Here is a 72,089-nt window from a genome sequence, read left to right as displayed (position 1 = left end):
ATATTCATTAAATAAAATAAAGGAGTCATACATCCTCAAATGAATATTCAAATAATATTCAATTAATAAAATAAAAGGAGTCATAAGCCCTCGAATGAATATTCAAGATAATATTCAAATAATAAAATAAACTGAGTCATAAGCCCTCGAATGAATATTCAAATAATATTCAAATAATAAAATAAACTGAGTCATAAGCCCTCGAATGAATATTCAAATAATATTCAAATAATAAAATAAACTGAGTCATAAGCCCTCGAATGAATACTCAAATTAATATTCAATTAAGTAAAATAAAGGTATCGAATAAACCTTATTCGATCCATAGTTTTAAAAACTATATCCATATATATATAAATATATATATATATAATATACTCGGGAACATCGACTCCCGGTTTAAAAATATGTTCACCTTTTATCCCCTATACTAAGGGTATACGCAACTACTTGCTTATTTCTAGCATAGGTATTATGCAACTATAAGCATTGAAATCAACAGATAGATAACCAGATTACGAAACAGACATGCATATATACCATACCAGCATGCTCCAATATATCGCAAAATTTGCTAATAACAATCATGCACTATCACAAGATAATGCATATACATATATTTACATCACAACAACAGTATATCGGGTAGAAAACTTGCCTGAGCGACTTGGGGTGATAAAAGGCTCGGGACGAGTCTGGTAACCTATAAACAACAAGTAAGTTGGAATTAAACCAAAATCACTTGTAAATCTATACTTTAACTAACTTAGACTCTAACGCTTGTTTTGCGCTCACTGATTCGCTTAAGCACTCGGGTACCCTCGGCTCCACCATTTTTAATAATTTAACCTTTACGAGTTTTAAAGCGATTCCTTCGCGAGTGTCTTACCAACTGCCTAACACACTTACCATAAATGTTTCATACATTAATTAACCCTTATTGGTCTTTAACCTATGTTTCAAAGTAAGGCGAGGGGAAAAGTTTTGTTCGCGAAACGCCGTTACTTGAAACGGTCGTTTCTCCTAAACCGTGCATCGGAATCGAACGAACTACATATCAAAACGAAGCTCGTAACATGAGCTATCTAAACATGGCAGTGGTCATAATCTAGAAGGGGGTTCTCGGGTCCTAATGCTATGCACAAAAACAGTCCAAAGAAAATCGGACGTTACGACGGCTATGTTTACGCGATTTCCAATATTTTAAACCATTCAAAACCATCCCAAATCAACCTCAAATCCAACATACAACCAACATCCATCCTTATCACATCATAACAACCCCAACCAATTCAATTTAATCATTCATACTTATGCCTAAGCTTAGCTTTAATCATACTTAAGTCCTTTTAATCAAAACCACAACATTCACCATTCCATTTCACTACCATTTCAAATCCCAAACTCTAAATCACAACAACAAGCTACAATAGCACCCTACTAATCAAAATCATCTTATAATATATAGGAATCTAGGGTTTGGAGATGGTATACCTTCCTTGAAGTGGTGGGAGGAGCTAGGAAGCCTTAAGAAGCTTTGAGAAGTCTTAGGAATGCTTGGATCTTCAAGGAAAACAAGAAAAACTTCAAGTTAAAAACTTGAAAACACTATTCATAGTCTTCTTCTTTGATTAAATGAAGAATATGGAGAAGGAATTGATGGCTTAAACTCATGATATAGCCCTAACTAAGCATGAAGATGATTAGGGAATTAACTCACCAATTTAGGAAGCTTGGATCTTTGATTTTGAATTTCTTGCTCTTTTGAATAGTAAAAAGCCGAGAGCAAAGATGAACCATGCCTTGGTTGCTTTTTGATTTTGATGAAAAATGATTTTGCTTGGCTTGGTTGGCTTGTTTTTGTGTTTGATTTAGTTAATTACCTTGTTGCCCTTGAATTTGTGTGGTTACAAAGCCACCACACCTCCTTCCTTTTTTGTCATGCCTATGTCACCTTGCACATGTCATAATGCTCCCACTTGTCCACACCTTGTGGTTTGATGATGTCACAATCCCTGGCTTCTTGTACAAGCTTGTCTCTTGGTCACTTATTTGTTTTACGGTTCGCTTATCTTTCGTTCTTGTTTATCGTTTGAGGGATCATACCCGGGATCTTATTACTTAGGTTCCCTTAACCTTTCTCAATATATTGTATTCCTTCTATGATCCTCTCTTATAATCCTTTAATTTAAATCCTTTTTATCCTGTTACCTTATACTCAATTCTCTTCGTATCTTGTGGATTTCCGGGAAAAATCAAAGTGTTCGGAATTGGATTCTGACGATCTTTACATACACTTATATACCACATAGAGTACTAATAATATCCCATAAGATCAATAACAGAACCCCTACATAGCGTGGCATGAAAAGTTTTCTCGTTCAGCAAAAACACTATTCATGAGGGTTTCAAAATTTCTCAAAAATTGGGGTTATTACACAACATGACTGATTATTTCCTAACAACATCTAAGAATTACAGCTTGAAACCAGAGAGTGAAATGTGCTACAATACTAAACTTATTGCTAAGTAAAGCTACTCCTTCAACGGATAGCCAAGATGGTCTTATCCGTTGAGGCTACAAGCACTAGATTTCTACTTAAGTGTTTTGCTTAACTTATCATCAAACTAATACACATATTCCTAACAATCTCCCCCTATTTATGTCTACTAGAACTGTAGGCATAAATTTGGGTTTAGCTTGATGATAACAAAACACTTAACAAATATATAAACTGTAATAAAGCAGAAATTCAAAAGTGCTACAAAAATGTATATACTGAGATGGAATTGAAAAATTACATTGTTTCCAAGGGTGCTCCTTTAGCCTGAGCAAATTACTTTCTTTTCCTTTGATCCCTGGTTTTCTTTCCTAGCCTCCTGTCATTCTCCTCTATTTGAAGTTGAAGTTGTCTATAGAATTCAGCTTCCTCTTCTTCATTGATATCTAACTTAGATTGCATATCCTTGAGAGTTTTATTACTGGCAATCTTTAGCTGATATTCAATTCTGAAAAATCTTCTGACTCCTTTGTTGTCTCTGAACTCCATCAACCAATGAGGTGATTTGTGAATTGTAATTCCTCTTTCTTGAATGAGTAAAGTTCTAGGCAAAGCATTGGGCTCCCTCCAAGTTTTCCTTATGTTGGCAATCTTGTTGAGAATCTCAGTCTTGGCAGTCCTGGTAAAGCCAGAATCCCTTTGTATGGCTGAGTAGACTCTAATCAAGGTAGAGTAGCCTTCATTCAGAATTCTGTGAAGAGGCCATGTTCTTTCCCCAGCTCCTTTGTATTTGAACACTAGTCTTTCTGGTAGCTGTCTGTAGGCAGCTATTCCCCTTACTTCCTCCAGCTCATCCAGATAGAGTTCAATGTCTGAAAATTCTTTTATGTCACAGATGTGAACATAATCATCTTTAGAGGTTTGAGGTTTAGGCTTAGGCTTCTGTGTGAATTTGATTGAGGCTTTAGAGGGTGTTGATTTGATTCTTCTTTTCTGCTTCTTTGATGGTGGAGAAGAGGTTAGGAAGGTGGGCAATTTGATGGTGTCCCAATCAATTGGTTCCTCCTTGGGAATGATTTTTCACCATTAATGTTCATGAAGGGGTCAGGTACAATGGGTTCAGGAATAGAGGGTAGTGGTTTGGATATTGATTGGGTTTCTTCAGTCTTATCTACCTTCTTTCTCTTTGCATTGACCTTCTTTCTTTTCCCTTTCTGCCATTCTTCCTTACTTCTTTCCTCCATCTCAGTACCAACCATGTCCCCCATAGCTTCATCTTCACCTTTGTCTTCAATTTCTTTCTGTTCTTCAGCCTGACTTGACTTTAGCTGTTTTTCAAGCTTTGCTTGTGCTCTTTTGTCAGCCTTTAGCTGTTTAGCTTCTTCCTTCAACCTTTTGGTTTCTTCCCTCTTGGCTATTGAGAATTTGGGATGTCCTTGCATCACACATATGCTCTTTCCCTCTCTGAAGATAATAGCCATATTTCTCCTTACAGCCTCATTCATGGTCTCTTTGAGATATGCAATACTTCTACCTAAAAGCTTGTCCTCATCAGCTTTTGGAAGAGGAAAATCCACCTCTTTTAGAGGATTCTTTGTAGAGTCCTTATTGGATCTGTTGTTGGGCTTGAGAACCATAGGTTGCAGATCTTTGGAAGAAGTTTCTCCATCCTTATGCCTCCCTACTGGCTTGAGTTCCATAATAATTGATTCCACTTTTGTGCTATGCTTCACAGATTGTGATTGAGAAGTTGTAGAACCAAATATTAGTTGCATCTTTTCATCAATCTTCTTCCTTTGCTCTTTGACTTGCAATTCAGCTGCTGCTATCTGGATTAGATCAATTCCATCTAGCTTTCCTTTGACTTGAATAGTTGGAGAAGTTGTGATGACAGGAACTAGCACTTGAGAAATATGAACTGTTGTAGATGGCTCTCCTTCCCCTTCCCCTTTATTCTCCCCCTTTTTGTTATCATCAAGGGTAGGGGTCAAGCCTTGTGCTTTTGCCAGCTGCATGAATAGATTTGTTTGAGTTTGTTGATTCTGAAGAATGGTGACCATAGAGTCTTCAATGATTTGAACCCTATCTTCCAATCTGGCCAGCCTCTTGTCAGCATCAGACGCTTTCCTCAGTCTCCCCAACAAATCTTGCATAGTACCATAGGGTATAACTGAATCCAATTTCTCAGCATTGTAGGATTTCAGATCAGCAATGTCCTGCTTGAGCTCATCCACACTGAGATTTTGCTGGTAATGTTGCAACTGCAAGAGATGCAGAGATTCCAGATGAGCTTGAAGAATTGCCTTGGTACCAGCATCTTGAGTCTCCTGAAGGGCCTTCTGAATTGTCATGACTTGTCTGGCCAAAGTGACACCAAACTCTCCTGGTGTTGATGGTTTTGCCCATGCCCATTCAGGAAGATCAGGAACAGAACTTGGGCCTGCTACTCCCCTTAAGTTCATGCTCTCATTCAAAGAATTAGAGTCATCATCATTAGAATTTACTCCAAATTCTTCAGATGGCTCACCAGCTTGAGAAGGCAGCCTGTTGACAGCAGCTTTGTCTCTGAGAAGAGATTCTGAAGTGTGTACAATGTGTAGTGTCTGTTTTGCCTCCACATTGCCCTGTGCAGCCAATAATTGATAGGCTGAAACAGGGTGAGTAAAAGTGTCAGCATCCAAGGAAATGTTATCAATGACAGCTTTGTAATGTTGCTGAAATTGTCTTTCCTTTTCTGCATCAGCCACTTTCATTAACTCACTAGCAATGGCTGGATCCACCCTTATAGCTTCTGTACCTGCCTTTCTCTCAATTTCTCTCTGTTCTTGCATCAGGGGCTCCCCCTGGCTCACACACACCCTCACACCCTCACCCTCACCTTCTAAGGTGGCACTCCTCTCACTCACTTTTGCCATGCTGGAAGAAATAGCATGCATATGATGACTCTCAACCTCTCCTTTTGCCTGGGAGCAACCCAGCCTCTCACTCAAAAGATCACTCCCTTCCCTCAAACCTAAAAGTGATTGTACAGTTGCCATGTCCTCTACAGTTGGAATTGTTTCTGTTAAGTGTGTAGAGACCATCAACGGATAGGGAATATCCGTTGAAGTGGAAACTGATGGTATCAACGGATAACTGCTGTTAAGCTTATCCGTTAAAGAACAACCACTTGTCAACGGATGAGAGATATCCGTTGAAGAAGGAAAAGATGTTGATATAGAAAGTGACATAATTGTTGAATCTGTGTGGATTGATTTTAAGTGTGGTGACACAGATTCTGCAACTACATCTGAAAGAATTGGCTGATGATCCAACACATCATCTAAAAGATGATGATCACCAGGTTTTGAGTGGGGCTCCTCCCTGAGCTTTAATGAGGGAGAATTAGGAATTGATGTGAATATCATATCCACATCCAGAGAGGGTGTTGGAGAGTTTGATGAATGGTGTGTTTCTATATTGAGAGAATGGGGTTGTGATTCCACATTTGCTGGAATCACATCAAGCTGAATTTGAGAAGGCACAGATACTGGTGGATGTATATGTGTTGTGTGTGTCCCTTGTGTGGAAACTAGGGTCTTGGCCTTCTTCTTCCTTAAAAAGGCTTTAAATGGTGAATGTGTGGCTTCAGTGTCCCTCCCTCTTTTGTTCTGTGTTTCTGGTTGGGGACTATTTTTAATAGTTACAACCTTTTGGGAGGATGCAACTAGGGATGTGTTGGACTCCTTTTGAACCACCACAGTCTTTTGAGAGACTGTGGCTTGGCTGGTTTGGGTACCACTCACCTCTCCCACCTTATCCTGGGGGGCTTTTTGATGTTCACCCCTCCCCTCACCACTCACACCATGTTCACTCCCTTCAGGGTTTATGGTGGTTGTTACAACTGTTGTCTTTTGAGAAACAACAGAGGTAGGTTTCTTTGACTTGACTTTGGAAACTTTAGATTTGGTGGCTTTGGTAGGAGCCTGTTTGGACAAAGACACAGGTTCCATAGCCACACTAGAAGGCAAAGAAACATTGGGATTGGAAATAGTAGGAGTTATAGAAGTATTTACCTCACTAACCTGTGGTGCATTCATGATTGGCAAGTATACCAATGGCACCTGGCTGTTGAGGTTCATTCTCAAAAGGTCTGCAAGGACCTTTTTCTCTTGTGCCCAGCACTTGAGTTTATTATTCTCATTGGATATAACCAAACCTTCAGCAACATGGTTAGCCAATAACATAAAGAATCTAGCATAGTAGATGTTATGTGGTCTATTAGCTTTGTTACCTAATCTGGAACCTAATTCTAGCATAACACAGTTGCTAAAATTAAAGTACCTATCAGAAACCAGCATATAGAGCATATTAACAAGAGATGAAGTGATAGCATCAAAATTGCTAATCTTCCCAGAGAAAACCTTAATAAAGGCATCTCCAAGAAAACTCCATTCTTTCCTAAGGCCTTTCCTTCTAATACTACCTAAACTAGCAGAATCAAAAGCATAGCCTATGGAATCTAGCATAGCAGAGACATCTTTATCAGTGTGTGGTGTCATGGCATTATTCTCAGGCAACTTAAAGCAAGATTGTATATCATCACAATTAATGCAATAGTCCTTACCTTTGAGAGAGAAGGTAATAGTCATATATGTGGAGTTGAACTCTGCAGTTGTCCAAATCTCCTCAATCACCTCACAGTAGATGGTTGGGGCTTCCAGCATTGCATAGCTTAGTTTGCAGTTTTTGATGAAGTCCATCATCTTGTGATAATCAGAATGGGCTTCATTCTTTTCAACCAAGGCTATGAAATTATTCTTTTCATAAACAAATCCTGTTTGAGACATAATTTCGACTACTGGTGCCATTGTTGTGAGTAGAGGTTGCAGAGAAAAACTTGAGAATTTAGAGAGAAAGAGAATAAGAATTGCAAGAAAGCGTAAAGTGAGAATAAAAGTTCAATTGGGCTTTTATACTTTCTTGAATTAAAACGTAAATAAAATGATTAAATGATACTTTTAAGTAAGTTACAGCCGTTCAAGAATAAATAAAACTGTAGAAATTCTGAAAACTACCTTAAATACAAATACATACAACACTGTATATCTGTATCAACGGTTGAGTAAAAGAATCAACGGCTGTGACTCACTTATAGTAACTGACGTGACACTTCAACGGATAAGGGAAATAGTTATCCGTTGATGAACAACACCATTTTATCCGTTGAAGGATAAAATTACCAGAAATATATTTGTCTTTCAACGGATAATGAACATCCGTTGATAGAACAAATTTGGCTTTCAACGGATAGAGAATATCCGTTGATAGGATAAGTCTTAATTAAAGCCAGCTTTGTTTTTGCAGCAAATTCATTTCAGGCTTCAAGACAGATTATATAGATGACATAGATTATGAATAATTAAGCATACCTAACTCACTTACTAATCTTGTGAATGTTGATTCATCAAGTGGCTTGGTAAATATGTCTGCAATCTGCTTTTCACTTGGAACAAAATAAAGTTCCACTGTACCTTTCATCACATGTTCCCTAATGAAGTGGTACTTGATATCAATTTGCTTGGTTCTTGAGTGCTGCACTGGATTTTCAGTAATGGCAATGGCACTTGTGTTGTCACAGAATATTGGAATTTTGTCAATAGTCAGACCATAGTCAAATAGTTGATTCCTCATCCATAGTATCTGTGCACAGCAACTACCAGCAGCAATGTACTCAGCTTCAGCTGTTGATGTGAAAACAGAATTCTGCTTCTTGCTGAACCATGATACAAGCTTGTTCCCTAGAAATTGACAGGTGCCTGTTGTGCTTTTCCTGTCTATTTTGCAACCTGCATAATCTGCATCTGAGTAGCCAATTAGATCAAAACCAGACTCTCTAGGGTACCAAATTCCTAGATTTGGAGTCCCCTTGAGATATCTGAAAATTCTTTTAATAGCTACTAAGTGAGATTCTTTAGGGTCAGCTTGAAATCTAGCACAGAGACATGTAGAAAACATTATATCAGGTCTACTAGCAGTTAAATATAAAAGTGAGCCAACCATGCCTCTATAACTTGTAATATCCACAGATTTTTCAGCCTTGTTTAATTCAAGCTTAGTGGTAGTGGTCATGGGAGTTTTTGCAGGTGAACAATCCATTAAGTCAAACTTCTTTAAAAGATCATAAATATATTTAGTTTGACTAATGAAAATTCCACCACTAACTTGTTTAACTTGTAAACCAAGAAAGTAAGTTAGCTCTCCCATCATGCTCATTTCATATTTACTTTGCATTAATTTAGCAAACTTTTTACAAAGCTTATCATCTGTAGATCCAAATATAATATCATCTACATAAATTTGTACAAGTATCTTAGAGCCATTTACATTTCTAAAGAAGAGAGTTTTGTCAACAGTACCTCTTGTGAAGTGATTATCTAAAAGGAACTTTGACAAAGTCTCATACCAGGCTCTAGGTGCTTGCTTTAGTCCATAGAGTGCTTTCAACAGATAATACACATAGTCTGGAAAATTTGGATCTTCAAAACCCGGAGGTTGGCTTACATAAACTTCTTCCTCCAATTCCCCATTTAGAAATGCACTCTTGACATCCATTTGATAGACTTTGAAATTGGCATTAGCTGCATAGGCTAGAAAGATTCTGATGGCTTCAAGTCTGGAAACTGGAGCAAATGTTTCATCAAAATATATTCCCTCTTGTTGAGAATAGCCTTTAGCAACCAATCTGGCTTTATTCCTTATGACAATGCCATTTTCATCCATCTTATTTCTGAATACCCATTTTGTGTCAATAGAACTCTTGTTCTTTGGCTTGGGTACCAGCTTCCATACTTTGTTCCTCTCAAATTGGTTTAGCTCCTCTTGCATTGCTAAAATCCAATCTGGATCCAATAGAGCTTCTTCCACTCGCTTAGGTTCCTCCTGTGATAGAAAGCTACTATACAGACATTCATCTTGAGTAGCCCTTCTAGTTTGTACTTTTGATGTAGCATCACCAATGATCAGTTCAAAAGGGTGATTCTTGGTCCATTTCCTTTGAGGTGGTAGATTAGCCCTAGATGAGGTTGCCTCAGTATTGTCATGATGTGAGATAGAATGTTGATTTGTTGAAACTCCCCCTGAGTTGCTGATCCTTTGAAAGGAATTGGGAGCTCTATCAACTGATGAAGTGAATTGATTATCCGTTGACAGACTGTGATCAACGGATGCTTCATTATGAACTTCAACGGATGATGCACTTTGTCTTTCAACGGATGCTGCATTGCTTCTTTCAACGGAAGCTGAATTATGACTTTCAACGGATGCAGCATTCTGTGCATTATCCAAAGGCAGATTCTGAATTCTTCTTGAGATGCCTTCTTTATCATTCTCATCTTCACTATCATCACAGTATATCTCAATGTTGTCAAATTTGAGTCCTTCATGATGTCCCTCATCTGTTAGTCCATCAATCTTTTTATCATCAAACACAACAAGTACAGATTCCATGACAATGTTGGTTCTTAGATTGTAGACCCTATATGATTTTCCAGCAGAATAACCAACAAATATTCCTTCATCAGCCTTTGCATCAAACTTCCCTTTGTGATCAGATTGATTCCTTAAGATGTAGCATTTGCAACCAAAGACATTAAGAAAGTTTAAAGTTGGTTTTCTTCTCTTGAATAATTAATAGGGAGTCATGCATTTTGCCTGATTGATTAGAGAAATATTCCGAGTGTAACATGCACAGTTAACAGCCTCAGCCCAAAAATAAGTTGGGAGTTTTGACTCTTCAAGCATTGTCCTTGCAGCTTCAATTAGTGATCTGTTCTTCCTTTCCACCACACCATTTTGTTGTGGAGTTCTTGGAGCTGAGAACTCATGCATGATCCCACTTTCTTCACAGAACAACTTCATGGTTGAATTCTTGAACTCAGTTCCATTGTCACTCCTAATATTCCTTACTTTGAAATCAGGATGATTGTTGACTTGCTTGATATGATTGATGATGATTTCACTAGCTTCATCCTTTGATCCAAGAAAATAAACCCATGAAAACTTTGAGAAATCATCTACAATCACTAGGCAGTATCTTTTCCTTGAAATTGACAATACATTGACTGGTCCAAAAAGATCCATGTGTAGAAGTTGTAATGGTTCATCAATTGCAGATTCAAGCTTCTTACTGAATGATACTTTCTTTTGCTTTCCTTTCTGACAAGCATCACACAGTCCATCCCTTGTGAATTTCACTAGAGGCATTCCTCTAACTAAGTCCTTTTTGACTAGATCATTCATTGTCTTGAAATTCAAATGGGACAGCTTCTTGTGCCATAGCCAACTTTCAACTGGACTTGCTTTGCTGAGAAGACAAGTAATGGATTCTGCATCTATAGAGTTGAAATCAGCTAAGTACACATTCCCTTTTCTAACTCCAGTTAGAACCACTTTATTGTCCTTTTTACTTGTGACAATACAGGCTTCAGAATTGAAGGAAACAGTATTCCCTCTGTCACATAGTTGACTGATGCTCAATAAATTATGTTTGAGACCATCAACCAATGCAACTTCATCAATGATGACATTTTCTTTTGAAATCAAGCCATATCCCATAGTGAATCTTTTGCTGTCATCTCCAAAGGTTATGCTAGGGCCAGCTCTCTCCTTAAACTCTGTGAGCAGGGTGAAATCTCCTGTCATGTGTCTTGAACAACCACTGTCCAAGTACCATAGATTCCTTCTTTTTCCCTGCACACAACAAAATCAATCAAGTTGATTTTGGTACCCAAGTTTCCTTGGGTCCAGCCTTGTTAGTCTTTTTCCTAGACTTCATTCCTCCTGCATCTTTTGACTTAGGTAACTTTGGGTCAACCTTGGTCTCAGATGTGGTTGGTTGAAGTGTAGGGTTAGTCACAAAATTATTTAACACATTTGATTGAATTTGATAAGGCATAGGTTGTGCAAACATGTTATTCCACATAGGCATATTGTATGGCATTTGAGGCATACTAAATGCAGTAAAATAAGGATTGTTAATATATGGCATGTTTGCAAAATGTGCATGGGGATTCTGGTGAGACATAACAGGCATAGCATGCAGAGGTGACATAGACATGTTAGGCATGGAGGGATTTGAAGGCATGGGAGCATTTTTAACAGATTTGCAATTATCAGATAGGTGATTAACACTTTACAATGCACACAGCTTTTTCTAGGAGCATACCTATCAGGTGTGTAATTGTTATGTTTATTAATCCCTACCTTCCCATTTCTTTTAGATTTTCTTTTAGTTTCCTTCTTATCCTCAACCAACTTAAGCCTATCTTTTAGCTGATCTAAAGTCATGTGTCCTATATTCACCTTACTGACATCTCTGGATGTGCTAGCTCCTTCTTTGACAAAGTTCTTGAGAGTTGAATCATTCTTTTTATTGAGATTTTTATTTTTAAAAGAACTTGCCTGTTTTAATTGATGAGCCTTCAACGGATGCTCCTTTTCTTCCTTCAACGGATAACTTTCATCATCCGTTGATTCCACATCCGTTGACAATCCATCAATTAATTCTAACTCCTTTTTGTTTTTCTTCCAGGCATCCTCACAGAATGATTCAATTCCCTGAACCTTTGCAATCTGAACACTAACATCCCTAGATGTTTTCCAGGCCTTGATTACCTCTTGCTCACTTTCTAACTGTGTAGAAAGAATTTCTACTTTCTTAACAGCTTCTGCTAGTTCACTCTCTACAGTCAAGCATTTAAGTTTTATCTTTTCAAGCTCAATTACCTGATCCTCTAACACAGCATTCCTATCACTTAAAAACATATTATTCTCCTTGATCATAGTGTTTTCTTTTGCTAGTGATTTAAGGGAAACACGCAAACGATATAATTTATTGGTCATATCATTTATGGCTTCATTGCATTCATGTTTAGAAAGCTGAGAGAGATCAGTAGTAATTACCTGGTTGCTTGATGAACTAGTTTCATTTTTATCAGAATTAGCCATCAGGGCTAGGTTGACATATTCCACATCATCATCTTCATTTACCCCATCTGCTGCCCAATCATCTTGAGTGAGAAAAGCTCTTTCCTTTTGTTTGAGCAAATCAAAATACTTCTTTTTGTAGTCAACTTGCTCAAATTTCTTTTTCTCAGAATTTGGCTTCCTACACTCACTTGCAAAGTGTCCACTAATGCCACAGTTGTAACATTTGAACTTTGATTTGTCCACCATGTTTTTGTTTGGCTTAGTGAACTTTGTGTTTTTCCTGAACTTTATTTTTGCAAACCTCCTGGACAGAAAGGCCAAATGTTCTTCAATATCATCAGATTCATCCTGACTGGAATTGTCTTCAACCTCAGTAACTTGCTCTTTACCCTTGCTTGATTCTGATTTTCTTGTGCCAATTTTGAGACTTGGCATTGTCTTCTCCTCATTCCTGGCTTCCATCTTCTCACTGTCAGCTACAAGAGCAACTGTTCCTCCTTTTCTCTTTCCCTTTTCCAACAGCTCATCCTGCTCCATTTCAAGTTCATAAGTCTTCAGAATTCCATATAATCTTTCAAGTGTGAAGTTCTTATAATCTTGAGAATTTCTCAAAAAGACAGTCATGGGCTTCCATTCCTTTGGCAGAGACCTAAGAAATTTTAAGTTGGAATCCTTGACTTGGTACACTCTACCATACAGCTTCAATCCATTCAACAGTTTCTGAAACCTGTTGAAGGTATCATTTAATGATTCACCTTCTTCAAAGTGAAAATATTCATACTGTTGAATAAGAAGCTGCATCTTGTTCTCTCTGGCCTGCTCAGTACCTTCACAGATGATTTGTACAGTATCCCAAACTTCCTTTGCAGTTTGGCTATTGATGACATTGTCAAACATATCTTGATCTAAACCATTAAACAAAATGTTCATGGCTCTCTTATCCTTGCGGATTTCTTCCATGTCTTCAATAGTCCATTCTTCTTTTGGCTTGGGAATGGACTGTCCAAAAGCAACTGTTGCAGTAGCACCTGTGGCTACTTTGTGAGGGATGTGAGGACCATTTTCAATACAGTTGATGTAGCTTTCATCTTGAGAAAGAAGATGTAAATGCATCTTCACTTTCCAGTGATGATAATTATCTTTTTCCAGGACTGGGATCTTTACACCAATATCCTTCCTACTCATGATGGTAGCAGGAGGATTCTTCTGTGCACTCATGATGTTAGCAGAATAGATCTTTAAACTCTTTATATGTTAAGAGCTTGCTCTGATACCAATTGTTATTCCCAGTGGACTAACAATGAGATTTACAGAAGGGGGGTTGAATGTAAATCTCAAAACTTTTTCAAGTTTTGAGCAGTTTCTAAGGCTAAGTGTTTGAGTGATCAAATGTGTGTGAATTGCTTGAAGCTGATGCTGACATATATATATTCAAACACAAATGTAATGAGCACAAAGAACTTAAAAACTTTTCTGGTGGATTTGTTGTTCCACCAGAGATGTGTTATTTCAGAAAATCTGTGATTCAAAGAATTAAATCACAGCTGCTTCCTAGTACAAACTAGATGATTTTCTCTTTTGATATTTCTAAACAGCTCAGGAAAATTCATATCTAATTACTAGCTGCTACTTGGTTTATATATCACCAAGTTTACAAGTGAAGACAAACTGTAAAATACAATTGAAAAGATTCTTCACATGTTTCTTCTTCATTTCTCTATCCAATGCAATCTAGGATAATCTGTAAATCTTTGAATACTTCCTTGTTTGCATCAGAATGGAAATGCTGCATTTTCTTGATTCCTCCTAGAGGCTTCCACATTCCAGTATGTCTCTGTCAACCCATGTGCCTCTGTCAGCTTGTGAATTGTCACTATCAACTGCTAATGAACTAAGCATCCGTTGAAGCTTTCATCCGTTGATGCTTTATCCGTTGAGGCTTTATCCGTTGAAGCTTTATCTGTTGATGCATTATCAGTTGAAGTCTTTATCCGTTGAAGCACTTATCCGTTGATGGATATTATTCGTTGAAGCATTAGAGACATCCGTTGAAGCTTTGTTTCTTATCCGTTGAAGGTCTTCAATATCCGTTGACACTTCTTCACTTATATAAAATCACAAGGCATGAAATATTTACAATTAGCCCTCCTATTTGTACATCCATTAGTAGTCAACATGACTGATTATTTCCTAACAACATCTAAGAATTACAGCTTGAAACCAGAGAGTGAAATGTGCTACAATACTAAACTTATTGCTAAGTAAAGCTACTCCTTCAACGGATAACCAAGATGGTCTTATCCGTTGAGGCTACAAACACTAGATTTCTACTTAAGTGTTTTGCTTAACTTATCATCAAACTAATACACATATTCCTAACAGTATACAATAATCAATGGATTAGAAAGAATATGATTCATGGCTCAAGAACAATAACTGAAATCAGGATTTAGGTTTATGTACTTCAAAGCACTTGCAATATCACAGGATTATCAAGTACTACAATATCTCGAGAAAGTTCAGAACACTTGCCTGGTATTAGCTTACTACACTGTACTCGCTTCCAATCACAACCGTTTTACTCCTCAACTACCTGTTTCCCTTTTCTACGTCTTGCCTCTTCTGCTCACATATCATAAGCATCTATCAATAATTTACTCATAGAATTCTATTCAACACATACTTCTATCTACCCTTCGTTTTACCCAAATCCGATTAACGGATTGAAAGTTATGCAATAATCAAGTAAACACCGAATATATAGACCGATAGTCAATTAACAAGTCACATATAGCACATAATACATCACGTAATCAATGATATATTATTTATAAAGAAGTCTCGGGTCATAAATAGGCTTTCTGGTATTTAAAATTATTTTTAAAACATTTTTCGAAATTAAAACGGGTCGTTGGATCAATTTCGGGTTAATAAACAGGGTTCGGTTGGCCCATTCTGACTCCGAAATAATTTTAGAATAATTATCGAGCCTTGGAAATAATTTAGAATATTATTTTAAAGCTCGAAACTATTTTTCAGAATTTTTAAATCATTTTTAAATAATTAAATCTAATTAAATAATTAATTAAAATCAATTAATAATTAATTAAATCAATTAATCAATTAATTTTCGAATTAATTGACCAATTAATCAATTATAAATTAACTGAAATTAATTAACTAATTAATTTAGATTTATTTGTGAATTTAAAATAATTTTCAGAATTAAAATAATAATTTTTAAAATTTTCAGAAATTAAAAATGAATTTTTATAATAAAAATAAATAGGAAATATGATTTTTAAACATTTTATAAACAGGAATCCTAAATTTGCAAAGTCTGGAAACTTCAGGGACCTAACTGCATCGTTTTCAAAAGTTGGGGTACTAAACTGCAATTTTTACACCCCGTCGCCGGAAAACACAGAGGTGGCCGGAGAACACCTTCCCGGCGTCCTCACCCCACCAACACCTCCAGATCACATCTACACAACACCAGGAATACAACCATGCAATCAATTCATCCTAACAATCCCTGAGTTGGCCGGAATTTGGCCGTGAAATTTTCCAGTTTCCGGCGAACATCGGAAAACTTCAAAACACAACTCCCTTCTCTACAGACCTCGTTGGTTCATGAAACTTATACGACTAGATTGCAAATTTCACAGAGAACACAACCCACTATAACACAACATCAATCTATCACAAAATAAGAAACCCCCAAATTTCAATTAAGAACATTCATACGGGTTATAAACCCTAATTTTAAAATTCGAAAATCAAACTCAAATTTGAACATGTTATTGAACTCCAAATCAGACGTATGACTTATGAAAATCATCAGGAAAACAAGCTCTACAACATGCAATCATCAAATCATACAAACAATCATCCGAACAAAAATTCATATTTTTAATAAAATAAATTCGAAAATAAATAAATTTTTAGAAAAATAACCTTGATTTCTGCAGTGAAATAAAGCTCAGAATCTGATAGAACACTTCAAATCCTTCGTTTTGGTTACTCAAGCTTTGAAAACAGAGATCGGTAACGCCTTCGTTTTGCTGTTTGATTCTTAAAACAGTTTATGTAATTAGGGCTTTTCTCAGAAAATTATATAATTATCTGTCTGCAAATGATTTTGATACGAAATAAAATACGGAAAAAGGCTATTTATATTTACGAAAAATTAGTATCCCGTTGGATCATTCCGGATATAAAACGGTACGTTTATTTGTAAAAACTGATCCAAACGGTATCGGTTTTCGGGATAATTGTCCAAATCAGTATAATTTGTACTGCGGTCTTGGTCTCAGCGCCTGGTTACACGTATAACGAAGTGATAATTGGGATAGTTTAATAAAAAACTCCCGTTTATCGAAAAACGGGTTTTATTGATTTACCGAAACGAATATTGTATCGAAAATGTTGCGCCGGGACCCGCGCAGAACAAACCGTACGCCAGATCGAAAAAGTCGAAACATGGAAAATGCTCGGAATATTACAATTAGGTTAGGAAGGAGTTCTCGAAAGAGTTTCGGGTTCCAAAAACGTAACAACGGTTGACGTCAGTTGGTTCCCGTTTTTATAAAATAGATTTTAATTACCCGGAAAAAGATTTTAGAAATTTCATATGATTCTTATAAATCCATAAACCAACATAAAAATAATTAGGAAGATATGAAAATTATCTATATTTTATTTTGGACATATAAGAATTAAAATACTCAATTAATATTATTTTTGAATATTCAAGTACAGATAACACTTAACAATTAGCTCACAGAATAGATACTGAACACACATAATAATTATATAATAGCAAAATAATTACACGATATGTCCCGGATATTACATCCTTCCCCCCTTAAAAGGATTCTGTCCTCAGAATCTCTAAGAAAACAAATGAGGGTATTTTTCTATCATATCACTTTCTAACTCCCAGGTTGACTCTTCAACCTTTGGGTTTCTCCACAATACTCTTACTAACTTTATCACTTTATTTCTCAATACTTTCTCTCTTTCCTCTAGAATCTCTATCGGACTCTCTACATATGATAAATCTGCTTGAAGTTCTATTGGCTCATATTCTATTACATGCCTGAAGTCTGGATTATATTTCTTAAGCATTGATATGTGAAAAACATTGTGAATGTGCTCCATGTGCGGAGGTAACGCCAACTCATAAGCTACTTTGCCAATACGCTTTAGGATTTCAAAAGGTCCGACATATCTTGGGTTTAGCTTCCCTTTCTTCCCAAACCTCGTTAGTCCTTTCCACGGTGATACTTTCAATAATACCAAGCTTCCTTCTTCAAATTCCATGTCTTTTCTTGACTGGTCTGCATATTTCCTTTGACGATCTTGTGCGGCTATTAATCTTTTCTGGATAATTTTAACAACTTCCTTTGTTTGCTGCACCAATTCAGGTCCGAGTATTTTGCGTTCTCATACTTCGTCCCAATATACTGGAGATCTACATTTGCGTCCATAAAGGGCTTCATAAGGTGGCATCCCAATGCTGGCATGATAACTGTTGTTATAAGCAAACTCTACAAGGGGTAAATGCTCGTCCCAACTTCCTTTAAAATCAATAGCACAAACACGTAGCATGTCTTCGATTGTCTGGATTGTTCTTTCACTTTGGCCATCCGTTTGGGGGCGATAGGCCGTACTCATATTCAATCTTGTTCCCAAACATTCTTGAAAACTCTTCTAGAATCTTGAATTAAACCTTGGATCTCTATCAGATACGATAGACACTGGAACTCCATGACGAACTACGATCTCTTTCAAGTACATATGAACTAACTTGTCGAGCGAAAATCTTTCATTTATAGGCAGAAAATGAGCTGACTTGGTAAGTCTATCTACTATAACCCAAATGGCATCATGATTAGTCCTTGTCCTTGGTAATCCAACTATGAAATCCATGGTAATATGTTCCCACTTCCATTCTGGAATCTCCAATGGTTGTAGCAATCCGCTTGGTCTCTGATGCTCTGCTTTAACTCTCTGACAGGTATAACATTTGCTAACCCATTCCGCAATTTCCCTCTTCATATCTGGCCACCAATAATTTTTTTTTAAATCTCTGTACATTTTGGTACTTCCTGGATGGATGGAATATCTTGAACTATGTGCCTCTTGTAAAATTTCATTTTTCAGCTCCGTTACTGGTGGAATCCAAATTCGTGAAGAAAACCTAAGAATACCTTGATCATCTTGTTGCGTGCATAATTCCTCACCTACCAAACTATTTATATCTTGATCCATTACCTCTTTCTGGCATTTCTTTATTTTCTCCAATAACTCCGGTTGGAAAATCATACCGTACACTTTTGCTTCCTCAGGCTTGCAAATTCTAATCTCCAATTCCAATTTTTGAAATTCTTTATATATCTCTTCGAGTACGGATAACACATTTAACCTTTCCTTCCGACTTAACGCATCTGCTACAACGTTCGCCTTACCGGGATGATAATTAATCGAGCAATCATAATCCTTGATCAATTCTAACCATCTCCTTTGTCTCATATTAAGTTCCTTCTGGGTAAATATATATTTCAGACTTTTGTGATCCGTGAAAATCTCACACTTTTCTCCATACAAATAATGTCTCCAAATCTTCAAAGCGAAAACTATAGCTGCTAACTCCAAATCATGAGTAGGGTACTTCTGTTCGTGTGGTTTCAATTGCCTTGACGCATACGCAATCACCTTGTCGTGCTGCATAAGAACACATCCTAATCCTTTGTAAGAAGCATCGCTATAAATTACGAAATTCCCCTGATCGTCTGGAAGTGACAAAACAGGTGATGTGATTAATCTCCGCTTCAATTCCTGAAAACTTCCTTCGCACTTGTCATTCCATATAAACTTTTCATTCTTTCGTGTAAGCTTTGTCAATGGTGTTGCAATTCTTGAGAAATTCTGAATGAATCGTCGATAATATCCTGCCAATCCCAAGAAACTTCTTACCTCAGTGGGTGTTCTCGGTCTTTTCCAATTCGTAATTGCCTCGATCTTTGCCGGGTCCACTTTGATCCCTTCATTACTGACTATGTGTCCTAAGAACTGAACTTCCTGTAGCCAAAACTCACACTTCAACAATTTAGCATATAACTTCTTTTTCCTTAAAATCTCCAAAGTTGTCCTTAAATGTTCCGCATGATCTTCCTCCGTCTTTGAATAGATCAAAATATTGTCTATAAATACTATAATGAACTTGTCCAAATATTCCTTGAAAATTCTGTTCATCAGGTCCATAAACGCTGCTGGGGCGTTGGTCAATCCAAAAGACATCACTAAAAACTCGTAATGTCCATACCTTGTTCTGAAAGCTGTCTTTGGTATATCTTCTGGTTTGATCTTCAGTTAATGATATCCCGATCTTAAATCGATCTTGGAGAAATACTTGGCTCCCTTCAATTGGTCAAACAAATCATCAATTCTGGGTAACGGATACTTATTCTTGATTGTAAGCTTGTTGAGCTCCCTATAGTCGATGCACAGTCTCATGCTTCCATCCTTCTTCTTGACAAATAATACCGGTGCACCCCACGGGGATACACTGGGTCTAATTACTCCTTTCTTTAACAGCTCTTGCAATTGCTTTGCTAACTCTTTCATCTCAACGGGCGCCATTCTATACGGGGCCTTGGATACTGGTTCGGTTCCAGGTGCTAAGTCGATTGCAAATTCAATTTCTCTATCTGGAGGAAGTCCTGGTAACTCGTCGGGAAATACGTCTGGAAATTCATTTACAACTGGAATATCTTCAAGTTTTGCTGGCTCCTGACTTCTGTCGATCACATATGCTACGAAATGCTCACATCCTTGTCGTAGTAACTTCTTGGCTTGAATCATCGTTAAGAACTTTTTTACCTGCTTCTGTCCCTTGAACGTTACTATTCTTTTGTCTGGCGTTTTCACCATTACTTTCTTATTTCGACAATCTATCTGAGCATCATGCTTAGATAACCAATCCATCCCCAATATAACGTTAAATTCTCCTAACTTAAACGGTATCAAATCTACACAAAATTTACTACCAGAAATCTCAATCTCACAATTCCCACAAACTTGGTTAACAGTTACACGTTCTTGATTTGCTAATTCCACAGTCATTATTTCATTTAAATACCCAACTGGACAATTTAACTTACTAACAAAATCTTGTGAAACAAACGATCGAGTTGCTCCCGAATCTATTAACACTTTGGCACATAAAGAATTCACATTAAGCGTACCTGCCACGACATCCGCATCCTGGATCGCATCCTTCACCGACATGTCAAAAACTCTAGCTCTCGGAGTCTCATTCACTGTTGGGGTAGATCCCATAATCCTTAATGCATTACTGACTGGGGCTGGTGTCTTGCAATCCCTGGCCATATGTCCTGGCTTCCCACATTTAAAGCATGTAAATCCAATGGCTGGACCCTTCACTGCTGGATTCCGGATAGGCTGATCCTTATTCGCTGGCTCTCTTGCTGGCTGATTTCGGCACTCCCTCGAGTAGTGCCCTTTCTGGTTGCATTTAAAACATACCACATTCAACTTGTTACAAACTCCTCCATGCTTCTTTCCACATACTTGACAATCTGGAAAAGTTAATCTCAATTGATTTGGCTGATTCACATTAGCTGGACGTTTGCTCTGGCCTCCGTCTCCTGCATTTTGTCTCCTGAAATTAAAATTTCTCCCTGGCTGAAACTTGCTCTTCTTAAAATTTGGAAACTTCCCTGTTTGTGACTGACCTTCACTTCCCTCAACTTTCCTTTTCTTGCTTTCCTTTTCTTTCTGGAATATCTCACTCTCTGTCTCTGCGATCATAGCTTTCTGTACAACCCCGGCATAGGTATCCAATTCAAAAATAGCTACCTTCCCTCTGATCCATGGCTTCAAGCCCTGCTGGAATCTCTTAGCTTTCTTTCTATCAGTATCAACATACGACGGCACATACTTTGACAATTCCTCAAACTTCCCCTCATAATCTGTTACCGACATGTTCCCCTGCTTTAATTCTAAAAACTTCAGCTCCATTTGATCCTGAACAAACTGAGGAAAATACTTTTCTAAAAACAATTCCTTAAACCTTTCCCAAATAATAACATCTGTGCTTTCCAATGTCTTCACCATCTCCCACCAATAGGTGGCCTCATTCTTCAGATAGTAACTTGCAAATTCAACCTTCTGCTCCTCTTTTACTTTTACCAAAGCAAATGCCTTCTCTATTTCCTTTAACCATACATTTGCTTCAATTGGCTCTAAGGAACCCTTGAATTCTGGTGGGTTTACTGCCTGAAAAGTTTTGAAAGTTACCTGGGGATTGGTCTGTCTCTGCTGTTGTTGTGTCAGGTGAACTGTTTGTTGGGCCAAGATTTGAAGAATCTGGGCTATTGCTGGGTCCATGGGTCCATGGGTCCTGGGTTCACATTCTGGTTTGTCTCATATTGGTTGTTATTGTTATTGTTGTTGGTTTCTTCATTCTGGGTGTTGGTGCGGGTATTTCTTCTGGGAGGCATTTTCTGTAAAGAATCAATCAATTTATTTAGCTTTTGAATCAAATCTTTGTATAAAAGAAAAGTTTTGTAAAACAGGAATATCTCTTTTTGAAAACAATTGTAACTAAGTAAATTGCATGCTTCTTTACAGAATATAAACAGTTATAGAAAACAGGGTACATGGTATCACAGGGTATACTGGTGCAATAAATAAGGTAAAATAAAACAGGTGCAATAAAGTAAATGATAGTGTTGGAAAAGAAAAGGTACTGATATATAGATCAAAAGTTTTAGGTAGTACAAGCGTAAAGACGCTTCGAAAGTAAAAGCAAAAAGGGTACAACAATCTACTCACTAGTCAGCCTCGCTAGTCTATAAATACAACTCAAGAGTCTACTGATACACACTACACACTACTGTACATACTACATAATCATAACAACACTGCTCAGCATCTTCATCTCAGAATCTCTAACTCATGGCAAATCTGGACCTCCTATCTCCTCAAGCTCCTCTAGAACCCACTTAGCCCACTCCACTAGGAAATCAGGGGTGATGTCCTCATGTGTAGCCTCATCAATCCTCACAGCAGCTGTTCTGCGAAACGCCTGGACCCTCTCCCTAAGTCGCCTCTCACCACTCCCCATCTCTCTGGTACGCATGATATGCAATAACTCCTGGATCTGACCCTGTTGGAATTGCTGCTCCATAAGGCAAGCCTCAAACTGATGATATGGAACAGGATAGGAAGAGAACTGGAAAGGTACTCCTGTGACTGAATGACTAGTAAAACCTGAATCAGCAGGTGGGGGTCCTCTAACAGGTGGCCTCATGCCTGGAGGTGGAATAGCCTGCAATGGTACGGGCTGCAACACCGGTGGAGGTAGAATAGCCAATGCTGGTGGAATCACAGGACGTGGATCCGATGCTGGTGCTCCAACTGAAGGCTCTGAGTGATCAACTGATACGGGAATAAAAGAGTCGGCCATCTCTACTATCTGAAATCATATCGTAATATAAGAATCTCGTACCACGACGCAAACTATACTAATACCGGTTCTACCATAACACTCAACCTCTCGACGTTCTATCATCCTATACCTTACTTCTAATCCTATCCCTCTACCCATTCCCGTCAACCTAGGCTTGTGTCAGTGACTTATAACATGTAGCTCTGATACCAAACCTGTGGCGCCCTCCAAACCCGGGTCAGAAGTTTGGGGTCCACCCACACACCTTAATTATAACCTGTTTATAACAATAATAAAGATAATAATAATATATGCAGTGACCCTACTTACCAACCACCACGGACCGCAACAGGTTAAAGTATGCACACAAGCCAAACACACTAATATATTATAAACCGTTCAAATCCCAACTATTTTAAACTCAAACTGAGTATTAAACATTATTACAAACATTTACAAACTTAAATTATTCCAAAAGAAGCCTACTAGCTCAGCTTCCTCAACCTGAACCCCTAGCTCTCGCGCTGGACTGGGGATCCTCTTTACCAACTGGTTCCTTTTTAACTGAAAAGAATATAAACAACATCGCACAAATGAGCTAACTAGCTCAGCAAGTCACAATGACAAAACTGAGAATAATGATCATCAGGTAAATATGATTATGATATCAAGTGAACAATGGATTATGATTTAGAATTGGATATTATACTTTTAATTTAAAAACCAAGGTTAGGCTGCTGATCAGTCACGCACTAACCCCGAGCAAGGCACACAGCATTGCTCTAACTACTGGATCCAAGGCACACATTGGCCTAACTTGACCATTATATGGTCTGACCACGAATCTGGTCCACAATTTTATAAAAACAATCCAATTCTAACATAATAACAGAATATGCAATAATAAACAATAACCGAAATCATTAACAACAATAAATGTTTAACAATGAAAGGGTTTCACTCCTTGTAAGGATCAATAAGGCAATTTAAAAGCTTGGATGCTGGGTATTGAAAGAATTGAATAACAAAGGAATCAACATTTCAGGGTTTCAAAGATTTAGGCTTTCAAAGCATAGGATGCAATGATTGAATGTACAAGTAATTCAGTTCAATGTTTGGGATTTTGTTTGCATGTATTTGTGGAGTAGTATCGTAGATTTGTGGTTCTTGTTTGGGTATACAATAATCAATGGATTAGAAAGAATATGATTCATGGCTCAAGAACAATAACTGAAATCAGGATTTAGGTTTATGTACTTCAAAGCACTTGCAATATCACATGATTATCAAGTACTACAATATCTCGAGAAAGTTCAGAACACTTGCATGGTATTAGCTTACTACACTGTACTCGCTTCCAATCACAACCGTTTTACTCTTCAACTACCTGTTTCCCTTTTCTACATCTTGCCTCTTCTGCTCACATATCATAAGCATCTATCAATAATTTACTCATAGAATTCTATTCAACACATACTTCTATCTACCCTTCGTTTTACCCAAATCCGATTAACGGATTGAAAGTTATGCAATAATCAAGTAAACACCGAATATATAGACCGATGGTCAATTAACAAGTCACATATAGCACATAATACATCACGTAATCAATGATATATTATTTATAAAGAAGTCTCGGGTCATAAATAGGCTTTCTGGTATTTAAAATAATTTTTAAAACATTTTTCAAAATTAAAACGGGTCGTTGGATCAATTTCGGGTTAATAAACAGGGTTCGGTTGGCCCATTCTGACTCCGAAATAATTTTAGAATAATTATCGAGCCTTGAAAATAATTTAGAATAATATTTTAAAGCTCGAAACTATTTTTCAGAATTTTTAAATCATTTTTAAATAATTAAATCTAATTAAATAATTAATTAAAATCAATTAATAATTAATTAAATCAATTAATCAATTAATTTTCGAATTAATTGACCAATTAATCAATTATAAATTAACTGAAATTAATTAACTAATTAATTTAGATTTATTTGTCAATTAAAAATAATTTTCAGAATTAAAATAATAATTTTTAGAATTTTCAGAAATTAAAAACGAATTTTTATAATAAAAATAAATAGGAAATATGATTTTTAAACATTTTATAAACAGGAATCCTAAGTTTGCAAAGTCTGGAAACTTCAGGGACCTAACTGCATCGTTTTCAAAAGTTGGGGTACTAAACTGCAATTTTTACACCCCGTCGCCGGAAAACAATGAGGTGGCCGGAGAACACGTTCCCGGCGTCCTCACCCCACCAACACCTCCAGATCACATCTACACAACGCCAGGAATACAACCATGCAATCAATTCATCCTAACAATCCCTGAGTTGGCCGGAATTTGGCCGTGAAATTTCCCAGTTTCCGGCGAACATCGGAAAACTTCAAAACACAACTCCCTTCTCTACAGACCTCGTTGGTTCATGAAACTTATACGACTAGATTGCACATTTCACAGAGAACACAACCCACTATAACACAACATCAATCTATCATAGAATAAGAAACCCCCAAATTTCAATTAAGAACATTCATACGGGTTATAAACCCTAATTTTAAAATTCGAAAATCAAACTCAAATTTGAACATGTTATTGAACTCCAAATCAGACGTATGACATATGAAAATCATCAGGAAAACAAGCTCTACAACATGCAATCATCAAATCATACAAACAATCATCCGAACAAAAATTCATATTTTTAATAAAATAAATTCGAAAATAAATAAATTTTTAGAAAAATAACCTTGATAATTCTTGCAGTGAAATAAAGCTCAGAATCTGATAGAACACTTCAAATCCTTCGTTTTGATTACTCAAGCTTTGAAAACAGAGATCGGTAACGCCTTCGTTTTGCTGTTTGATTCTTATAACAGTTTATGTAATTAGGGCTTTTCTCTGAAAATTATATAATTATCTGTCTGCAAATGATTTTGATACGAAATAAAATATGGAAAAAGGCTATTTATATTTACAAAAAATTAGTATCCCGTTGGATCATTCCGGATATAAAACGGTACGTTTATTTGTAAAAACTGATCCAAACGGTATCGGTTTTCGGGATAATTATCCAAATCAGTACAATTTGTACTGCGGTCTTGGTCTCAGCGCCTGGTTACACGTATTACGAAGTGATAATTGGGATAGTTTAATAAAAAGCTCCCGTTTATTGAAAATACGGGTTTTATTGATTTACCGAAACGAATATTGTATCGAAAATGTTGCGCCGAGACCCGTGCATGACAAACCGTACGCCGGATCGAAAAAGTCGAAACATGGAGAATGCTCGGAATATTACAATTAGGTTAGGAAGGAGTTCTCGAAAGAGTTTCGGGTTCCAAAAACGTAACAACGGTTGACGTCAGTTGGTTCCCGTTTTTATAAAATAGATTTTAATTACCCGGAAAAAGATTTTAGAAATTTCATATGATTCTTATAAATCCATAAACCAACATAAAAATAATTAGGAAGATATGACAATTATCTATATTTTATTTTGGACATATAAGAATTAAAATACTCAATTAATACTATTTTTGAATATTCAAGTACAGATAACACTTAACAATTAGCTCACAGAATAGATACTGAACACACATAATAATTATATAATAGCAAAATAATTACACGATATGTCTCGGATATTACAAGAGTTCATGCACTCTAAAGATGAAACTCCACACATCATAATTGAGCACATCAAGAAGATAGAAAAACAGGGTGAAGATTACAATTGTGTAATAAGATTGAGAAGTGATAATGGAACAGAATTCAGAAATGCAACATTGAGTGAATTCTGCAAAAGTACAGGCATTGTTCAAGAATTCTCAGCTGCTAAAACACCTCAACAAAATGGAGTAATTGAAAGAAAGAACAGAACATTAGTTGAAGCTGCTAGAACAATACTGCAAGATGCCAAGTTGTCGACAAGTTTTTGGGAAGAGGCTGTTAACACTGCATGTTACACTCGGAACAAATATCTCATTAACAAGGCACATGGCAAATCACCTTACGCAATCATGTCTAAAAGAAAACCTAATGTAAAGCATCTTCATGTGTTTGGAAGCAAGTGTTACATTTTGAAAGACAACTCTGAATATGTGGGAAAATTTGACTCAAAGGTCTTTGAAGCAATTTTTCTGGGATATTCATTGTAAACAACAGCCTACAAAGTTTATGTGATTGATCAAAAAAAGATTATGGAAAGCACATATGTGACTTTTGATGATGACAAGTGTCCAGGCTTGGAATGCCTTGATGATAATGAAGTTAAAGCCCTTGCATTTGAAAACCTCAACATTGATAGTAATTTTGACGGGGAAGATGAAGTTGATGTACAACAGATGATTAATGAAGAAACTACTCAACGGGAAAATCATGGAAGTGGAAGCTCATCTCAAATACCTGAATTTGATAGCACACACTCAGGAGGAGAAAGAGAAGAAGGATCTAGCAGTCATACTAACAAAAAAAAATGATGAAGGCACAAGTCAACAAACTCATACAAGGAAGTGGGATAGAAGTCACACTAGAGAAGCAATTATTGGTGATCATACTGCTGGTGTGAGGACTAGAAGTTCAACTGCTAATGAGTGCCTCCATGCATGTTTTCTGTCTCAAGTAGAGCCTAAGAAAATTGATGAAGCTCTACTGGATCCTGATTGGAAATCTGCCATGCAGGAAGAGCTGAATCAGTTTGAAAGAAACAAAGTTTGGGAATTGGTTCCTGCACCAAATAATAGAAGCATAATTGGAACAAAATGGGTGTTCGGGAACAAGATGGATGAAAATGGTATAGTTACCGGAAACAAAGCAAGGTTGGTTGCAAAAGGCTACTCACAAGAAGAAGGAATTGATTATGATGAAACTTTTGCTCCAGTTGCAAGACTTGAAGCAATAAGGATTTTTCTAGTATATCAAATAACTGCACATTCAAATTTTAAAGTATATCAAATGGATGTCAAGAGTTCCTTCATGAATGATGAGCTAGAAGAAGAAGTTTATGTGCAACAGCCACCTGGCTTTGAAGATCCAGAATTTCCAAATTTTGTGTACAAGTTACTCAAGGCTCTATATGGACTAAAACAGGAACCTAGAGCTTGGTATGACACACTGTCAGAATTCCTACTGAAGCATGGTTTTACTAGAGGTACCATAGACAAGACTCTCTTATACAAGAAACATGGTGAGGATATGTGACGACTGAGAATTTTGTGACGTAATTAAGCGAATAAAGTGTGATTTATGTGCCGTGATTATAAATAATGTGATTAAGTGATGATTAATTGTCTTTATTGTACATTAGTATCTGGGAGTGTAAATAGAAGCATTTCAATTTAAAGAGTCAGCTAGGAGTTAAGCTGTGTTGATGGGCCGTCAGGTAGAACGGAACCCGTCCTAAAAAGGAATTAAAATATTTAAAATGTGAATTATGTGATATTATGTGAAATGAATGTTTAAGTAAAGTATTGCGTTCTAGTGACGTGTCGATTGGTAAAGGTAATTGTGAAGCGTAATTAAAATGCTGAGCGTCGGGCCGTCAGGCAGAACGTGACCCAGTACGCATAAAGAAGAATAATAATAAAAAAAGGGAAAAATGTTATGATCATACATGAGTTGTGATGTGTGAGTATATGTGCTTGATTGTCTGTATGCGTGATTACGTGATCTGTTAATATTTTTACGGATTTAAGAGAATTATTTGATTTAAATAAGGTTTATTTAACCTTCGCACATTTTTATAAAATTATCTGAGTAAGGTAAAGGCATGAGATTTGTTTTGTTATCTTCAGAATAGTCCTATAAACTTTCCAAAAATGATAGACAGATTTATTTCATGATCGTTGCATTTTAAAATGATTTTTATGTATTAAAATGCTATTATTAGCACAAACTTGTAAAAATCATATAAAATCAACTGTACGCTCAAAAGTTTATTATGAGTAATGGTTAGAAAGCTAATTTCGAGACCTAGATTTTTAAATTATTATTCGTTTCATTCTCATATTTTTAGAGAGAGCTATCTTGTGTTAAATGCAATCGTTGATAAAAAGAAAAAGGGAAAGGAGAAAAGGAAATTAAAAAGTTTGGCACATGACCATTTTACCCCTGCCAAACCCTTATAAAAACCACCTCCCCACCCCTTTTCTTTCTTTTTCACCCGACCACTTCCTCCTTTCTCCCATTCTCTCATTCCTCTCTCTTTTTTTCTCTCTCACTCTCGAAGTCTCTCTCTCTTTTTTCTCTCGGTACATCTCTCTTCTTCACTTGATTTTTATGGATTCTTCCATAGAGCTTCATCCTTGTTCTATCTATAAGCTTTGATCCACTTGCATGTGTGGTTTGGTACTTGCATGCGGATGTGTGTGTGTGTGTAGGTTCAGTTTTGCCGAGTTCTTGTTTTATAAAATCAAGATGATGAGAATTTGTGATGATTATGTATTGCATGTGTTTGTTGTTGTGATTTTTTAGAAGAAATCGGGGGCTTTGTGGTTGGACACCCTCGAATGAGGGTACCACCGTGAAGCCACCACCACCGGTGATGAACTCCGGTGAACCGGTGGTGAGTGATGATATAATTACTGAGCTCTAATACACCTAAAACTTATTTTCGGTAGTTGCATATGTTATTTCTTGAAAAACCCGAATGAGTCCTTGATTTTTAGAAAATAAATGTGATTGTTTTTTGATGAAAATGTCTTGTTCATGTATATTCTTAGTAGTAACTAAGGGATTTGACTAGTTAATGATTTAAAGAATCAAAATAGAAATTGCATGTATTGTTTTGCTTGAAAACCGAATGGTTCTTGTTTATTGAGTTGGTTTTATGATGAAAATAAGTTGTTGATTGATTTATTGTAGAGGTTCTTGAATAAATGGATTGAGATGTAGTTAAGAACTCCAAATAATGCATGTCTTGGTTGTTGGAAATTTCGGGTGTTCTTGATTGATCTTAAGGGATTAAAGTCGACTTGTGTGTTTAAACGAGCTATAGGTGTGATTTCGAGATGGTTCTAGTAAATGCATGTCAAAATTTATCTAAGCATGTGTGTTTCTTTTGAAAAATCCGAATGGATCTTATGGTAAAGGAAGATTAAGTGGATTTTGCGAATTTATGTGCTAATTGAATTAGTTACTAGCAAGAATCGACATGGAAATTTGGATGCATGTTAAAGTATGGCTTTGCATGTAAATGTCAAGTTAAAAATAAGTTAAAAAGGGATGAGTGTTGGAATAATCTCAAGTTTTTATGCAATTATGATGCTTGCATGTCAATGTTTGATCCTTGAATTGTGTTTTGTGAATGCTAAGTGAATGCATGTGTAATTTTTAGAGATTATGTGTATGTTTGGGTTCGAATTTTGATGATAAAAGAGAGGAAAATGATTCTTTTTAAAGGTTTTTGATTTTGCTATATGTTTATGTGAGATAAAGTGGAAATTGATTGATTTTAAAAGCTATAAGTGATAGTTATGGTCGTAAAGATTTAGTTATGAATAAATTGTGTACTCGTATGAGTTATAACCATTTGAGTGAAGAATAGTCAAGGTTAAGCGAGTATAAGTTGATTATTGAGTATATAAAGATATAAAGGTTACGAAAAAGGAATGTGTTATGTGCTATGTGCATGTGTATATAAACTATACTCGTATAGTTCGAGTCAAGAGTATAATCGAGCTATTGTATTGAGTGAACGTTCTGGGAACGAGAGTTGAGAAACTAATTAAGGTTTTGGTTTTGATTGTAGATTCAGAACGTGAGGGCATTCAGGCTAGGAAAGGGAAAGGTATACTAGGTGGCAGTAGTTCAACCTTCGTGAAACAGGAAAGCGAATTCAGGCAAGTAACTATAATTACTTGTGTAAATGGTTATAGAGAGGATATTGTTCATGCCATGTAGAGTATTGAACTGTTAAAGTAATGAACCCCTGTTATTAATTTGAGATACCCTGTCTTTGATCTTGTGAAATTGTTATTGATAAGCTTATTAATCCAACCCTTTGGTAACCCATTTCTCCTGTTCTAATTATTTGTTATACCATGAACTGTTATAAACCCTATAAGTACCTTTACGAACCCTTTATAATGATGCTTCATTCCTTGATTACCTATTTCCCTATTGATCCTTGAAACGGTTTTGATTTTCCTAACTTGAGTACCTTGTTATCATTAATTCAAGATCCCTAGAATTGAACCTTGCTTATTCCTGATTCATTCCCTTAACTTTGAATTCTCGAAATTGAACTTAAGAATGAGTTCCGACTTGAAAGAGTCTGAATGATTTCATATTCTTGGTAATGATAAAATAAATTTAGAAAACCTACCTTTTTCCAACTCAAGGTTTTCCAAACGAAATCCTGATGGATTGGATTGGGACGTCAGAGGCTAGTGGGACTAGTTCAGTCATAGTAAGAGGCTAGCGGGGCTAGTCCAGTTTAAGGCTGAAATTATGTCATTGGTACCTTAAAGATCGGATGGAGGTCGGTACGGGCTGATCACCCGTATTATTATTATGAAATGAAAGATGAAGTGGTCCAATCAAGGGTTACATATTGATTTTTAAAAGGAATTGAAACTTCCTACTCAGTAATTGATTCTTTGAAAATGAAAATGGTTTATATTGCTTTGAAAAGAGTTGATTGTGATATTGTGAAGCTTATACCTCAAGAGCCCTGAATTTGTAATTCTGTTGATCTTATAATTGATTCTTTATAATGAAAAGATTGTCGCTTTCCATTCGAAAGATCATTTGTGATCCTGTTAATGATTTGTGATGAATGTCGGCTTTCACCCTGCCTTGAGTCTTGTTCCTTGAAAGCCCAAAAATCTTCTTCATAGCCCCTTTGCATAACCTGAAAATAGAAATCTGCCACCTAGAATTGATAAAGTAGAATGCCCTGAGATCAGTAAAGTATATTGTGGATTTTATATCATAGAACTGCTGTTTAGTTACTTGCTGAGTTTTATACTCAAATGTTTTGTTTTAATCTAACCATGACAGTTAAGCAAGAAGATGGACAGGCTTAGGCGCACTGCTCGTAAGAGCGTACCTGGTGGTCCCTATTGTGTTGAGGGCTTCTGGTTGCCAGAGCAGGTAGTAATGTTTATGAGTGAGCAAGCGCTTAGCCAGAGAGTTGTAAAGATACAATGGGTTATCAGTCGGTTCCAAGCCGGGATCGACTATGGTTATTTGGATTTATTTTGGGGTTGTAAGTTATATTTTATGGTTGGTAATTGTAATCTTGTCTCATACTTTATCCTGTTTGATCCTGTTAGTAGCAAATCGGGGTTTATGCTGATTTAATTAGTAGATTAAAGGTGTGTGGGTCCTCATTTCCTAACCCTGAGATTGAGGGGGTCACATGATATGATCCTAGTTCAAATCTATGTAGATGATATCATCTTTGGTTCTACAAATGAGAAGCTTTGCCAAAGATTCTCCAAGCTTATGCAAAGTGAATATGAAATGAGTATGATGGGGGAACTGAGTTACTTTCTTGGACTTCAAGTCAGTCAAAGAAGTGATAGTATCTTCATCAGCCAAACTAAGTATGTCAGGGATTTATTAAAAAAGTTTGGTATGGTTGATTGTTCACCTGTATCTACACCTATGTCTACTGCAATAAAGCTGGATGAAGATAAAAAGGGCAAGAGTGTAGATATCTCAAGCTATAGAGGGATGATTGGGTCATTGCTTTACTTAACAGCAAGTAGACCAGACATCATGTTTGCTACATGTCTGTGTGCAAGATTTCAAGCCAATCCAAAAGAATCACATTTGATGGCTGTGAAGAGAATTTTCAGATATTTGAAGGAAACTCCAAACTTAGGATTATGGTATCCTAAGGGAACTGGTTTTGAAGCTGTTGGATACACAGATGCAGATTTTGCTGGATGCAGGGTTGACAGGAAGAGTACTAGTGGAAGCTGTCAATTTCTTGGACAAATACTTGTATCCTGGTATAGCAAGAAACAACAATCTGTATCAACTTCTACAGCTGAGGCTGAATACATAGCTGCAGGAAGTTATTGTGCTCAAGTGCTTTGGATTAGAAATCAGCTAATGGACTATGACCTAGTGTTACACAAAATTCCTATCATGTCTGACAATATTAGTGCTATATCTATAGTGGCTAATCCAGTTAATCACTCTAGAACAAAGCACATTGATGTAAGGTACCATTTTATTAGAGAACATGCTACAAATGGTACCATTGAGCTCATTTTTGTTCCAACAAAAAAACAATTAGCTGACATTTTTACTAAACCTTTGGATGAAGCAACTTTCACTAGACTTATAGGTGAAATTGGAATGCTTAATTCTTCATCCTAAGGCAAGAACTCAGCTAATGTTTTGCAGCAGATTAATTTATAATAAATCAATCTTTATTTGATTTAATTGGAATTAACTGAAATATGAATTATAAATATTTCAGAAATCTCTGCATATTTATTTTTCAACATTCAAAATTTAACTTGGAATTCTTCAAATTCTAAGTAAACTGCTCAGTTGTTGATCTACATTCTTAATATGTGAAATTAACACAAGGCAGAATTAAATTGATCAAAAGTATATAGAGAACTGAGTTCTCGATAAGTCTAACTGGCTAATCGACAAGTCATTTTAAGACTTCTCGAGTGAGTTCTCCACAAGTCAATTTACTGACTTCTCGATAAGCTTAATTATGACTTATCGATAAGTCATTGTAGAGTTCTCTAGTAGTGTTTATTCACAGAGTTCTCTACAGGTACAATTTTTGACTTATCAATAACTCGGAACTGAAATAATTTAATTTAATAAATTATTTTAATAAAATACTTTTGGAAAATTTATTCTGATTTTATTTTGAATTTATTCAAATAAAAGTTGGAATTAATTCAGTCCATTTTTGGACAAACTGGTTATTTATTTGACATCTCGATAAGTCAATTTTTAGTTCTCTATAAGAGTAATTTAAAATGACTTCTCGATATGTACTTCATTTCTTAAAATGACTTCTCGATAGACAAATTCCAAACGTCTATTTTTGAGTTCTCGACAAGTCATTTGCTTTTACTATAAATACCCAGACTTCTCGATACATATACATACTTATAATTTTCGATATCTCAAGTGACCTAGCCTCTCAAGCAAAAACCGATTTCTCTCTCAGTTTTACTCCTTTTTCAAAAAAAATTCTTACCCATTCATTCTCATCAATCAACGATGGCACTCAATGTTGCAAGAGCCTCTATTCTAGAGAAAGGAACCAACTATCTCGCTTTTACTGATGCTAACCAAGCTCTTGACAGCTTCAAGGGGTTTGTGAAACTTTTGGCCGAGTCTTATCTTGCGGGAGCTTTGACTGCAAATCTTGTTCTGTATCTGGATGTTCTGCATGAATTTTGGACTACAGCAGTAGTGAGAACTGATATGAATGACAACTCTCTCTCTCTATGGTGGTGACATGCACAATTGGAGGCCAACATATAGAATTCAATGTCCAGAGTTGTAACCATCACGTTGTCATTTCAGGTGGCCAAAATGATATTGATTGCGAAACCGACCACAGAAATTTCCACGTCCACGGTTTCGTCCATAATCCCGTCCTCCTCTATGCCATTTTCCACGTTCATTCTTCAGGAATGACGTGTTATGTACTTAGGTAACTGGGCAGAGCCTGTGGGACGTATCTGATGAGTTTTCAGTAGCAACTCATTATTCTTTTCAGCCACAAGAAGGAGAGATATCAGCTCGCCATATTTCTGAAAATTCCGCTCCCTATATTGTTGAGCCAGGATCATACTGTTGGGGTGAAAGGTTGAGAGAGTCTTTTCAATCATTTCAGCATCAGTAATATTTTCACCACATAAAATTAATTTTGAGCTTATCTTGAAAAGGTCAAATTTATATTCAGTTACAGATTTGAAATCCTGTAATCTCAAATTAATCCAGTCATATCGGGCAGATGGCAAGTGAACAAGTTTCTGGTGATCAAATATATCCTTGAGATTATTCCAAAGGGTGGGTGGATTTTTGATAGTGAGGTATCCAGATTTTAGATCTTCGTGGATGTGATGCCTAAGAAAGATAATTGCTTTTGCATTTTGTTCAACAGTTGGGATTTTTTCCGGGTCAATAGTATCTTTTAGGCCATTAGCACTAAGGTGTAATTCCGCATCAAGTACCCATGATAAATAATTATTCCCCGAAACATCCAAGGCAACAAACTCTAATTTTGTAAGATTCGCCATTCTGAATAGATTTTAAATAAGATATAATATGTCACATAATATTTAAACAGGCAAGTTGAAATAATAACTTTATACAAAAGTTACGACGGAATAGCCGGCCAGAAAACTTTTGATTATTACTTGACGGCAGCGCCATCTTTATAGTAGTATTACTTGACGACAGAGTTATCTTTATAGTATTATTTGACGGCATAGCCATCTTTATAGATTTCAATCAGTAATATAAATAAATATATAATAATAATTAGAGTAAAATGAGTAAAAGAAATCGTACCTCTTTTATGAAATAGTTTTAGTTGATAGAGACTCGTAGGTCAGAATAAGTCGTAGCTCTTTCGAGAATAAAGTTTCAGTTGGCAGAGACTCGTGGGTCAGAATAAGTCGTAACTCTTTCGAGAATAAAGCTTCAGTTGGCAGAGACTCGTGCTGATAACGTGTTATAAACCTTGACTGAAAATATTAGTTATGTTTAATTTAGAGGAAGTATAGGAGAATAGAATATATGAAGAGAAAATTGTATCTCATTTCATTAGCTAAATTTGTTATTTATAGTAGTTGATTTACAAGTTTTACTAAATAAGTTATTCAAATCTTCTTCATTAAGTAATGCAAGTCTTCCTTAATAAGTTTTATAAGTCTTTCTCGATAAGTTTTACAAGTCTGTCTGATTAAGTTTTATTTCTTAAGAAGATGTGCAAGTCTTCCTCAGCAAGATTTGAGAGACTTCCTCAATACGCTTTGACATCACTTTATATTTATTCAAATATTTTAACAAAAAATATATGAAAATTTCGGTGACTTAACGGGATGAGGAATTATTATCTGTCCACTCCGACATGAACCCTAAATCATATTTTAAATGAAATTTTATTATATATATATGTGTACATAATAAAATTCATAATTTGTTAAAAAACAAATTACAAACTCTCCCGGAACATGATTTTACTAGATACGTGGGATATGTTTGGTTGTACTCCCTCCGTCCCACCAGGATGTTTACATCTCTGGTGGGCACGGAGACCAATATATATATATATATAAAAGTAGGTAAAGTAATAAAAAATGATGAAAAGTGGTTAAAGTAGTGGGACCTATTACTATTTAATAATAGATTTGAGAGAGTGGAGGAAGTTAGTGAGTGTAATAGTGTTTTATATTATTAAAAGCTTACTATTTTTGGAATGTAAAGAAATGGATGGGACGGCCCAAAATAGTAACTGTAAAGAAATGGATGGGACAGAGGGAGTAATTATTTAAAAAGAATATTTTTTTTAATGTATTTCTAGTTAAAAATTAATAAATAAATAGAGATAAATCATTATTTACTGCGCAAAATAGATTCTCTCTGTGCCCATATGATCATCAAACACAACAGTCAATAGCAATTCTTGAAAAAAATAAAAAACGACCCATTTATACTGTATTTATCTTTATTGCATCATCATCATTGAAGATGCTGCTACATCGGAGGAGCTAATACCCTTCTTGTAGAATTCTATCTTTATTAATTTTAAAGGTACTTATAATTCACTTCTCACCTATTAATTCTTGTTTTTTTTATCAATTTATTTTTTTGATTGTGTTGTTTATAATCACTTCTGCACTTGTTATGTTTGATTGAATTCCCAAGAGACTTTCTTGTTGGTGTTTTCGGGTTGTTTCGATATTTTGTATAAAGTTTCTGTTTTTATGGTGCTTTGCAACTGATTAGGGACAATAACTAGTATAAATTGCAATAAAGTTTAGAACTTTAGTGTAAATAGAAATGTTTGTCTAAGAAATTTACTTGTGGAGAATTGGGAATTTAGCTCTGGTAATGATTTGGACACGTAGAGCACTTTTTCGGGAGCTTAATTTGCTACACCCTACAATTAACATTGAGAGTAGTGTGATCAGAGCTTAAATGGACAATTTTTTAATAAGAAAATTAAGATTAGTTTTAACAAGGTGTCTTACGAAAATAGACGGGACTGTAGGAGAGTAAATGATTTACGAGGCTGATTACTGCTAGTTGCAAGAAAATTAAAGTTGTTGATGCTTTAATTAAGTTCATTTTGCGTTGAAAAAGGATAGGAACGTAGTTGAGGGGTAATGAGGTGGGGGATGTAGGTCATGTGTAGTATCCGCAAATAACTATCAAATTTAAGCAACATTGAGAATTTAGATATAAATAAATGAATGGGGAGCTAGAGTTCAGCATTTAATTTTCGGGATAGGTGCATCATCAAGTCTTGATTTAGTTATAAATCTATCTAATGATTTTTTTTTAAAGAGAAATGAGTTTTAGGTTTATATCTAATGATTTTTAGGTGAAGAATTCTAGGGATCATAAGAATGTTTTCGTATCTACAGGCTGAAATTGTATGATGGCTAAACAAGCTCAAACCCTCTTCCTGGAGGAATGGCTTACTATTAACAGTGCTGGTAGCAGCAACATCCGCTCTGTACAATCTTCTTCGTCATCAGCGAGAGCCATCATTCAAGCATGGGGTGATCTTAGGGACTCCCTAAAACATAATTCCTTCCAACCGTGTCATCTTCAATCTTTACAAGTCTTATATACTTCCCAATCCTCCGTTTATGTCTCAGACCCACAAGCAAAACTTCTACTTTTTATTCTGTCCTCAAAAGACCTCTCAGTTCCGCAAGAATCCTATTCGCTCCTTCTCAGACTTCTGTATATCTGGGTTAGAAAGTCTTCCAAGCCATCCTCAGTGCTTATTGATTCGGCTGTTGTCATTCTTCATCACCTTTTCTCATTGCATATTGATTCAGAACAGAGCCCTTTTTTCTACTCTGAAGCCTTTTTACTTGCGGGTGCTCTTTCGTGCGTGCCTTCCACTTCTGAAAAGTCAAAAACGGATTGTTTGGAATTGCTCAGCAGACTATTACAGGAAGAGTATCCATATATTTTTATAAGTAGAGGGCATACTGCAAAATTTCTTGCAGGAACTGGATACGCTTTATTGTCTTCTGGAACTCTTCATCTTGTAAGAATCCTGGATTCCTTTTTTGATATATGGAATAAAAAAGATGGATCTTCTGGCAGTGTATCGGATGGTCTCATGATATTGCATCTTATAGAATGGGTTCTCTACGGCTTTGTTAAGTTGCATTCTTCAGAGAAAATTAGTGTTCTTACCAGAGAGATTTTGAAAACTTCAAAGCCACCATATGCTTCATTTGCGGTGCTCATGGCTGCTGCTGGGATACTGAGGGCTTCCAGTAGATCGGTATCACGTGTCCTAATGGAATCAAGAAGTTCTGCAGAAGAATGTATCGGGAGTGTTGCTAGAAACTTGATATCTAGGAATGAAGGTTGTAACAATTTGGCTAGCCAACCGAGAAACAATCTTCTGTTACATTGTTTATCATTAGCTTTGGCCCGAAGCGGACCTGTCTCTTTTCAGGTCTCTCTGCTTATGTGTCTTTCTTCAGCTCTATTAGATGTGATATTTCCTCTACAACGTTTCTATGCAAAGATTTTGGAGAATTACCATAATAATTCAACAAGTGTGACAATTGATGAGGTAAACCAGCACTTAAACAGTGCCATCTTTAGGGAAGCAGGTGCTATAAGTGCTGTTTTCTGCAATCAGTATGTCTCAGCTGATGAAGGGACAAAGAGTATAGTGGAAAATTATATATGGAAGTACTGTCAGGATGTCTATTTGTTGCATCGCAAAGTGGGTTTAGTGCTTAGAGGGATCGAGGCTGAGTTGATTGGGAATTTGGAAAAAATTGCCGAATCTGCATTCCTTATGGTTGTGGTTTTTGCACTGGAAGTCACAAAACAGAGGCTACACTCTAGGTCTTCACGAGAAACTCAACTGGAAGTTTCCGTCAAAATTTTAATTGCATTTTCTTGTTTTGAGTATTTCCGGAGAATGAGATTATCCGAGTATATGGACACAATCAGAAAGGTTGTAATTAGTGTCCAGGAAAATGAATCGGCTTGCATTTCGTTTGTAAAATCTATCCCTTCATACAGTCAACTTATAAATAAAGATGGTACGTGACTTCATTCTGGCACGTTTTATGTTGTTGCACTGCATACATCCTTCAGATAATTACATAACATAGCTTTTACTTGTAGGATCGTTCAGCTTGCATAAAATAGACTATATGTGGTCGAAGGATGATGTACAGACAGCTCGGATCTTGTTTTACCTTCGGGTCATTCCCACTTGCATTGAACAGGTACCACCTTCTCTATTTCGGGAACTGGTGGCACCAACAATGTTCTTGTATCCTCACTAAGCATTACCTTTCATTAAACAAAGAAACAATCGAATTGTATACATTTTCAAGAGATGTTGGTTCCTTATTACATAATCAATCAGATACATGGGACATCCAAATGGAAAAGTTGCCCGGGCATCACACTCGTTGTTTATGGCTTTTGTTTCTTCTGCAAAGGATGCTGACGATGAAGAAAGATTATCATTAAAGGAGCAACTCGTTTTCTTCTATATGCAGAGGTCCCTGGAGGTATCCACTATCCAGAAAAATATTTAAATCTAATACGTTAGATGGGAGTTTGGCGGTGAATGCTTTGTTGCTAATTTGCTGACTTGATGGATCTATAGGGTTATCCAGGGCTTACTCCTTTCGAGGGAATGGCTTCTGGAGTTGCTGCATTGGTTCGATATCTTCCTGCTGGAAGTCCATCAACATTTTACTGTATTCATAGTCTCGTTGAAAGAACTAATAACCTTTGCAGTGAAATCATGGCTGACGACAATGAGGCGTGGACAAATTGGCAAGAAGAGGTAGAGCCCTGTAAGAAACTTCTGGAACTGCTGATGCGGCTTCTCTCGCTGGTTGACATACAAGTAAGAAAATATGTGCTGTACATTTTTGATTGATAAATCTATAAGGAGAATGTGAAGTGTTTCAACTCAGGACTCGTGTGAAACCAGCCAATCTGGTCATGTGTTTTGGTTAATAAATTTAGCTGTTTCGGTTAATCTCTATACACTAATTTTTATAATATAAATTGGTTTACTTATATGAAAATATAACTATTTGGGTTTGTCCGACAAACAATCTCATTGAATGTAAAATATTCAAATTGAATTGTGTTGTGCATTTCCTTAAATTTCAGATTAACAATATCTTGCAATTTTGTGAACTTTAGATAGATTATAGGGGTGAGTTCTAAAGTAAATATAATATAATAATTTACATCAAATGTTAATAGTACAGTTAATTTGCTGATGTGCAAGATAAAGTTTGAACCGGACTCTGCGAAGAGAGTTAAGAAAACGTGTCTGGAAAAGATTTATGCCTTACTAGCTTATAAGCGGGTTCGTTTAAATTTTTAATGACAGACAGTAATTTATATTTGTTAGAATTATATATGATAATAGTATTGTAATACAGAAATTTTAGATAAAAATAAAATTATAATATTACAGATATGATTCAAAATAATATGTTATATATTTCTAATAAGAGTCTATTGTAAATCATAGTTTATAATTTTATTAGTGATCTAATAGCACAGATTGTTACACCCATTAGTATTTTTGAGGTTTTTTCAAAAATATGATAATTTTTTTTGCAAAATATATTCCAAAACAACCTCAAATACATGCAACCAGAAGCAACTTCAATACTTTTTAAAGAAAACGTTAAGGAAAGTTACATCGAGTTACTTATGGTTGCAAATCATATGAAAGAAAGTTGCATTGGGTTGATTTTGGTAGCAAATTGTATTTTCGCAAATATTTTAATAAAAGAAGATCCGTAAATAAGTTTAGGAATAATAGTATTTTTGATAATTTCCTTACAATTCTGACTATGTTTAATAGTATGCATACTATTTAAATTTTGTAATGCCACATGATAGTATAGAAGTAGAATTCTTTATAAATTAGAATTTTCTATTTTAGTTATGAAAAATGGAGACATGGGTTGACATTATTTTTTGGATGATATGCTTTCTTGAGCCCAATTGGATTAAAATTGAATTTCTATGATATATAAAAATATCAGATGGTGTGGTTATATGGGTCGGTTTGATTGAAATAGTAATTTTGTGATATTCTTTTTTAAGCCCATTAGGGCCAGAACACCGGATTATCTTGTGTTGGGTTTAACTAATATAATAGTATAGATAGATTAGTTTTTACAGCTTGGTGAATAAATATTTGAGTTTCCCACAGGTCCTACCAAGTCTTATGAAGCTACTAGCACAGCTGACTGCGCAGCTTCCCAAGGAGGGACAAAACATGATTCTCAATGACCTATATGCTCAAGTTGCGGAATCTGATGATGTTATTAGAAAACCTATTCTAGTTTCATGGCTGCAGTCGTTATCTTACCTCTGTTCTCAAGCTACTAGTACAGGATCAGCTGACGGGGCAGAACATGGTGGAAATGCTGCTTTATCTATAAATACTGGCGATTTAGGCTTAAACAAAATCAATGCAAGACTATGAGGAACTTGGTTTTAGTATTCATATAATTGAGTTTATTTTAGCTTGAACCAGATGGCCTGATCTAACACTTCAGTTTGTTGAAAAACTAGGCTCTTTGTACAAGTATAACAAGCCTGTAATCTCTTTTTGGTGTAGTTCCACAATAAAGGAAAGGACATAGTTTCTCTACTGAATCCATAATCAGAATATATATACAAATTACAAAGCCTCCAATTCGCCATTTCTTATTTAGATTTAGAAGTATTCTGAAATAGATAAAGAAAATATAGATCTGTCCCTATGAAATTTGAAAATTTTCAAATTATAATATTTTATGTCTTGTAAGTAAACTATTTTTTTTTTGATATCTTCAATTTTATTGAGCAGCATCAGGTATGTGAAAGGTACATCTGGAATAGTTTAGCCATTTCTTTACAGCTCTTTACCTCCCTAATTAATTAAATCCATTGTATTAACTCCAAGATAACAAATTGATCATTGATGTATTTTAGCAGATGCATGTTACTTAACACTAATGCAATCATAATTGAACATGAAAACAAGGTGCTTATATAGGTTTCAGGATTCCATAACATACATTCAAGTATATAAATATGTGAAGTTACTACTCTATTGAAGCACCTTATTGCTATTCATGGACATGATCTTGTTCATTTCTCTTCTTTCCATCCTGCTTTTCTTGCTTATAATCTTCCATATTAGAGCATTATGTCATCGGAGAAATCTTCCTCCAGGTCCAAGAGGCCTTCCTATCTTCGGTAACTTGTTCGATATTGGCCCGAGACCCCACGAGTCATTGGCCAATCTTGCTAAAGTACATGGTCCATTAATGACTATTAAACAAGGAAATGTAACTAGTGTAGTAGTTTCCTCACCAGAAATGGCAAGACAAGTTCTTCAAAAACAGGACGAAGCGTTTTCTGGCAGAGTGGTACCCAATGCCATTACTGAACTAGAGCATTCATCTCATGCTGTGGCATGGTTGCCAATAGGTGAAGAATGGAGACTTATACGTCGAGTCTTGGGTTCTTGCTTGATAAACTCAAAAACCCTAGACATGTTAAGAGGTATTAGACAAGACGTTGTCCAAGAAATGGTTCATCATGTTAGGGAAGTTTGCACGAAGGGAGGTACTGTTGGCATAAACAGAACTGCCTTCACAACCATTATGAATATGATGTCGAGAACGTGTTTTTCTGCAAATGTGGATGAATATGAGTTAGGAAATGAGAATGGTTTTAGAAACGCAGTAACCAGTATAATGAAACTTACTGCAAAATTCGATATTGCTGACTATTTCCCTTGTGTTAAATGTATGGATCCTCAAAGAGCAAGGCAAAATGCCAAGGCTGCTTATGGTTGTCTTGAACAACTGTGTGATCATTTCATTGACCAGAGGCAGAAACAGAGAAACTCCGGTTTAACAAGACATGGAGATATCTTAGATGCATTGCTTGATTTTAGCCTAGAAAATCAATCTGATTTTTACTTAAAACATATTCAAGTTCTTCTAGTGGTATTATTTCTTGATCCCCTAGCATACTGAACTAGTACTTAAATTCCCAGGTCCCATAGATTAATTTCTTTTGTAACTTTCATTTTTCAGGAACTATTTCTAGCTGGTACAGATACAAGTACCATTACAACTGAATGGGCGTTGGCTGAACTAATAAGCCATCCACAGATGATGTTGAAACTACGTGATGAAATTTGTGAGACGGTGAGGAAAGAAGGAACAATTGAAGAAACAGAGATTCTACGATTACCCTACTTGCAGGCTGTTGTTAAAGAGACAATGAGATTGCACCTTGCAGTGCCTTTTCTCGTTCCCCATAAGACCGAAAAAGATGTAAAAATAAATGATTACATTTTACCTAAGAATACACAAGTTTTGGTGAATGCCTGGGCCATAGCTAGAGATTCAAATACTTGGGACAAGCCTGCATGTTTTATGCCAGAGAGGTTCCTGCAAAATGAAATCGAATTTAAGGGGCAACATTTCTCATTCCTCCCGTTTGGTTCAGGGCGTCGAATGTGCCCTGGAATGCCACTGGCTCATAGGGTGGTGAGCTTGATGATAGCATCTCTTGTGTATCACTTTGAATGGAAGCTTCCCAATGGATCAACGGAACCTGTGGACATGAGTGAAACTTTTTCTTTAACATTACAGAAGGCAAAGCCACTTGTTGCAGTTCCTAAGATGGCAAGACCTTGAATTAGACTTGCAACAATCTCACTGGTAATTGAGGTTATGTAGATTGTAAAAGAAAAGTATATGATTTTATAAAAAAAAATCCGTGTAATCTTTCTGTACAATTTCATTGGAATATATTTGTCTTCAAACTTAACCGCACAAAAATCAACTTTGTATTTCGTATTCAATATTTAAGGACATTTCCATTCATGTATCAAGTTAGCTTATTAATCTAAGAAGTGACAAGGATTATTAAAGGATCTTTAAGAAAGAACCAATCAAAAACATAAGGCCAACCAGATCTCTAAAACATGGTGATTGAATGAAATGTAGCACATTATCCTCTGTTGCCTTTTCAACTAAAACGTCACGGAGATGGGGCTTTTCACCACATGTTTACCAGACATCCACATTAGTGATCCTTGAACAAATGGAGTCTTGGGAACATCACCTGACAGGCTAAACTGCACTTTATATGTCAGCTGTTGGTTAACGCTCGTAAAGTCCAGGCTAGATGGTGTTACACTAACAGCAACACCAGGCGGTGAAACGATTTTTAAGGTGTAAGATGAAACAGCATCGCCAACATTAGTCACAACTCTAGAGAATTCTAGTGCAGAGGAACCCAACGCAATGGAGAAAGAAGGGTAGTTTAATTGAGCTTCAGGGATGCTTGTTTCATTCGCACAACTAACAACCCCCTTAACGATGATTGCAACTTGGTCATCAGTGTAGCCTAATCCGCACAGGTATGGGATGTAATCCGAAGGCTGGATATCGTAGATAAGCCCAGGATCATTGGCCTTAGAAGGATTCACATGGCCTGCACCAATAGCAAAATAGTCAGCAGGCAATCTATTTTGATCAATAATAGGATTATTGTCTAGGTTCAGCTGATCAGCTGAGGTCATGATTGCTGACTTGATGGCAGCTGGAGACCAAGTCGGATGGGCGCTTTTTAGCAAAGCAGCAATGCCGCTAAGGTGGGGACAAGACATCGATGTGCCAGAAATCATATTGAATGTTGCTTTTGTAGTTGTTACGTTATCAACAGAGACCGGCCATGCTGCAAGAATGCTGACACCAGGGCCTATGATGTCAGGTTTTAGGATTCCGGGGCTGGCAAAACTGGGCCCTCTGGACGAAAAAGATGTAACCTGAGGTGCCCAATCTACTCCAATTACAGTTCCTCTGAATAGGATTGTGGCCACAGGGGATGAGGTTGAATTTAAGTACTGCTTTACTGATACTCCAACAGGAAAGCCCACATGTGTTGCTCGAAGAACATGAGCATCAGCTAATGTACTTTCTCCATCTATCTCTTGATTCATCAGTATCATCGCAGCTCCACCAGCATCTTTCACCGTCTGTCCTTTGGCAATTCTTGCTATACCACCTCCTCTTTCACATAAAACTACTTTTCCTTTAACATCAATGTTGTCCAGTGAACCTTCAGCACACCATATTGTATCCTGATCACCATTTGAACCAGGGAAAACAAGTGGCAACAAAGTCTCAGGGAAATCCTTTGGCTGGAAGAGTGATTCACCATCTAATTCATCTTTGTTTCCGAGAAGTACAGTTGCTCTTATGTTTCTATCAATTGTGCTAGCTCCAACAGTGAGAATCCAAGGAGCCTCGTTGGATAAAGTAGTATTAAGCGGGCCAGAATTACCTGCTGAGCAACTCACAAAAATCCCACTCTGAATAGCATTAAATGCTCCAACAGCAATACCATCAGCATAGAAAGGGGCTGATAGTCCACCCAATGACAGCGAAAGAACATCAACACCATCATCCACAGCAGCATCCATTGCAGCCAATATATCACTTTCAGCACAACCCTCAGAACAAACTCTGTACATAGCTATATGAGCAAGAGGTGCCATGCCAGAAGCCGTACCATTAGCCATGCCAAACGCATTAGCACCCTTTACAAGATTTCCAGCTGCAGTACTAGCTGTATGTGTTCCATGGCCTTCCTCATCGATAGGAGGGCCAGGCTCTGAAGCAACAAAATTTTTCGCACCAATCAACTTGTTATTACATGCAGTGCCCTCTAATTGACAGGTCCCTTTCCACTTAGCAGGTGGAGGTGGCACACCATCATCGCTAAATGAAGGATGATCAGGGGTAACTCCAGTGTCCAAAAGACCAATAATCACTCCTTTACCATAATTCGAGCCATTCCAAAGTCCCAAGTTTTGGTGCAGTCCCAAGAAGTTAGGACTATGAGTTGTGTGTAAAGGGTACACAATCTGTGGCCTAATCGACAAAACTCCTTCCTTGTTCTCTATAATTTCAGCTTCCTCGTTTGACAACCGAGCAGCAAAGCCATTAACAACGTTACGATAAGTGTGAACCATGCGTGACTGCTGGTTAGAACTTGAAGTTGTCTGTGGCAAAAATGAGTTATAATAATTCTCAAGGTTTTCGAAGTTGGATGAAACCGTGTCATCAACTACATTTACATGGACAATGTAGGTCCTTAAACTGGCTGATTCTTGAGCAATGGTGGGAAACAAAAGGTTTGAAAGGCAAAGTACACTGAGAAAGATAAAGAAAGTCATGTTTAAGAACTGTTATGCCTCTTGTTAGAAGTCATCTCAGTTACAATGCAAGTATTTATAGTATCATCACAAGTGAGTTAAGTTTAATAACTATCATTCTACTTTTGTTTGGTTGAAGAAGATACGCAGATCATACGAAAATGTTGGTTTCACCGAGGTAATTACACAAGGTTTTAGGACGGGTAAGTAGTGTTAGAATTAAAGGTATTGCTACGAAAAGGTGATTATTTGAGATTTTAGGACAGTCGAGTTACGTTAAAAGTAAAGGGATAATGTACATAGAATCTATCTACGGTGGCGATTATGCTTAAGACTATTGTAAATTTTCCGTTGAGACTCTTCTTAGAGCATCTGTTATAATTTTTTCGATTGTTTTTCGTTTAACTCATTCGAGTTGACCTTATCCCAGTAATATCACATGTCCAAAAAAAAGGTATTGTAACTGCATTTGTATTTGTTTTCAGTGCACATTATATACATTGTATTTATAAATTGAGAATAAAGATTGAGAAGAACGTTCCTCGGGGGCTTTTATTGTAACGGTCTGTGTGCCCAAGACACACATTAGTCACTAACTCTAATAAAAATGATTTTTTTTATTGGTGAATTGATGTGAATGCAGGGGGCCATTAATATTTATTATTCAACCACTAATAAGAAGAACCCATTTATATGGGAGTTCGTGACTAATGTGTGCTTTTGCACACATCATAGAAAATCCCTTATTGTAAAGGTATATAATCTTCTGTAATTACTCCTAAGACTCTCGTTTATTTATATTTATATGGGAAATTTTTATAATTTCAGGATAACCTAAGTGAGGTAACCTCGAGAAAATTAATGGGCTTTTTAAAAAAATAGTAAAGTCCAAAAATATCTTTTTATTTTCAAAAATACTATTTTTCATTTTTTTTTCTGCAAAAATACGGTTTTTTGCAACTCAAATCAACTGGATGCAACATTCGACGAGTTTTTGCAATTACATGCAACCTCAAATGCAACAAAAAAACTCGATTCAACTAGTTACAAATCCGCTTGATTTTGGTTGATTTTAGTTGATTCCGTTTTTTGCAAAAAAAAACAGAAGACAATAAAATTGCAAAAAAAATTAGAAATATTATTATTTTTGATAATTTCTCAAAACAAATATCATATTTAACGCAAATTTAAACATTAATTTCAATATTACAAATGGATTTGTATTTAAGTGCACATTGCACATTTGTAATTGAAAATTTGAAATAAGTAAACACTTTAATTTTTTTTACAATTTAACTTGTAAATTACTTATAAATTCCTTTAATTACCCAAACAGTGAACGAGGAAATTTATAAATAAGTTTCAACTAAAATTAATAGGAACAAACAAAAGGATCCTAAATTACATCTGGAAACAAACATAGCATGTGTTACAATAATACTGTTTTAAGCAGGAGCCTTAGCTATGGTATTTAGTTGGGGACTTGGTGGCGGCATTTTTTCATAGCTAGTCTGGCTATTAGCCTATGTCTCTAAGTTCAGGGAGGATGTTTCAACATGGGGTTTTTGTCCCAAATTGTTCATCCCACATTTAACAATACTTAAAACTACACAGTTACTCACTTGACACTTCCTCTTTGATGTTTGCATAATAAACTATCATGGCAGACTATGTTAATGTCTCCTATCTTGTTTTACATATTGTTTCAATGCAAAAGGTTACAAGTTCACTATTCTTATTTCTTTCTTCCGGAGCCAAATCAACCGAATTGAATATAACCTGTATACGCAACCTGAAAGTAGTGTCCCGGAAAAATAAGATGTATGCAGATCCTTACCGCTACTTCCAGAGTGGTGCCAAATCATGTCCAATCCTTGATATGTTTTCTAGTGTCTGAACATATAACAAAAATACCTGAAACCATAGGTAACATTGAGGGAGAACCATGCATATGTAGAGTTACCATGCCTAAACAATAAATACAAGCAACATAATAACTGAGAACACATGCCCTCCACATATCCAACTCTTTAAATACATTACAAAAACTGTAGTATGATTTCACACACAATTCACGTAAGCATTCCACAATGAAAGTACTGCTATGAAACTAAAAACGCTACATCCAAAGGCGGATTTTTAGATTATTCCAACAATTGTAAAAATTGTAAAGAGTGAACAGAAACAAACGTCAAGATAAAGAAATTTATACCAAAACAAATAGTAGTTGCTAGATAAACCATTCACCTCCACTTTGTTTTAAATCAATTATCATATATGTAAGTAGTCAGATTACAATGGAAATGAAGCGATCATATTACACCTCTATACTGCCTAGCCAAGAACATTTCCGGCAACTGAAGTATACATATTGTGACTCATTCTAGTATCTTTGATTTTCAGTCAAGAGAACTCTTCTAACTAAATTCTTCCAAAATAACAAGACAGTGGATGTTATACATGTAACATGGGATTCTGACTTCAGACCATCATAATTCATAGGTGAATCATAGAGGAAAGTTTAATATAGTAATATAACAATCTAGAGAATGTGATCTAGACGAAAATTTCAGAATATTATTTACAGTTGAGAATAGTAACTCATCATGCAAATCCAGGTGGCAAATCAGGGTCTTCATCACTACCGTCACCTGTCCGGTCCTGCTCTTCAGTGGTAGAGACTGTAGGACGTGTAGTAGAATTTACATTATTTCCATTGAAGACGTCATCTGAGCGCCGAGTCTCTCTCTTATGCTCCTCTGATGGTAGCTTATCTTGAGGCTCTTCTTTCAATTGTTCCTCCAAATTGCTATTCTGATGAATACCATGGAGTGCAAAACCGGGTGGTTCATTCGGTTCACTATCAGAAAAACTACCATTGCTTTCATCAGGTAATGCAACAATCGACCCATTATTTTTAGGTCTAATTTCAACTGTCATTGCATCCATGTTGGAGGATGGTTCAACGCCTTGACTTCCTTGCGGATTTAACAACCTACTGTAAACAGACTGTACCGTTTCACCGATTTCACTTTTCATACCATCCCCTGATCTAATTACTTCCCAAACCCCATTAGAAATTTGACTCATTACTTTCTCCCTACAATGAACGAGTTCAAAAATTTAGCATAACCAGCTTCACACCTAACATAAATTTAAAATACAGAACCCAATGTAAGAGTAATGTAGCAAATATTCAGCATAAACAACTGCCTAGGGGAACCATAAAAAAGCAGTGTGCCCAAATCTATAATATAATATATGTATCAACTTCTTAATTTAGTACTCATTAAGGTAAAAACAAAACCCAAAAAGTTGCTCGAACCATTGCTTCAAACATCATGATTTTCTCAACCCTTTGTTCAATTTTCTCATCCCATTAGTTTAAATTGCTTTCAAATACATACTATATAGGAAATACACTAAAACCTAGTCAAACATTTAACCATACAAAATTCAATGTATCCGTGATTTTGTATTCCCATTTGTTCAAATTGCTTCCGAATACTAAACAGACACATTAAAACCTAGTCAAACATTTAACTATACACAAAACAGCAGAACAAAACTATAACATAAACCGATACAGCAAAATACCCAATTTCTTTATGAATCGCATCAGAAAGCTGCCGGGGTTTCAAATTCTCAAATCCCGGAGAATTCAAAGCAGCTGACTGTCTCACCGCAGCAACAATCGAACTCCGCAATTCTTCCTACGACCAGTAAAACCACAATAAAACAAAACAGCATTACAATACAACTCCAAAAATTAACTAAACAACCCTAGAATCAATTCACCTCTACACAAACATGGGTTCAATTAAACATTAGATTATATTATAACTTCAAGCTGAGTACTAATTATTAATCAATTTGTTAATTTAAACACAATTTACAAAATTTAAAAAAGAAACCTAAAAAATAAAAATAAAGGGGTTTTAAATAAGGACATTATGTATCTAAACAAGCAAGAAAGATTTGATTTTGGCTTACATTTTCTTTGAGTTTACGAATAATCTTGACACGGAGCCTATCGAAATCGCCATCGTCTTTAATTTTAGAAATTACATCCTCTTTGCTTATGTTTTGATTCATTAAATCCATTTAGGTATATGGGTTTTTGTGGGTGTGTATGTGTGTGTCTATACACGATTAACGGGATTGAAAGAGATGGATTTGAAGCTCTACAATGAACAGAAACAAACGCAGAACACTCCAGCTCTAGCTCTCTAGTTTTTGAAAAGCGTGGAAAGGTGCTCCCTATTTTTTTTGGCTAATTATCATTTAGGTCATCAATTAAATCCAAAAGTATCACTCGAACCATTCTTTTAATTTCGGTCTCAATCGATACATTAATTAATTTAAAAGATTCACTCCGTCTAAGTCAATCTAAAAACTAACGGTCAACATGATGATATGGCAGTAACGACTCTTTTTTGTTGAGTGGTTGTTGACATGGCCAATCAACGTATATATTTGTGTCTATATATATATATATATACATTCATTTATATACATGTTCAATTGCATAACAAATCAATCCCTTATAACAATATCATCCAAAGAGCATGTCATCTAATATGGTCCTTTGGTTGACTAGCCAAGATGGTCTTCCTCTTCTCTTTGTTTGAGACTTGTACAACACATTCTCTTTACTAACTTCTTTTGCTTTCTCTTTGCCCTTTGTAGTTGTTTGGTCTTTCATAGTAGGTGTAGCTGAAACTGTACTCAGTGGTTCCCTTATAACAATGCCAGTTGATCTCCTCACTGGTAGTTTGCTTCTTGTTGCTTGTTTTTAGGGTTATCTGTTTGAGGCCTTTCTTCTTCTGTCATATTTTCTTGACCCTAAGATTCTGGCCTTGGAACATCCTTTGTTGGACAAGTTGGCTTCTTATGACCAGCCTCCTTGCAGATAGAGCAATGCACAATCCTCCCTTTATTGTATCTTTGCACCTCTGGTTGACCTTGTTGTTCAGCTGCATCTTGAGTTTTACTCCTACTCTGAGTACCATCCTCCCACTCCTCCCTTCTTCTCATTTTTTTTGGCCTTCCTCTGAGTTTCTTAGGCACATCTGGAGGAAGCATTTCAGCTGTATTGTGTAACTCCCAAAAATCTTCTCCTCTAAGTGCTTCTGTTGAATGACCATATGCCCTCAAGTATAGTTCCCTTGTAAAGTAATGTGACACATAAGACATGGGTTGCTGCCTCCTGTCATGTATAGCTGCAACAGCATGTGCACATGGAACACCTGTTAAGTCCCAAGCTCTGCAAGCACATGTTCTTTCCTCCAAATCAACTGTCACGGACCTTGTTCCCTTTCTAACCATGAAACTTCTGTGACCATCCCATGTAGCTTGCCACTCCCTTGATACTCTAACTGCAAAGTCAAGCTTTTTGTCCAGCTTTTTGCATCAAACTTAGCCAAGTGAGCATGAGCTTTCCTGGATAGCTTCTCAAGACCCTTCATTGCTTTCACATGAGCTGTAGGGTAGGTGGCTATTGCTGCAATCCAAATTGCCTCTTTTTAAAATGTGAAAATTGCACATACATTACCTCTTTTTAAAGTTTGCAAACAGGTGCCTTACACATAGGCTATGCTGGTAAAAACTCCCTCATAGCATTCTCCAAGCCCTATTCAAATACCACATTTAAAAAGTGTACTATATATATAAACCAAACACACAAACAAACATATAAAGATTTAGATGTCACCTTTTGTTGATCACTAATAATTGTATAGCCATTTCCATTTCCAAGATCAAGGTAATCTCTCAACAGGTCTAGGAACCATCTCCAGCTGCTAGTATTTTCAGATTCAACTATTGCATAGGCTACAGGGAACATTTGATTGTTCCCATCCCTACCAACTGCACTTAGAAGTTGGCCTCCACACACAGTCTTCAAAAAACAGCCATCTAACCCCAAAACTGGTCTACAACCACTTTTCCAACCTTCTTTCAGTGCATAGTAACAAATGTAGAGCCTTTGGAAGGTGTTGGGAGAGTCATCAGTTAACCTGTTTGTTTTGATCTCAACTCTATTCTTTGGGTTGTTCTTCAGTAATTCATATCCAAAATCCCAAAATTTGCTATAATGTTCCTTCAAAGCATCTGCAACACCTTCCAAAGCAGCCTTCCTCACTCTTATAAGCTTGATCTTTGGCACTTCAACCTCTAAATCCTCTCTAACAGTCTCCATCATTTCTTTTACTTTCCACTGAGGATTTTTTCTGATCCTATCACCATATAGTTCTGTAAGGTATCTGACTGTGATAAGTTTGTTGTGGTAGGGTTTAGTGTATAGGTGGTTGTCTACCAGTGTCTTAATTCGAACAACATGGCTATCTTGCAATCTACTGCACCATATGTAAAAAGGGCATCCCTTCTCACAAGCTACCCGTGCTCTGTCTTTATCATTTGCGATGAAGTGGAGAGCCCTTCGTTCTTTTATTCCGTAGTCTTTCACAGCTTTTCGAAATTCTTCCATTGACTCGAATCTCATTCCAGCACTAAAGTTCACATTCACCAGCTTGTGCGGATTATACACCGGTAGCTTCTTCCTTTTACGATTACTAGGTGGAATTCCAACATACCCTTTCTTCACATTTTCATCTTCACTGGAAGATGGAAGTGATCCCAGCTCATCACTATCAAACTCATCTTCACTACATAGAAGGTGGTCATTATTGTCATCATTTCTCTCCACTGATCTGTTATTTTCTCTACTAAGCTTCTCTGGAATTTCAGGCTCACCTTCCTCCCTCATGTCATCAGAATCCCAATCTTTACCAAAATCAAATTCTCCTTCTTTCTCATAGCCCTCTTCATCAAAATCTTCATCATCTCCATTGTCCCCACATTCTCCCTCAAGTTCATATTCAGAATCCTCACTGTCCTCATCGTCGAAATCACAATCATCGTCGTCTTCAACTCCCTCAACAATACATTCTCCACTCTCCTCAAATTCTTTACTACCCCCCTCATCGACAATTTCAGTATCCTCAATTATTGAGTTTCTACCATGGTCAACATATAACTCAATCTTCCCATAAGGTAAACACAGAGAAGTCAGAGCTCTAACACTAGCGTCATCATACAACAACCTTATACCATCTTTAAAATTTTGACCATTACGTTTGAAGTAGTGAAAATCATTTTTCGAGTAGTTGTATGTAACTGCATAATCTTCCAAATCACGAGTACAAAATATGTCCGTATCAACACCATTAATTATGTCAATACGACCTCCAATATAACCACATTCACCATTAAACGCATTAGGTGTAAATTTAGAATGGTGGTGAAGATGAATCGGAATCCTAGATGTCATTCTGCTAAAAAAATTTAAAGCATACAATTACACAAGATAGGCAAGTAAGAAGTAAACCATCAAGAATACATACAAGAACATAATATGAAGACACATGTATACAAAACAAGATAGACATATGAAGACACTATACAAAGACGAGACGATTCAAAGAAACACACACATAATATGAATAATATATACTAGATCCAGAACATATACCTTGTATTGACTGTGTAAGTAATCTTCAATTGATCCAGAATATATACCCAGCTCTAATTGATCGAAGAAATTAGGGTTTCAGTTTACCCCTTTCATACGCTTTCAATTCACTTTTTTCTATTTTTGTTTTCATTTGATTTCTTTGTTTATGTGTCCATTCTAATTTCTTTTCTTTTTTTTTTATTTTTTATTTTCCATGTCACATGACACTTCACCACATAACGGAGCAATGGATGAAAACCGTCAAATCTGACCCGATTCAAAGTTGACTTAGACGGAGTGAATCTTTTAAATTAATTAATGTGTCGATTGAGACCGAAATTAAAAGAATGGTTCGAGTGATACTTTTGGATTTAATTGATGACCTAAATGATAATTAGCCCTTATTTTTTTAAGGTGAGCAGAAAACGCGCAAACCGTAAAAGCCATCCGCACCGTACCAATCCGTACCGCAAAATGCGGTTTTTAATTTTCGTGGTGCGGTTATGTTTTGAATTTTTAATAAATAGCGCGGTGTGGTGCAAATTATGGTTTTAAATTTTTGAAATGTGGTTCAAACCGTACCGCACCGTAATATTTAATATGTTATAAATATATATATATATATATATAAATATCTATATTATTATATTAAAGACGAAATATTGAAAGTTTGGTTGTCGGTCGTTGTTGACCGTTAGATTTATTCTTAAAAATTAGTATTATTTAAGAGGTATAAGGTTCGAATCTTGCCGGCAAAATATTAAAATTATTTTAAAAAAATAGTATTCTATAAGAGGTATAATCAAAATTAGAATTTAAAATATATAATGATAAATATAACCGTGCATTGCACGGGGTATATATATATAGGGGGCTACTCCAATAGAAACCTTTTTAAAATAAAAACTAGAAACCTGCAGCCCAGCCCAAATAAAAGCAACCCAAACCAAAAAAAAACATATCGGCCCATATAACTACAAAACAGTTGGATAATTAATTTGTCTTTAAGTTGAGATAAAAGGAAACTATACATACATATTACACACAAAACAGTTACATCGTCTTCATCCCTCTAAACTGCTCAAAATCGAGAAGCATTTCTTAGTTTCTAAGCACAAATCGTGTTGAAAGACATAATATTCTAGTGATTGATACTAAACGAAGAGGAGATCAAAGTTTCTTCAGAATTTGTACTCCTCGTGTACGCAAATAACAAAAAACACAATTAAAGGTAAATTAGTGTAAATTTTTTATTGATATAGTGATATTTTACTTACAATCAACTTTGTTGTTACATTTACACATAGTTTAACTGATGCATGTTGATATTTTCATGTTTTTTTTGTGTTTTTCACTAATTATTGTTTAGGTGCTAACTAATAATCTTAATATGTTCTTCAAACAGCTTTTAATTAGCGATTTTATCATTATTGAAGGGATAAAATGGCTAGGACTAGAGGAGGTATGTGAAATTAGGGTTTTATACTTTTTTGATAAAATTTGTTGAACTTTTAATGATTTCATTTGTTTTATAAATGTTAATTGTATATATGCATGTGTAGTTGTTTTCTGTAATTTTGATGTTTTATTGATATTTTTTAGTTTTATGCCTACTTTAATGATTACGCTACCGGTTTTTAGTCTTTAAGCATAATTTAATCATGTTACGCTATAAATTGATCATTAAGTATGTTACGATAAAGATTTTTAACGAATTTTTTTAATTTAAATGCTAGTCTCGCAAACTTGTACAATACAATATTTCATGTTAGTAACACTGTTCAAATGTATGCAAATGTAAGGCTTGGAAACTCTTCTCTGTATAAAGAATATTAAATTTAAAGCCTCTTTGATCGCACAGCTTCGTTGCCTGATGGTATTTAATTATGTATATAGTTACTAATGTCGAATATTTAATGATGTCGAGGTGTTGTAGTTTAGATAATAAACTACAAAAGATCCCTCCATGATAATACAGTTGCAGAACGGGACTTAACTATATCTCACTATTCAGTTTTAGCTAATATCTGACTTTTCAATGAGAGATTGAAGCAAAACAAGTAAAATACAATGGCTCACATATCTATCCAATTGGTAGGTATCACAAATTTTTTTTAGAACAATCACCAAAATATGTATTCCTATTTACTAAATTCATATGTACCAATCATTTATTACTATATACTTATTTTCAACATGTTTCCTAATAATATTACATTCTGGATATACTTATTTTAAACATGTTTGCTTATTTTCAACATGTTTACTATATACTTTGGTTTCAATCACAAGCTATAGAGTATTGTCAATAAATTCAGGACAATCCATGAATTTAGAGTATATGTATCAAAAGAATGTGTTTCTTAAAATTAGTTCAAGTTAAATTCTGGTTCTTATATGAGTTGCTTGGTACTAGATGTCATGATACAACTCTTGGCCATAAGTTGACCACAACTTAACCACAAGTTGCTTACATGCAAGTCATAGTGTTGCATAGATTGTTCAGGGGGTCTTGAAGATAAGAATTCGATTGGGTCTTGACTACTTCTTTTTTGTTTGAATACCTGGAGGTTTGTTCTTCTGTATTTATTGATTTGGCAAAACTAAGTAAATGTCCTATTGTAGTTGATCTTTTTTTACGGCTGTTAAATCTACTTGCTGTTGGATTGCTCAATTTTGGTTATCAGTGGACGGAAGAAGAGGCGTATAATGTTACATAAGTTAAATATGCAAAGAGTGGAGCACTGTATGACACCATCTCCTTGTCCAGGGAGTCTTATCCTAGAATATGTGCTGATATTTTAGGAAATGAGGAGGAAATCTACTTCCTGAATAGACAAGGGGCTGATTATTTTAAATTAAATTAAATTTGATATTCCCACTACAAGTTGTGCTCCTGTTATAGTATCTAGGAGCCAGGAGCCACAGAGGCCTTCAAAAAATGTTGAGTTCTTGTTTTGTTGGGTGAGTATGGGATTTTGAGTTGCTTGCTAATGTAACATTTATGCTTACTAAAGGCATCTGAGAGAAATGGAAGAGCAGGGTGATTCCAATATGTTAATCTGGATAGAGATAGATTGCAAAGGAAGAACCAGCCTATTCAGGTGTAATAGATTATTTTTAGCACACAAATCGTTTACGTCGTCATCCTAGTGAAAATTTGAAGTCAGTAGAAGCCGATGCCATGGTAGAAAAAGTAAGATATAACTAGATCTTCACAGACATGGCGATATGTATAAAGGTTATGGGAGTATTCTCGAAGCCAAATTACAGCTTATTATTTTTGCTATTTAAAGCATTGATCAGGTGAGGAAACTTACAAATGAAAATTACCATGGTGTAAATATGTATGTCAAAGGAACCAATTGAGACATTCCTGTGTAGCCTATGCACAAATATTGATTATTCTGCTATAATTATAATAATGAAATTATAGATTATAAACATAGTTATAATACAATTACATTGGTTAACTATATTAATAATTGCCTCTGTTATGGTATGTTGTGTTGTATATAGCCCTGTTATGGTATATTGTATATTGATTCATAGATGATATAAATTTAGGTGGAACAAATATAAATTATAAAATTTCTATGCCTCTTCAATTTCATTTGAAAAGATTAACTATACTTAAAACCTATAGTTTTAAAAAAAATTGATATTGTAGTACTAATTGCCCTGTTCTGGTAAGTTGTGTAATATACTGTCTGAAAATAATAAATTACCACCTATTTTAGTTGTTATTTTGTTGTGTTGTACAGGACTATCTTCAGTAACACCAAGACGCAGTTCAAGAATAAAACATCTAAGTAAGCCAAAAAAGAGAAACAATGATCTCACACCTGAGTTTATTAATTTAGAAGATTTTACTGACAACAATATGGAACAAGGTATAATGAAAAACTTTATTTCTTCTTTGCTAACATAATTATCATATTATCTATTTCAAAATAATGCAGGACAACATACAAGAACTCCTCCAAGTACTCCTCCAAGATCAAGTTTGAGAAAGTTCTATAGAAGAGCAAACAACAAATTTAAAGAAACTGCAGGAAGACCGCATGATTATAACGTATGTACTCTATTAGTGGCATACTTTAAAAATCTTAATAATTATATGAATTAAAGATTTTTTTCCAAACAGAAAGAAGATGAAACAGTCGAAGAACAAACAAGATACAAGGAAATATGTGAAATGGAGGTTGATCATCCTGAAGAAGAACAACATAATACAAATGAACAAGAGAAAACAAATGAAATGGTGGATGATCATTTCCAAGAAGAAAAAAGACCAAATAAAGAGGAAGAACCTAGCAAGAAACAAAAAACTACAAAGTGGAAGAGGAAGGCATTTAAGCAGGTATAAATATATTACTTCTTTCACAATATTTAGTCTATATATAAATCAAAAATGTTGTCGTCTTCTTAGTTGAAAACTAGTGTTTAGGACCACTAATCAAAGGTAAAACAAAAAAAAGTACAACAATCATTAAAATTTGTATTCATATTTACTAAAAACATATGTACCAATGACTAATTTGTATTTCATTAGTTTCATTTTAAAAATTGGCTTCTCTATATTGGAATGTAAATATTCTTTATATTCAAATATAAAGAATATATTTAATGTACTTTACAGGGTGGATTTTTATTATTCCGGTAGGGGTGGATTTTTATTGTTCCGATAGGGGAAAATGTAACACCCCCAGATCCGGGGTCGGGGATCCGAGTCGTCACGGTCTTTCTTTCCACAATATCACTTCACTTAATTAATAAATAACCTTATGCTGTGACCCCACACTAACACACACCACAACCCGTTATAGTCTCAGAGATGAAATTTAAATAAGTACAAGTCTTTGAATCCACAATTTAAAAGTTATTACAACCCAAAATGATTACTTGATAAATTTACAGTTAATTGCCATTATCTGCCACAAGTTATAATTATACATAATTGATTCTCAAAAGTAGATGGTCTGATCTACAATAGATCTACCTCTGCAGCTATAGCAGCTACAACATCAACGGGAAGACACAGGACGCTTCCCACGCGCTTGCGCTGGGTCTGCTGGAGTCTGGCCATCTTTCCTAACTGTTGTTGTGTGATGAAGAAATAAAGCAAGGGTGAGCAGCAAGCCCACCAAAATAATATGTATAATGATTTACAATATATGAGCCTACTCATAATACTCATGAAAGTCTTGGTCAAAAGAAATGAACCAAGTTTGATATCTTAATGCGATAAAGTCGCAAAATATTCAGTATATATACATATATACTTTTCAAAATATTGGAAGTCCTCTTCCATGCATAATACACACAGAATTCCAGTGTATAACTGTATAAAAATATCGTTGCAAGGTGATCTCATATATCTAACCTTGTCTCAACGTTTTTCTGAAAATCTTTGTCATGCATAAGATAATCATTTACTAGATATAAGTTTAAAAGATGAAGTTACAAAATACTCCAATATACTTATATCTTTTCCAAATACTACTTGAACTACCACCATTCAAGTTATAATTAGTTTCCAAAGTTCATCACATAGACGAGACTACAAGATAATACTTGAATAGATTCAACCTTTAAAATATCATCAAAATAAAATGAAGTTATGAGATACTTCATTTGATGCAAACATTATTTTGAAAACTTGACCCTGCCAACACTCAACAATCGCCCAACCGTAGCCTTTCTATCGAAGTGCTTTGGGTAGTGTTGCAGAAATATCCAATTGGATGATGAACTCATTACGGGAGTTTACCGCGCCAGGAAGACCACTTACGATGATCAGTCGTAGTAGTACAACCCCACCATTTTCTACATGTAGAGGAGAACCTGTCGGATTTACTTGTCAACCGAACACTGAACTCCTAAGGAATGGACCGCCTTAGCGGAACTTCCAGGCCATTTGGGCCAATATAATAAGGCTGGGTCGGCGCTACTCGACCACTTACGCCACTCCTAGTTCAGATGAAATCCATGACTCTGAAACGTAAAGCTCGTTTCCCCCTTTCCCCAAGTAGAAACTTGTTGATACGGCTCCACCAAGAAGTCGTACCTAGTTGGAAAGGAAAACTCACCGATATTTCCCAGGCGATGCCTGTTAATGGATTAACTTGTTCCAAGAATTTTACTTCCCGAATATTGAGTAAGTAATCAAAAACTTCTTTTACCAAGATAGCAACCTTGTTGCGAATATAAAACACACCACCGAGCCGGATCCCCCATGTTTTGAGCGAGTATTTAAATCCCCTTTTTAAAAGGAAGATCTTAAATATAAAAATAGTTTTGGGATCCGCTCTAACTTTTGAAAATCATTTTAAAGACTCGAAAACACTTTAAAGAGTGTTTGGAGTAAAACTGATTTAATGAAGTAAATCAGTCCTCAGAATATTTAGAAAATGACTGAATATTAATATTTAAATAATATTCCCATAAAGAATAATCTTTATAAAAATAATTGAAGTAGAAGTATTAAAACTTATACTTGAAACGAGTACTAAATAATCAAAGATATACTTATATGAAAGTATTATCTTTAGTTGAATAATCGAAAATAAGTTTGATTATTGACACCTTATTCTTTAATAAAATAAAGAATATACCTCAGCAAATACTCGGAGTCATAGATCCTCAAATGAATATTCAAATAATATTCAATAAATAAAATAAGCTGAGTAATAAGCCCTCAAATGAATATTCGAAATAATATTCATTAAATAATAAGCCGAGTCATAATACCTCGAATGAATATTATAAATAATATTCATTAAATAAAATAAATGAGTCATACATCCTCAAATGAATATCCAAGTAATATTCAATAAATAATATAAAGGAGTCATAAGTCCTCGAATGAATATTCAAGATAATATTCATTAATAAAATAAAGTTATCGAATAAACCTTATTCGATTAATAGTTTGGAAACTATAACCATATATATATATATATATATATATATGTATATCCATATCCATATATACAAAATTACTCGGGATCCTCGACTCCCGGTTTTAGAAAATATTTTCACCTTTGGGTCCCTATACTAAGGGTATATGCAAGTTACCGCTATCCTCTAGCATAGGTATTATCAACTGAACCAACATATATATATTCCAAGAATATGAAACAGGCATGCATATATACCATATCACATGCTACAATATATCACATCATTTGCTAATTATCCAACATGCATCTATCGCAAGATAATGCAAATACATATATTCATCACAACAACAGTATAACGGATAGAATACTTGCCTGAGCGACTTGGGGGTGAGAAAGGCTCGGGACGAGTCTGGTAACCTATAAACAACAAGTAAGTTGGAATTAAACCAAAATCACTTGTAAATCTATACTTTAACTAACTTAGACTCTAACGCTTGTTTTGCGCTCACCGATTCGCTTAAGTCACTCGGGTACCCTCGGCTCCACCATTTTTAATAATTTAACCTTTACGAGTTTTAAAGCGATTCCTTCGCGAGTGTCTTACCAACTGCCTAACACACTTACCATAAATGTTTCATACATTAATTAACCCTTTTTGGTCTTTAACCTATGTTTCAAAGTAAGGCGAGGGAAAAAGTTTCGTTCGCGAAACGCCGTTACTTGAAACGGTCGTTTCTCCTAAACCGTGCATCGGAATCGAACGAACTACATATCAAAACGAAGCTCGTAACATGAGCTATCTAAACATGGCAGTGGTCATAATCTAGAAGGGGGTTCTCGGGTCCTAATGCTATGCACAAAAACAGTCCAAAGAAAATCGGACGTTACGACGGCTATGTTTACGCGATTTCCAAATTTTAAACCATACAAAACCAACCACAAACCAACCTCAAATCCAACACACAACAAACATCCATCCTTATCACATCATAACAACCCCAACCAATTCAATTTAATCATTCATACTTATGCTTAAACTTAACTTTAATCATACTTAAGTTCCTTTAAATCAAAACCACAACAATTACCATTCCATTTCACTACCATTCCAAATCCCAAACTCTAAATCATAACAACAAACTACAATATCAACCCACTAATCAAAATCATCTTATAATATATAGGAATCTAGGGTTTGGAGATGGTATACCTTCCTTGAAGTGGTGGGTGGAGCTAGGAAGCCTTAAGAAGCTTTGAGAAGTCTTAAGAATGCTTGGATCTTCAAGAAAAACAAGAAAAAGTTCAAGTTAAAAACTTGAAAACACTATTCATTGTCTTCTTCTTTGATTAAATGAAGAAGATAGAGAAAGAATTAATGGCTTAAACTCATGATATAGTCCTAACTAAGCATGAAGATGATTAGGGAATTATCTTACCAATTTAGGAAGCTTGGATCTTGGATTTTGAATTTCTCTTGCCTTTTGAATAGTGAAAAGCCGTGAGCAATGAAGAACAAAGCCTTGGTTGCTTTTGATTTTTGATGAAAATGATTTTACTTGGCTTGGTTGATTGGTTTTTGTGCTTGCTTTAGTCAATTACCTTCTTGCCCTTGGATTTGTGTGGTTACAAAGCTACCACACCTCCTTCCTTCCCATGTCATGCTTATGTCATCCTCATGATGTCATCCTCCCTTCCTTGTCCTCTTTCTATTGGTTGGATGACATCATTCCCCCTAATCCCTTTGATTAGCTTTTAATTGTTTGCCTAATGACCGCTGATCTGTTATACGGTTCGCTTAACTTTCGTTCTCGTTTATCGTTTGAAGGATCATACCCGGGATCTTATTACTTAGGTTCCCTTAACCTTTCTCAATACATTATATTCCTTTTTATGATCCTCTATTATAATCCTTTAATTTAAATCCTTTTTATCCTGTTACCTTATACTCAATTCTCTCCGTATCTTGTGGATTTCCGGGAAAAATCAAAGTGTTCAGAATTGGATTCTGACGATCTTTACATACAATTATATACCACATAGAGTACTAATAATATCCCATAAGATCAATAACAGAACCCCTACATAGCGTGGCATGAACAGTTTTCTCATTCAGCAAAAACACTATTCATAAGGGTTTCAAAAATTTCTCAAAAATTGGGGTTATTACAGTCTCCCCTCCTTAAAAGGATTCCGTCCCGGAATCGGATAGAAATAAATAGGGATACTTTCTTAGTATTGCACTTTCTAACTCTCAAGTCAATTTTCCCACATTGTGGTTCTACCATCAAACTCTTACTAGTTTGATAACCCTTCTCCTAAGCACTCATTCCTTTTCACTCTATAACCCTTCCTGGTTGCTCCATATAGGTTACGTCGGGTTGCATATCTATGCGCTCATATGCCCCTATTTATCTGGCATCTGAATTACACTTCCTTAACATTGATACGTGAAACGCGTTATGACTAGCTACATGTTCTAGGTTAGGGCTAGCTCATATGCTAACTTCCCAAATGTCTTAATATATCCAAGGGTCCAACAAATTGTAGACTTAGCTTTCCTTTCTTTCCGAACCTCATCAATCCTTTCCAAGGGATACCTATAACATTACTAGGTCCCCTATTTCATACTCTTCATCCTTTCGTGTCAAATCAACATACTTATCATGACCATCTTGGGCTACTACCAGCCGTCCTCTGATTAGATCTATCATATCCTTGGTCCTTTGGACTACTGCGGGTCCGAGCATCTTGCGCTCTACAACTTCATCCTAACATAAGGGAGATCGACATTGTCTTCCCTCAATGATCTCATAAGGCGACATCTCGATAATGACATATGATCTATTGTCATAAGAAAACTCAATCCGCGTTATGTGATCATTCAAATTTCTTTCAAGTCTATTGCACAGACTCTCATTATTGCTTTTAACATTAGAGCTTCTGCTTCTCAATACCCATTCTTTTCCAGTTCGTAATCGCTACTACCTTCCGTTCCTAATATTATACTGGTTATACTTTTGCTCGTTAGCGTTCTATAACCTTTTAATAACCACGTCAACCTTAGTATCACGAATGTGTTCCCATTCCGCATACTACCACCACTTTATTACTCCTTTTTCAGTTGCTTCTATTTTCCAAAATTTGATCAATCAAATAGAAGTAAAGGAATTTGTTGAGAGATCACTATGATCATGAACACTTGTTATATCGCATAGTTAGTACAGAAGGTGGCCAGCCTTTAGTACTTGACAAGCAATTAAATAACATGCGGTATCCTACTAGGCTTCTATCACAAAGATAGATAGTCATTCGGCAATACCTCCCCTTCTGGAAGGGTTGTTCTTCTCAGCTCACATGAAATGAAAAGAAGAGAAAAGAGCGAACTGAAGAGAATTGTATATATATGTAAAAAAATATTGCCATAAAATATCTGGCTTGGAATCTACCTCTGAACTATAGAGGTTTATCATAGGAGAACAAAACATATATGTATTTATATCAACATCAAGTATTATAGCATCGTATTTCACATGCCTAAATATTTGCTATTCCGTCCATCATTCTATGGACCCATGCACTTCCTCTAGCTTATACACAATTACCTTTGAAACTCCCTCGATATCGAAAATCGAACCTGGGATCTCATTCTAGACATCATCGTTACTAGAATTCTATGCTTGCATCGCAACCTTCCTCGTATAATAATACGGCTCTCTATTGATAAGAAAGAATAAATATTCAATATGTAGATACTCTACTTAATTAGTCTATCAATGATAACTTATACACTACCACTACCCGATTAGTGGTACTCAATCTCAACACCCATTCCAATACAACTCTCACGGTTGTAATCAGCTCATTACTCGCAGAATCATTGCTGCCTTACTATGGTCCACCACTGACCTACTGTAGTCATTCATTTTCCATGAAGTCTTAATAGCTAACCATACGGAGTCCATACATCTCGTATCTAATTCTCCTAAGGAGTTAACATAACCACCAATCACAATTCATGAAGAACACTCCAAACTCTGACGTACTTTCATGACATGAAGCAGATAAAATTGCAGAAGAGTTTCAATCAAAGCAACGATAGCAGGTTAATACCATTTTTAATCATATGCCTTAAATAGAAGACTTAACTCAAAGGTTCGTCTAGTCCTTTTGGAAACATGGTCCTGGCTTATTCTCAAGATAGTACCTTCTAAGATAGATAGCCCGTTCATGGCGATTACACGAATTAAACCTTTACCAACTACTATTACGGTTGGGTATTGCACAGTCATCAGAAGGAATGTCAATCTTCCAAACCATAATTTAACCTTCACATTTTTAACCCTCATCACTGTATTCTTTTGGCACACGCGCCTATAATTATCCTCTTACCCTTAAAGTGTCGGCCACCTCTTTGGCCTTTCCTGATAGTAAAATTTCCTTACAGTCAATGTCATTTTAACCACCTCCAAATAAATTTTCTACCTTATTTCCGATCACTGCTTGAGTGAAGATGTTTTCCTTAAAATCAGATGGGAAAAAAAATATCACCATTTTTCCATAAGTTATTGCCTCAGTCTTTAGAGGCTAATCACTGTCAAGACTGACTCTCAATCATACTTAGAACATTTTTTTTTTTTATCTTAAGTCCTAATTGCCCTGAACAATTTCGACCATTACTGGTTCGATCCATACTTTCTCGTGGTTTAACACGTGCCTCACTTGGCATCATTATAATTACGTCATATTTCCTTTATCCACATTTCTATTCTTGAGAATTTTGAATATTACCTTTTTCCTTATAAAACCTCTAAGGTTATCCTTCAATCGTTCCTCCTGTATTCCCTAGATACAGGGCATATCACAATACCATTTACTAATAGTAGAACCATTGTCTATATACTTCTGCAAAATTTCTCCACTGATTCTTAAAGGTTGTTGTTACCTTAACCCTTTCCCAATCATACTGTCAAAACTCATACTGTCCCTATTAAGGGTGACATGCCAACCTTTATGCAGTCCCCTAGGATTCATTTTAAGTTACCAATGTTCTATCCTTAATTCCACCTTTAAAAGGTACCTGCATCCTTCCACGAATAAATCAAGTCATATTTCCTTGATAGATTATCATATTCATCATTCCCACCTCGATAGTCTATACCTAACTTCATAATAGCATCCTTATTCAAATTGAGGTCAATCCATATGGCCTCCAAAAGATAACAACGGTTATCCGCTTGTCTTGCCTAATTTGGTAACGATAACAAGGATGTTCTGGAAGATATTGGTCGTGTTCAACGTGAACTTCTTCTTAATAATTCCTTATTTACTTTTGTTGTTTATCTCAACAGTCATCTCAATGTTGGGATATCTTTCATACCTGGCGTCTCCCTTTCTGGGTATCAAGCCACCGGTCTTACACTTCACATTCTTGAAGGTCACTTCCTTCATCCAATTTTCCTACTTTCTTACTTTCTTGTCTCTTTAGTCTATCCGCGTCTTATTATTTATCCTTCGAACTATCTAAAGGTTTCCTTGAATCCTCCCAACTTAAAGGGGATAAAATGTACATAACTCGTATGCCTTCAACCCTCAACTTTAACTCATGGTGAATCACTCTCATCCGGACGATTACCTACTTTTCTATTTCTATTTCTACGAGTCTTTAGGGTTTCCTCATACCCAACTCCCTTATCATTCCTCAAACTCTCTTGCCTTTATATTCCTTTCTCTTATCGTTATTTCATGAACCAACACAACATAAGCATTGATTTCAAACATCCCGTCATTCTGGATTCGTGTCCTCAGAACGAATCTTGACAACTTTTACAACTTAGATTCATAATTCATCATACTCGTCCGCCTTTGTTCTGGCTCTAAAGCTTTTACACTATCTCCTTATCTTTGGGAATTACTTTCCCGAAAACAATTGACTGAACTTAAATCAGTTTATTCTAACCTCTGGCTCCGTGCCTTTCTTGGTCTTTCACCAGCAGGTCGCCTCTCTCTTAGGAGGGTAAGTGACAAAAATAGTCTTTTGAGATTCGTCAATCATTTAGAATCTCAAATGATTCCTATATTTCCTTTAGCCAGGCTCTTGCCTCGACTGGTCAACCTGTTCCTTGGAACTCTGAGAGCTTAGAGACTTACAGGTCCTGAAAGAATTTCCTATCGCATTGTTTCCTCAAGGTGGTGGTTGGGGATAATAGTCTAAGTTCTGTCTAGACAGGTCCATGAATTGCCGTATAGGAGTACCGTCTCGGGTCTCCTTTCCTTACTCGACTTTCTGTTTCCTTAGTATAAAATGTTTCATCCTACTCCCCATAATTGGGGTCATCTTTTAATTTAAAATCCTCATTTTCCACTCCATTATGTCATGGGTTCCTTCTATCTTGATGGCGACCTCCCTGACTATCACGTTCAGGGTTTGCTCTAAATCTTATTCCTCAAACTATGGCTCTCATCTAAGTTCTCATCCTTACGCTCTTGAACTTTCGAAACCCAAATTCTATAGGAATACCTCATTATTCCCTTATCCTCTTTCTCGGTATTAATCTCATATTTATTTGTTGGCTCTCTGCCTTCATTCATCACCTTTCTCTGGCACAATATGCTCTTTTCCGATAATTCGGACTGTATTGCAATCTCAAACAGCTTTTCGGTACCGGCTCCGGTTACCTTCATATCTATTTCCATTTTTTTTTTTCAAAATCTCTTATCAACTTTCCCAAAGACATTAACCTCTTGAGTCTCTCCTTCTTACTAAGGGCATCAGCCACCACATTGGCTTTCCCCGAATGATAAAGAATCTCCTTTTCCATCCGGCAACGCCAGCATAGGGGCCATCACCAATCTTTGTTTCAGTTCTTGAAAGCTGTTCTCGCATTTCTCTGTCCATTCAAACTTCTCAGTCTTACGAGTAAGCCGCGTTAAAGGGGCTACTATCTTTACAACTTGAACGAACCTCCGGTAGTGACCGGCCAATCCTACCTCTGGTAGTCGACCAAACCATGGTCATCAATTCATCAGTGGTCCTTTATCCAATCCTGTCAGGATCCTCCATGGGATCCTCCTCAACAACTATCCCTTCTAGGACAACATCCTCAACCGCTAAATCCTCAATATCAACATCATCCGGTCCTGCATTAGGACACTCTATCGGATCCACAATCCGATCTCCAATTAGTAATAAAATATCATCGCGATGTTGCTCCTCAACATCAGGGTTCGGAGTCCCGCTACCATATACGATAACGAACTACGCTCATATCACGATATTTATAAGGGTTCCCATAAGGGTTTTAACTGTCAGTACTACGTTAGGTAGCCCGACTATGAACTTGGCAAGAGTTCTTATTATCTTAGTGAACTTATTATCTTAACGTCCCATCATCTCTGAGGTTTATAACGCTTAGCTCTGATACCATTTCTGTAACACCCCCAGATCCGGGGTCGGGGATCCGAGTCGTCACGGTCTTTCTTTCCACAATATCACTTCACTTAATTAATAAATAACCTTATGCTGTGACCCCACACTAACACACACCACAACCCGTTATAGTCTCAGAGATGAAATTTAAATAAGTACAAGTCTTTGAATCCACAATTTAAAAGTTATTACAACCCAAAATGATTACTTGATAAATTTACAGTTAATTGCCATTATCTGCCACAAGTTATAATTATACATAATTGATTCTCAAAAGTAGATGGTCTGATCTACAATAGATCTACCTCTGCAGCTATAGCAGCTACAACATCAACGGGAAGACACAGGACGCTTCCCACGCGCTTGCGCTGGGTCTGCTGGAGTCTGGCCATCTTTCCTAACTGTTGTTGTGTGATGAAGAAATAAAGCAAGGGTGAGCAGCAAGCCCACCAAAATAATATGTATAATGATTTACAATATATGAGCCTACTCATAATACTCATGAAAGTCTTGGTCAAAAGAAATGAACCAAGTTTGATATCTTAATGCGATAAAGTCGCAAAATATTCAGTATATATACATATATACTTTTCAAAATATTGGAAGTCCTCTTCCATGCATAATACACACAGAATTCCAGTGTATAACTGTATAAAAATATCGTTGCAAGGTGATCTCATATATCTAACCTTGTCTCAACGTTTTTCTGAAAATCTTTGTCATGCATAAGATAATCATTTACTAGATATAAGTTTAAAAGATGAAGTTACAAAATACTCCAATATACTTATATCTTTTCCAAATACTACTTGAACTACCACCATTCAAGTTATAATTAGTTTCCAAAGTTCATCACATAGACGAGACTACAAGATAATACTTGAATAGATTCAACCTTTAAAATATCATCAAAATAAAATGAAGTTATGAGATACTTCATTTGATGCAAACATTATTTTGAAAACTTGACCCTGCCAACACTCAACAATCGCCCAACCGTAGCCTTTCTATCGAAGTGCTTTGGGTAGTGTTGCAGAAATATCCAATTGGATGATGAACTCATTACGGGAGTTTACCGCGCCAGGAAGACCACTTACGATGATCAGTCGTAGTAGTACAACCCCACCATTTTCTACATGTAGAGGAGAACCTGTCGGATTTACTTGTCAACCGAACACTGAACTCCTAAGGAATGGACCGCCTTAGCGGAACTTCCAGGCCATTTGGGCCAATATAATAAGGCTGGGCCGGCGCTACTCGACCACTTACGCCACTCCTAGTTCAGATGAAATCCATGACTCTGAAACATAAAGCTCGTTTCCCCCTTTCCCCAAGTAGAAACTTGTTGATACGGCTCCACCAAGAAGTCGTACCTAGTTGGAAAGGAAAACTCACCGATATTTCCCAGGCGATGCCTGTTAATGGATTAACTTGTTCCAAGAATTTTACTTCCCGAATATTGGGTAAGTAATCAAAAACTTCTTTTACCAAGACAGCAACCTTGTTGCGAATATAAAACACACCACCGAGCCGGATCCCCCATGTTTTGAGCGAGTATTTAAATCCCCTTTTTAAAAGGAAGATCTTAAATATAAAAATAGTTTTGGGATCCGCTCTAACTTTTGAAAATTATTTTAAAGACTCGAAAACACTTTAAAGAGTGTTTGGAGTAAAACTGATTTAATGAAGTAAATCAGTCCCCAGAATATTTAGAAAATGACTGAATATTAATATTTAAATAATATTCCCATAAAGAATAATCTTTATAAAAATAATTGAAGTAGAAGTATTAAAACTTATACTTGAAACGAGTACTAAATAATCAAAGATATACTTATATGAAAGTATTATCTTTAGTTGAATAATCGAAAATAAGTTTGATTATTGACACCTTATTCTTTAATAAAATAAAGAATATACCTCAGCAAATACTCGGAGTCATAGATCCTCAAATGAATATTCAAATAATATTCAATAAATAAAATAAGCTGAGTAATAAGCCCTCAAATGAATATTCGAAATAATATTCATTAAATAATAAGCCGAGTCATAATACCTCGAATGAATATTATAAATAATATTCATTAAATAAAATAAAGGAGTCATACATCCTCAAATGAATATCCAAGTAATATTCAATAAATAATATAAAGGAGTCATAAGTCCTCGAATGAATATTCAAGATAATATTCATTAATAAAATAAAGTTATCGAATAAACCTTATTCGATTAATAGTTTGGAAACTATAACCATATATATATATATATATGTATATCCATATCCATATATATAAAATTACTCGGGATCCTCGACTCCCGGTTTTAGAAAATATTTTCACCTTTGGGTCCCTATACTAAGGGTATATGCAAGTTACCGCTATCCTCTAGCATAGGTATTATCAACTGAACCAACAGATATATATTCCAAGAATATGAAACAGGCATGCATATATACCATATCACATGCTACAATATATCGCATCATTTGCTAATTATCCAACATGCATCTATCGCAAGATAATGCAAATACATATATTCATCACAACAACAGTATAACGGATAGAATACTTGCCTGAGCGACTTGGGGGTGAGAAAGGCTCGGGACGAGTCTGGTAACCTATAAACAACAAGTAAGTTGGAATTAAACCAAAATCACTTGTAAATCTATACTTTAACTAACTTAGACTCTAACGCTTGTTTTGCGCTCACCGATTCGCTTAAGTCACTCGGGTACCCTCGGCTCCACCATTTTTAATAATTTAACCTTTACGAGTTTTAAAGCGATTCCTTCGCGAGTGTCTTACCAACTGCCTAACACACTTACCATAAATGTTTCATACATTAATTAACCCTTTTTGGTCTTTAACCTATGTTTCAAAGTAAGGCGAGGGAAAAAGTTTCGTTCGCGAAACGCCGTTACTTGAAACGGTCGTTTCTCCTAAACCGTGCATCGGAATCGAACGAACTACATATCAAAACGAAGCTCGTAATATGAGCTATCTAAACATGGCAGTGGTCATAATCTAGCAGGGGGTTCTCGGGTCCTAATGCTATGCACAAAAACAGTCCAAAGAAAATCGGACGTTACGACGGCTATGTTTACGCGATTTCCAAATTTTAAACCATACAAAACCAACCACAAACCAACCTCAAATCCAACACACAACAAACATCCATCCTTATCACATCATAACAACCCCAACCAATTCAATTTAATCATTCATACTTATGCTTAAACTTAACTTTAATCATACTTAAGTTCCTTTAAATCAAAACCACAACAATTACCATTCCATTTCACTACCATTCCAAATCCCAAACTCTAAATCATAACAACAAACTACAATATCAACCCACTAATCAAAATCATCTTATAATATATAGGAATCTAGGGTTTGGAGATGGTATACCTTCCTTGAAGTGGTGGGTGGAGCTAGGAAGCCTTAAGAAGCTTTGAGAAGTCTTAAGAATGCTTGGATCTTCAAGAAAAACAAGAAAAAGTTCAAGTTAAAAACTTGAAAACACTATTCATTGTCTTCTTCTTTGATTAAATGAAGAAGATAGAGAAAGAATTAATGGCTTAAACTCATGATATAGTCCTAACTAAGCATGAAGATGATTAGGGAATTATCTTACCAATTTAGGAAGCTTGGATCTTGGATTTTGAATTTCTCTTGCCTTTTGAATAGTGAAAAGCCGTGAGCAATGAAGAACAAAGCCTTGGTTGCTTTTGATTTTTGATGAAAATGATTTTACTTGGCTTGGTTGATTGGTTTTTGTGCTTGCTTTAGTCAATTACCTTCTTGCCCTTGGATTTGTGTGGTTACAAAGCTACCACACCTCCTTCCTTCCCATGTCATGCTTA

The 72,089-nt window shown here is 35.9% G+C and overlaps 5 protein-coding genes across 7 annotated transcripts; 2 read left to right on the top strand and 3 right to left on the bottom strand.

Annotated features, from left to right (window-relative positions):
- Window positions 1-34,573: 34,573 nt before the first annotated feature.
- On the bottom strand, window positions 34,574-35,188 carry LOC141686333 (uncharacterized). The gene has a single exon (XM_074491374.1). It carries the CDS (start codon window positions 35,186-35,188, stop codon window positions 34,574-34,576), a length of 615 nt encoding a protein of 204 aa, XP_074347475.1.
- Window positions 35,189-36,550: 1,362 nt separating this feature from the next.
- LOC141683752 (uncharacterized) lies at window positions 36,551-41,845 on the top strand. Of its 2 annotated transcripts, XM_074488504.1 has the most exons (6): window positions 36,551-36,707; window positions 37,544-39,202; window positions 39,288-39,438; window positions 39,535-39,682; window positions 39,781-40,026; window positions 41,362-41,805. In XM_074488504.1, exons 2-6 carry the CDS (start codon window positions 37,555-37,557, stop codon window positions 41,635-41,637), a joined length of 2,469 nt encoding a protein of 822 aa, XP_074344605.1. In that variant the 5' UTR covers window positions 36,551-36,707; window positions 37,544-37,554; the 3' UTR covers window positions 41,638-41,805. The 2 variants fall into 2 exon arrangements, with proteins under 2 accessions (XP_074344605.1, XP_074344606.1); XM_074488505.1 differs by lacking the exon at window positions 36,551-36,707 and having other exon boundaries at window positions 37,523-39,202; window positions 41,362-41,845.
- Window positions 41,846-42,264: 419 nt separating this feature from the next.
- LOC141686332 (cytochrome P450 76T24-like) lies at window positions 42,265-43,852 on the top strand. Its single transcript, XM_074491373.1, has 2 exons — window positions 42,265-43,153; window positions 43,244-43,852. Exons 1-2 carry the CDS (start codon window positions 42,272-42,274, stop codon window positions 43,850-43,852), a joined length of 1,491 nt encoding a protein of 496 aa, XP_074347474.1. The 5' UTR covers window positions 42,265-42,271.
- Window positions 43,853-44,017: 165 nt separating this feature from the next.
- Window positions 44,018-46,471, bottom strand: LOC141683754 (subtilisin-like protease). Its single transcript, XM_074488506.1, has one exon. The coding sequence runs from the start codon at window positions 46,399-46,401 to the stop codon at window positions 44,191-44,193; it is 2,211 nt and encodes a 736-aa protein (XP_074344607.1). The 5' UTR covers window positions 46,402-46,471; the 3' UTR covers window positions 44,018-44,190.
- A 1,578-nt stretch (window positions 46,472-48,049) lies between these two features.
- Window positions 48,050-50,634, bottom strand: LOC141682433 (uncharacterized). Of its 2 annotated transcripts, XM_074487129.1 has the most exons (4): window positions 50,374-50,634; window positions 49,978-50,093; window positions 48,982-49,480; window positions 48,050-48,294 (listed from the first exon to the last, which is right to left on the bottom strand). In XM_074487129.1, exons 1-3 carry the CDS (start codon window positions 50,482-50,484, stop codon window positions 48,985-48,987), a joined length of 723 nt encoding a protein of 240 aa, XP_074343230.1. In that variant the 5' UTR covers window positions 50,485-50,634; the 3' UTR covers window positions 48,050-48,294; window positions 48,982-48,984. The 2 variants fall into 2 exon arrangements, with proteins under 2 accessions (XP_074343230.1, XP_074343229.1); XM_074487128.1 differs by lacking the exon at window positions 48,050-48,294 and having other exon boundaries at window positions 48,634-49,480.
- Window positions 50,635-72,089: the final 21,455 nt, after the last annotated feature.

This window comes from Apium graveolens, chromosome 9 (assembly GCF_009905375.1).
Source record: "Apium graveolens cultivar Ventura chromosome 9, ASM990537v1, whole genome shotgun sequence".
NCBI lineage: Eukaryota > Viridiplantae > Streptophyta > Magnoliopsida > Apiales > Apiaceae > Apium > Apium graveolens.
Note: the sequence above shows the minus strand (reverse complement) of the source record. Positions and strands in the feature narration are given on the sequence as shown.

Excerpts from the sequence above, each read along its gene's own strand:
- LOC141686333 (XM_074491374.1), bottom strand. The coding sequence starts at position 35,188 with ATGGCGAATCTTACAAAATTAGAGTTTGTTGCCTTGGATGTTTCGGGG.
- LOC141683752 (XM_074488505.1), top strand. The coding sequence starts at position 37,555 with ATGATGGCTAAACAAGCTCAAACCCTCTTCCTGGAGGAATGGCTTACT. Across the intron at positions 39,683-39,780 it reads ATATGCAGAGGTCCCTGGAG|GGTTATCCAGGGCTTACTCC; the intron begins GTATCCACTATC and ends ATGGATCTATAG. Across the intron at positions 40,027-41,361 it reads TCTCGCTGGTTGACATACAA|GTCCTACCAAGTCTTATGAA; the intron begins GTAAGAAAATAT and ends AGTTTCCCACAG.
- LOC141686332 (XM_074491373.1), top strand. The coding sequence starts at position 42,272 with ATGGACATGATCTTGTTCATTTCTCTTCTTTCCATCCTGCTTTTCTTG. Across the intron at positions 43,154-43,243 it reads ATATTCAAGTTCTTCTAGTG|GAACTATTTCTAGCTGGTAC; the intron begins GTATTATTTCTT and ends TTCATTTTTCAG.
- LOC141683754 (XM_074488506.1), bottom strand. The coding sequence starts at position 46,401 with ATGACTTTCTTTATCTTTCTCAGTGTACTTTGCCTTTCAAACCTTTTG.
- LOC141682433 (XM_074487129.1), bottom strand. The coding sequence starts at position 50,484 with ATGGATTTAATGAATCAAAACATAAGCAAAGAGGATGTAATTTCTAAA. Across the intron at positions 50,094-50,373 it reads TTCGTAAACTCAAAGAAAAT|GAAGAATTGCGGAGTTCGAT; the intron begins GTAAGCCAAAAT and ends TACTGGTCGTAG. Across the intron at positions 49,481-49,977 it reads GCGATTCATAAAGAAATTGG|GGAGAAAGTAATGAGTCAAA; the intron begins GTATTTTGCTGT and ends CGTTCATTGTAG.